Source organism: Alligator mississippiensis, chromosome 16, assembly GCF_030867095.1.
Source record: "Alligator mississippiensis isolate rAllMis1 chromosome 16, rAllMis1, whole genome shotgun sequence".
NCBI lineage: Eukaryota > Metazoa > Chordata > Crocodylia > Alligatoridae > Alligator > Alligator mississippiensis.
This window is the reverse complement of record NC_081839.1, coordinates 14,471,562-14,525,617: the sequence shown is the minus strand read 5'-3', so window position 1 is coordinate 14,525,617 and position 54,056 is coordinate 14,471,562. Positions and strand designations below refer to the sequence as shown.

The following is a 54,056-nucleotide window of genomic DNA, read 5'->3' as shown; positions in this document are numbered from 1 at the left end:
AATGCAGCTTAAAATGGTTTTAGGCTACTCACACCTAAATTTCCTACTTGCCTAAAGCAGGTATCAAATGTATATGTGATTAGTTAAGGCACTTTAACCCACGTGCAAACACCTTAAGGTGCCTTACGGTTATGTGTGACCCAGTGGGATGGAGCCAGGCCTGCGGGGCACCGCCAAGAAGACGATGCGGTGGGTCCTGTTATGCCAGGCGCAGACACTGGAGCTGGAGCGGCACCTACGGTTGCAGTAATCCCTGGTGGTGTGCCGACCAACTTGGACTAAATCAGCGGAGGGGGCAGGAGGCACGAGGGCTTCTGTTCGTGCGCAAGGGAAAGGCCCCCGCGACTCCTGGCCGGGGAAGGGAGCAGCGCAGCGTGAGCAGGGCCTTTGCTAGCGGCTCCCCCGTGCTTCTCCCCCAGGTGCGTGTGCTGGACGGGTCCCGCCACAGTCCCCCAGAAGAAGCATTGCTACTCGGGCTCCTTGCATCGCTCCTAGATTTGGTTCCTGAGGAAATGAAGAGGAATGCAAGTTTCTGGGGCTACTTAAGGGCCCGGCATCTCCAACCCTTCTCCCACTGAATAATCGTTTTCTACGCCAGTACTTCCCCTGACTGAAAGGGACTGCGTGCACCATGAAGTTGTACTCAGCAGGGACGCAGGGGGCAAGGTACAGCCCCTTGGGATTTTCCTAGTCCCAGGGGGAAAAAAACTGAGTCATGCTGGCAGCAAAGATAACATTGGAAGAAAGAAAACTCTTAATTGGATGTCTTTTGTTGCCTTTTTTTTCAGCTAGCTGAAGCCATGGAGACCAAAGGTCTGATGGCAATGGCTGCGTAAAAGAGCCAGTCACTAGGAGAGGGAGAAGACCGTCACTGTGAAGGGTCTGTACCGTGGCAATGCCTGGGGCCTCTAGTCCTCAGCAGGAAACCCACTGTGCTCGGCACTGGACCAGCACAAACCTAAAGGGTGGTTGTGGCCCAAAATGCTGAGACTCTGCTTTTCAAGACACACAGAAAACTGAGGCCCTGCTGACCAGGTTAATGGGCATTGGTCTCAGCGTGCCTGCTGCCTACCTGCGGGCATCCCTGTTCAGAGGTCGCAGAAGGGGTGCTCCTAAAGAAGGATGTGAATCTGGATAACAACATGACTTTGAGAGAGTCACAAGGGCCCTCTCCCTCTCGACTGGGGCCGTGTTCTGCCCAATTTCTAGCCTGTCCCGGTCTGCCTGCAGTCATTCCCTACCCTCTGGTCTGTGCTCGGGCCGTGCTCGGAGTTGGCAGCGTGGCAGAGCCAAACTGCACTTTGGGACGGACAATACTCTGGGTATAATCCCAGCACAAAATCCAGTTCCTTATTCGGTTCCCCCTTCTGCACACTGAATGACATCTGCAAGGCATGGGCATGACTGCAGGGGTGGCTGGAGGGCACCGTTATTGCCCCCCAGGCACAGCTGGGGCTCCCATTAAGGGGAAACCCGCTGCGTGGAGGTTGAGGCAGACAAGCCCCGAGGACGGTGCGCAGGGGAGTGGCACCTGGGAAGAGCCGACCAGGAGGGAGTCGTTTTTAGGTGTTACCCAGGTTAGGCTCCTCTGCCCTGCTCGTCTTCACCCTCGTGGAGTGAGACACTCTCACTTTCCGGCTTTTGGGCCCCTCCTTGGGCTACTTGAGATCTCAGTGCTCTTAGCAGTGACCTCTCTCAGCCTTGTGACCTCTCATCCATCTCTTTCCCTCAGCTCCACTCTGCGCCTCTGGACCCCTCTGGTGCCACGCTTTCCAGCAGGTCTTTGACGTCCCCACACTCCCTTGAACAGGTCCCTTTTTGGGTCACAGTACAGCCCAGGGGTCCATACACACTTAGAGCCTCCTGCCACCGCCGAGGTTGTGTGTGACACTTGCCAAAGATCCCGTGCGCCTTTCCCGCTGGGGTGTGTAACGCCAAGGGCCTTCAGTCCCATATGCCGGCCAAGTTATAACAGAAATCTCCCAATAGCTGAAGTGACAGCACGCAGACCTACCTTTCAATCTGCTGTAGCTACCCAGGTGGCACTACACCGTTGCTAAGTCAAACTGAGCTTTGATTTTAACCATCTTTTAAACACGGAGGTCCCAGGTTTAGGGAAGCATCGACTCTGCAGGTTTTGGCTTCAGAGATGCTCAGGTCGGAAGGGACCTCAACAGATCATCGAGTCCGACCCCCTGCCTAGGGAGGAAAGGGCCAGATGCCCCCAGCCAGATGCCTACCCAGCCTTCTCTTCAAGCCCCCCAAGGCAGGGGAGAGCACCACCTCCCCTGGGACCCAGGCCAAATTTTGGCCACCCTCAGCATGAAGAAGGTTTTCGTGATATCTAGCCAAAATCTGCTCGCTGTCAGTTTGTGACCATTGCTCCTTGTTGCCCCAAGAGGCGCCCTGGTGACCAGAGCATCTCCGTTCCCTTGCTGCCCCCCTAATGTATTTGTAGGCAGCCACAAGGTCACCTCTTGGCCTGCTCTTGCGGAGGCTGAAGAGGTCCCGGTCCTGCAGTTTCTCCTCCCTAACCGTGAGTGGCCTCCTCTGCACCCTCCCAAGTCTATCAACACCCTTCTTGAAGTGCGGCGCTCACAACTGGACGCAGGACTCCACCTGGGGTCTGAGCAACACCTCATAGAGGGGAAGGATCACCTCCCTGGATCTAGTCGTCATGCATAGCACGCTACAGCGTGGTTACCTTTGCTGACGATTTCCCCACACTGATGACCCGTGTTCGTCTTGGATCCACGATGACTCCGAGATCCCTTTCCGCTCCTGTGCTGCTGAGCGGGTCACTCCCAGCCAGTGGGCGTGCTGGATATTTTGACCTCCTCAGTGCAGCGCTCTGCACTTGTCCTTGTTGTGCTGCATCCTATTGTGTTCTGCCCACTTTTCCAGCCTGTCCCGGTCTGCCTGCCATTGTTCCCTGCCCTCCAGTCTGTGCTCAGGCCATGCTCGGTGTTGGCAGCGTGGCAGAGCCAAACTGCGCTTTGAGCTGGACAATACTCTGGGTATAATCCCAGCACAAAATCCAGTTCCTTATTCGGTTCCAGATACTTAGCACAGTGGCTAGGGTACTGTTAGTTGGCCAACCTGCACTTTGGGCAGGGCAAATCTCTGGTCAGAGATGTCCAGAAGTGTCCCCTGGTTGTACAGAGACATGGTCTGGGGTGGCCCAAGAAGGATTTCTTGGTATAATCCCAGTCCATAATCCAGTTCCTTATTCAGTTCAGCATGTGGGTATTACAGCTACTTTCTTCTATTGTTTACTACAATGCAAAGTAAAAGCAGAACTGGGCCTTTAAAGAAAAACATCCAGCAAGATAATAAATAGACTGAGGCGAATATTAAAGAATGCATCTGGTACACAGTGTAATATTAAATATTAAAGCGGGAAGCAGAACCAATTCAGGAATGGACCAAAGCAGTGTGCTCATGGACCAAAGCAGCGTGCCCACGGACTGAAGCGGGGCGCTCATGGACGCTACACCTTAGAGGGACCATTGCTTAGAATGGGCGAGCCAGTCAGATAGGATGCTCCAGCGTACGGCTTGCCATTTGCATTTCTGGAACTGGGCAGCTGTGCTGAGAAAGGAGCCTCCTTGCACTGGGTAAATTAGCATAACTCCACTGTAGCCTGCTGGGGCTCCATTACCGATAGGTCCAAGATCAGAGTCGTTCTCTAGGGCTGTGATGCTGGCATGTTGCACACTCATTGCCTTGGCTTGAAAAAACAGCAAGCAAAGAAAAAAAATCCCTCTAGCCTGCAAATCACATTCCCCACTAGGTTTTTTTCTATCTAAGGCCTCTGCCATTGGTTCTTGAGAAGAAGCCTAATGAGGAAGACTTCTTTGTGGGAGAGCAGGAATCACAGAAGAGGAGGAACAATCCCTCAGCAAGAAACTACATGTCACCAGCAGCTTCTTTCCTTTCCTTGTTGGAGGAGGAGGATGACACCAGTTTCACAGCCTACGTTGAAATGCCTCGGTTCCCAAAGAGAGACCCGAACTGCCGAGTGTCCAGCGTGAGTCAGAAAGGGTTGGAGTCCGGTTCTGAATCAGGAGTCTCCCAGCTGGATGGAGGGTCTGTGCCCAACCTTACGGGGTGTGGGTTCTCTCATTTTGTCTGGAGGGAGACTGAAGAGGACACCTCAGCTTTCCAAGACAGCTAGAAAACCTCCTTTCAGACAGTTCCTCCTTGGGAGACTTTAGATATCCAGCAGAAGGATACGAGCAGCATAATGTGGACATGGGCAGGTGCTGACAAGAGGCCTTCTTTCAGGTGACTGTGCTGACAGAGGGTCTTCATTTTAACCTTTCCTCTGAGGACCCACATCTCCCCGCAAGGGGCCACCTTCACCCTGACCTGGAGAGACTTCTCTTCCCTGAGCGCATAGCTTGCTTGAAAGTACGAGTCTCTGACGACTCCGGTGAGCTCCCTCCCCAGGACTTTGGCCTTTCGACTTGACAGTTCGCAGGGGACAAGGACATTTCAAGTGACTGTGACAGCGAGACAGAGTTTCTGGCCGCACACTCAGCAGGAGGAACCGTGCCTTCGGCCACCATGCTAAGGGAGACTTTTGAAGCTGGGACACGGGGAAAGCATGGGACTGTGGAGGAAAGGATCTACCAAAAGCTTAAATGCCAGGGCTGTCAGCAGGTGCATTATATGTCAAGAAACTGATGGTATCATGGGAGGAATGAAAGGACAAGCATTTGTCACCCTGTGCCTGTTTGTGCACCACTACCCAGACAGGGTAGCTTCTACTAACGTCTGTCTTATCAGGTGTTACAGCTCCAGTTGCAAAAAAGGTGTGCTTTCACTGCAGGTAGCTAATACCCATTCACCATCCTGCTGCAGAAACCCTGTGACCATAAGTCACTGTGATTTTACTGCTGAGCAAATAGGGCAAAATCAAACGTGGGCAGTGGTGATTTCACACATCTCCCTTGCAGCAAACACTGCAGGTGCCTTGCCATCCCATAGGAATTCATGGTGAGATAGGGATTGTGTGTTAATTATCTCTCTGTAAAAACACTGGTTTATCAGAAAAAAGCAAAGTCTGAAACAACCAGTCCATGCTGGCAATGTGGCAGGTTTCAGTCACATGTGGTTTGGGACCCAAGCTGATCCACCACCAATTGCTCTCCTGGGGTTGTGAAGTTATTCCCCCTCCTTGGGGGCAAAAGTAAGAGTTGAAATTTGTCTCCTTCTCAGACATTTTGCCACGTTTTCTTTCTGTGGGATCGGGAGAAACTCATGGTCACCATATCTCAGAACAGAGGAAAAATCAAAGCCCAAAATATAGGCTGTGTTTATTTTTGTCATTTTTTATGGGTTCATAGATGTTAGGGGCTGGAAGGCACTTTCCAAGATCATTGGGTCCAGCCCCCCTGCACTTGGGCAGGAAAGACTGCTTTATTTTGGTTTGTATAAAAATACGTGTTGGAGGTGAAATTAGTCTCGCTGAGCAGAGCAGCTCAGTGGTGCTAGGGACTGATTGATAAGTGCCTGTTTGCATTTGCCCAGCCAGCCCAACTGAGGGCACCTCTACGCACCTGGGAAACCTGCTGCCTTGATATTCGGAGTGATATTCTAAGTACTCCATCTCCTGTCTCTCCTCCCCGGGCGCTATTTGTTGTCGGTGGGTGCAGTTCCCATGCTGGCCGGGTCTGGATCCTGCCCATCCCTCTGAGCAAAGTCAAAGCTTCACTAAACTACGTAAGAGTGGGGGACAGAGGAGGAAGGGGCAGAGTGGGGGCAGGCAATAGGCCAAGTGGCTGAGGGTGAGATCTTACCCTTTTACTTATATTTCCAGGTTAAAGGAGCTTGTTGCCATTCTATTCCAATAAAGGAAATAAGGACAAATGACACTACCGAATAAGAGAGAAATGCCAGTAGCACATGTGTAGGATGTATTGCCCTTGGTGGGAGTTTGTGTGCTGACATTTACCCCGCCTCATCCCCCTCAGGCTCACAAGGAGGGAAGGGCAGCAAGGTCCAAATGGAGGCCTTTAATGCTCAGCTCCTTCCGAGGACTGGGAAATCCAAAGGGCAGATCAGATGATGTGGGAGCTGGTTAACTGCATGCACAGTCTTTCATCTTCCCATATCAGTATAGCTCATGCCTTTTATGACTAGAGACAGCAACAGCAAGGCTCTGATTGAGATTGGCACTCCAGAGTATTGTTTTACACCAGCCCCAAGGCAGGACTGACACTTTTCCCCAGAGGTCTGTGTGAAGTGAGCCAAGAATCTTGCTCCAGGTCCTGTAGAGGGGAATCCTAGCCCCAGACACCAACCCAAACTTCCTTCCTTCTTTAAATCTGAAAAGAGGGCACGAGCTAAGAGGAAACTGCACATGGAAGGCTTCCCATTTCCCATTTATAGAGGGAGTTAAGATGATGGCCTAGTTTACAGAGCGGGTGAGCACCTGCAGCAGGAGTGAAAGGGCGATGTCCATTCCTGAAGTTCAAGCCAGAAGCATGCAATAATCAAGGGAAACTGCTGCACATGCTGCATGCCTGACCTGCCACTAGCAGGCACTATTTTAGAAGACCTCTGTTTGCGCTCAGCACCCTGTAAGATGCCACACAGCCAGCCTTAATAGCATGGCAAACTTTGGCATTACTTCCCTGATATGGAACTGAGACATAGCACACCTAAGATCACAGGCCTTGCTGTTGCTAAGTCAGAGAAAAGTGCTCCTGCAGGTAGCCCTGTGCAGAGGGGGTGTCAGCCTCTCACTGTGTTTTGAAGGAAGAAAAGGACTTGATTAAGCCAGATGCTGTATTCACGGAAAAAAAATATAACAGCTCCACCATCTTGTACAGTTCCTTCAATCACTCTTTTATTTTACTTATCCTGCACGTCCTCGAGTGTATGCAGTCACACGCTGCACTTAATCACATCTATTCATTTAGCAGTACATGCAACCGTTCTAGTATCATTGGGAAAAGTCTCCTCCCCCTCGATGAATTACAGGCATCTTGGGAAAAGCAAGAGCGAACCCCCTGCAGTGAGAGTTTGACACATCAGAGGTCTCTGAAAAGGGACTCAAGAGGTCTCGGTTCAATTCCCTGCACCAGCACACGTCTTGTGGACCCGCCACTTACTCTCTCTTTGCCTCCCTACTCTCATCTGCTAATTGAGAGTAGTGATCATTGGCAATCTGACAGGGGTTGTGTATGAGTTGAACATGGCAGCAACGTGGGAGGGAAGCAAGAGCACTTTTATATACAGATTTCCTACCTCTTGAGACAGTTGTGTGTGATTCCTACTGGGCCAAGTTTTAAAGTCCTGAATCAGCGACTTCTTGAGTAGAGTTCATGGCAGCGTCCACCCCGCACCCACCCCTGGGGGCACTGGATGGAGGGGGCGGGTGGGGCCTCCATGTAGACAGACCCAGGACCCATGTGGGCAGGGTGCATTTGGCAGGCTGGATGGACAAGATGGTTGCAACCCAGTCCTGTAACATCTGAGGGCTACAACAAGCCATTTTGGACGACAAGATGCAAAAACAAAGGAGGCCAAGAACTAGCAAGTGAGAGGAAGCTTTTCCTGGTTCCAACCTAGTTTTATTTCTTACAAATTCAAGCATAGGCAGATTTAATTACTCGATCAGTGCTGGAAGGTACAGCGCACCTGGAGAAGACAGGAAACTCCAAGGTGATCTGGGGGACTAAGATAGTCTACATCAAATCAAATTGACCCTCCTCTGGGGATACTTGTATCTGGAGCCTTATGCAGCCCTGTGAAAGCTTCCATGATACGCAGCCCCTCATCGGTCAGCAGCCACCTGTGAGGTAGGACATGGTCACCTAGTTGTCATAGTGGGGCTTACATCACAAAGGCTGTTGGCTCACCTCTTTCCTGGGTCCTGGACCTGGAGCCTTGAGTGCCTCCGGACGCCTTCGCGATAGGAGCTGCTCAGCGCATTAGAGAAGGAAAGCTTGTTTAAGCCGACTTTGAACAATGGAAGTCATCGATCTGAAACTACCCAGCAGAGGTAAGATCCCCACGATGTTCTCCATGCCTAATCTCTAGTCCCACAGCCCTTCTTGGAAGCACAAGGAATAGCTGGATTAGCTCAAATCAGTTTTGCTAGAGCTAGATTTTAAATTGTGCAAACCACTGTTATTTGGTGGCCTGGACCGCAGCTTGGGTGATCGAGACCAGGTCAGGATCAAGCCTTCAGCCTCTGGACACTGGCATGCCTCCAGTCATTGGAGACTGTGCTAGATGTTCTGGGAAAGGCCTCCTTCCATCCCCGGGGTATTTCTGACCCTGTCCCCCTTGCAGCCAGGTGGGTGGTGTGAGGTGTCTCTGCATACATTAGCTAAGCTGAAGCATGACGGCAGCCTATAGACGTGCTGGTTCGCGTTCTAATTAGAACCGGTTGGAGCAGGCTCAGTTAATCGAGTCTGCTCCACTTCCTAATTAAAACGCTCCAGCCTTGCCTCACTGTCATGTGGTTTAAGTGCCCTGCCCCCCACCGCCACATTTTAAAATGGCTGTGGGGGTGCTTTAACTAAAGCTCATTGAATAAGCTTTAGTTAAAGTGCTCCAATGGCAATGTTCAAATATGGGGTGCTTAATAGATGTGACGGTGAGCCGTTTTAATTAGAATGGCTGTTGGGGAACCTCTCTAATTTAAACAGCCCCTCCCTATCCCAGGTATGCTTATAGGCAACCTTGCTTTCAAAAACGTCCCTAAACCATCATTTTGGGTATGTGATCCCAATTCTCCAACTAATTGCCAAGGAGAAAAGAGTTGTTATTGTCTGCATGACTTCCCTTATTTTCCAGAAAACAAATATCACAGTAATCTCCCCTTCCCACTGGCTGGGCCATTTTGCAAGCAAATCTCCTAGCATAACAGAGCGGGAGAAAGGGGAAGGTGCATCTTCTCCCTGACCAGGTCCACTCTTGCCTCTTTGGCTGGTACAGCTGTGGCCATTGCGCACAGGACTAATGATTATAGGTTTTTAGCTTCTGATGCTGGCTAACACCAGAGCATCATCTCCACCCTATTGGCAAAGACGGGATTTTTGGCAGAACTAAATTGCACTAAGAAAAGTGCCTCTTTAGCAGTACCAGCTGCCTCAGCCCAGAAGGGTGGCCTGGAGAGCTCTCCCCTTGTTGCTGTGCTAGGAAACCTTTCCTTTGTAGCCAGGCTACAGGGTTTGGCTCCAGCAGAGCTGCTAGTGGGTGGTGATGAACGAGAACAACGGAAATCAACAGAATCCTTTTCCTCCATTTCAGGTTTTTCCATCAGTGATCCCTCTGCAGCGAGATGCCTGGTGGATCAAGCTCAGGGCAATCTTGGCCCAGAGTTTGGCCAGGCAGACGTGGACCTTGACATTACTGTGAGCCTTCTGCTGGAGAGACTCCAACAGGAGGAGGTAAGGAGATGGCTTTGTGTCACATGGCTGCTCTAAGCATTTCCTTCCAGGCTGTGCAGGGTGGGACCCCAACTAAAACTGGTCCTTGTCCATCTGCTGGGTCTTTTCCTTTCCTGCTCTCCTTTTAAAGCTCACAATTCAACATGCCCCCTGTTGTTATATTGTGATGTCACGATGATATCAGGGCACGCTCACATGGGCATCATCTCCCCCTCCCCAGTGGATGATAGATATGGTATAAGCCACATTCAAACAAGCCCTCACCCTACAGATAATGCTGTGAGCCTCCTTAGTGTCTTCCTCCAAGTATCTCACAGCATTGAGATATGAAATGTAGTTTCCCAGCAGCCTTGTGAGACTGGAAAGCCTCAGCCCAGGAAGTGAAGTGACTTTCCCACTGTCCCCCAGCGAGTCAGGAAAAGAACTGGGAATACAGCCAAGGGTGCTGAGCCTCTGCCTAGAGACCCTGGGCAACACACTTTCCCTGCCTGATTTGTTGTCATCCAAGTATGGCTTGGCTGGCTTAGCGCAACCTGGTTCACAAATATTTCAACTCCCTTCTTCACTCAGTAACAGAACTAATCGCACAATGGTTTTTGGCAGCATCTTGCCTGGCAAACTCCTGCTACATTTGCTGCTCAGGATCACCCGACAGCTCCTTGTCACTCCCCTGGTGTCCCCATCTCTGAAAGAAATGCAAGTCACTCCCACCTCCCCAGTGCACTGGGGTGACAGTGCCTGTGATGCATCTGACTGCTTTTCTGATCACTTTTCTGTGTCTCCCGCCAGTCTGTTACCTTGTGCCCTCACAGTGCCTGACACTCCCCACTTATTAGTGCCAGCTGTAAACATCTGCATGAGAGGACAAACACAAGACACCCTGGGTTGTGTTCCTGTCCAGGAGCAAGGTCCCCCTTAGCGTGGCTGTAGAAGAATCCCTGGGTAACTGATGTCCAACATCACAGTCCTGGATGATCTGGCACTGGTCCCAAAGGAAACCCATTGTTCTCTTTCTCGGTGTGTTCCCAGGAGACAAGAGTCACCATTTACTCCAGCCTGCAGGAAGTCTTGCAGGGGGACATAAAGAGCCTAGACAGGGACCTTGTCAGGAGGATCATCCACTTGGCCTCCAAAGACATGAGGGAGACCCAGGTGAGTGAGCTCTGCCCAGTTTCTCCTCACAAGACTTGACTCTATGCATAGTTTGTTTGGTCCAATGTAGCTTGGGCCTATGGTGTATCTCCTGCATGGACCCTGCTTAGAGGCTGCAGGCTTGCTCAAGACAGAGCTTCTCCAGATGGTTCTGGAGAGCAGGAACACGATCCAGCCCGGTGTTGAGCTCCTCTGAAACATGGGGCAGCTTGTCTGCTGAGAAAGACCAGAGTGCATAGGTGCTTTGCTGGGGACAGCATTGTCCAAGAAGCTTCCTGGTCCATGCTGAAGCTGTGTCCTACAGCCCAGGTGAATTCTGCGGTTGGCCAGCCAACCAGAGCCGAAACATTGTTCAGCCAAGTGTTTCAGTGGGCATTTAGGAGTGAGGGATCTCATGCAAGGAATTATTAGGGGCATGTAGTGAATTCAGGAGCAGCTAGTACAGTGTGTGGCTGGTAGGTGGTGGGGAAGAGAGTTTGCTTGGAACCAAGGATGAAATGGCACTGGGCCACTGGAGGAGCTGAGGCTAATGCATCCTTCTCCCTCCCTTTCAGAGTTATCCCCAGCCTGACTTACCACTGTCTAAACTGTGCATCGGGCATGTGCTCCAGTTTTCTTTTCTTATTCTAGCAAGAAAATGATGAAGTGCAGTTGGCTGCAGGAAAAACCCTCGTGGCACTTGCCGGCACCTTTTACAATTGGGTGATGTATGAGCTGCAGTGTCACGTGGGCATCATGGAGCTCCCTCCAATTTACTTCTTGATTACGCTGGGCGACGTGGCCTCAGCCTATGGTACAGCATTGCCTCCCTTGCTTCCGGGCTCTCATCAGGGATTGTGGAGGGAGGGGATAAATACCACTCTGTCCAATGGGGCCATCACAACTGAGCTGGATTTGGGGCCCAAAGAATCTGGCTCCTGGATCTAAGGCGCCAGCACTAACTTCTGTAACAGCTGAAAGGGCCTTCAGGACAGGAAGGAGTGGAGGTCAGGTGGGCAGGACCCTCCACTCCCTCCTCCTGCCCTGCATCTGGGCATGGGAGGGCAGCAGACGAAGATTGCCCTACGTAGGGGCAGTCACTGTGGGGTTCCTCTGACATCTTCAAAGCCCCTTTGTGCTGCTCACCCTGAGAGTGAGGGATGCAGGTGGACAGGAATGTCTCTAACTGCATAATGTATCCTTATCCTGCAGCACTGAGGTCTGAGCCCTTCCTTGTGCTGACGCTCAGCAAATTGCGTTTTGTGCTGAGGCTGGTGGAGACCGACCAGATGAAGCGGGCGCTGTGTGGAGGTGAGTGCCAGCCCCTCCTGCAAGTGCCCCCACTGGGCACCCAGGGCCTAACACAGAGCTTGGGCCCTACTGGAGTGTCCCGCACTAGCAAGCGGGGCCTCCACTGCACTTCCTGGGCCTGATCCAACCACGAGTGGAGAACCGTCCCTCCCTGGGCTGGCTGGAGGCTCTGAGCAGTGAGCAGGATTGGGCCCTTCATGACCCTTGCAGAGTAGTTCCCAGGAGCCATCACCGAGGCTGGAGCTGCCTCTAGGCCCTGGGGCAGATGGTGCAGATTGAATCCTAGTTGTAGCCCCTGGTCCGTGCTCCACCTGTCCCAAATTCTCCATCTGCCCTGAGCAGCACAGAGGCTGCCGGGACACTGTCATGACCACCAGGCATGCATGTCCTGCAGCACCTCACTCCAATGTTCCTGTGCAAACGTCTTGTCTTTTCTCCCCCTCTGCAGTTGTGGAAGGCTTTGCCCAGGCTGCCAACCTGATATTTCACGTCGGGGACGAGAGCCCGTTCCCTAGCTGCCGGGCAGCCGACTATGGTTTTCATGTGCTCCCTTTCTTTAATCTCATGAGCAGCAGCTGGCTGACAAGCGAGGACCTGGAGGTGAGGGCTGCTGTCTTTCTAGCTCCATAGCACAGCTGTCACGTTTCACTATTTCTGCCTATGTGTACAGTGCTGGCAGGGAAGACCCAGTCTCCGGGGCTCATATCACGTGTCTGAGAATCTGCTCTGCCCACAGGCAGTGTGCAGTTGCGTGCACTAATGGGTGCCAGTGGGCACTGGGAGCTCCTTCTGGGCATGACTCCTTCGGGGCCCAGGGGGATGGCAACAAGGAGTTTGCTCTCTTTGCACATGAATCTGGGCACATCAGCACAGCGGGGAGCCAGCCTCGGGGCCATATCCCACGGCCGTAGCTGGGAACCATGCAGACGGGGCTGGTCCAATGATGGACCAAGGACACTGCTGATATGAGAAGGAGAAAAGCTGTGCCTCTTCCTGACCCAGAGCAACCTCCTGGAAAGTCTGCCGGAGGGACTCAGTCCTGCCTTTCTTCTCTGCAGCTGCAGCAGGCTGCGGTCAAGGCGCTGGGACCCGCAATGGGCCTCCTTCTCCACCATGAGAGGCATCGCAATACTGTTTTTGAGAGGCTCCCCTGTCTCCTGCAGCAATACGAGGGAGGGGTCGACAATCTTCATGTCACCATGGTGAGATGCCACCTGGGAAACCAGCATTGGCACTTGTCTGTATGCGTGGGTGTGCGCACTGGCACACGTGCGTGCATGTACGACTTGGCCTAGGAACTCCGTAGCTCTTGGGGCTTTCCTGGTGCAATTCAAGACCCCTTAACGGATCGGCCTTGCCTACACTTGGAGGCTAAACTCACAGCAGCCGGGTCTGTAGATCATGGCTATGATGGGAATGCCGCTTCCATTTTCTAGGAAGTCTGATAAGGGGAGACAAAAGAAATGAACTACCAGACCACTCCTTCCAGCTGAGTTTCGCTCTGCTCCCTCTGGGCTTGGCAGGGATTATGGTCAGGGCCTGGCAGTTTAAAGCATGGAGATTTGGGGCTCCCTGCTATGGTTTACAGAAGTGGAGCATGTTATACAGTGGTTCTGCCTGTGGAGCGTGTCTCCTGCGCTCTGTCTTTGTTTGCACCTGGGCAGCCCCCCGAGGCAGCACAGGTTTACCCCAGGGGAGAATCCCACTTCAGCTCTGTGCTCCCTTGTCCTGTGTCCCTGGGGCTGTGTGGGCAGATGCTGGCTGGGCCTGACTCTGCGGTCAGTTTTGGGGCCTACGACACCTGTGGGCTGTGGGACCCACTCTCCTCCTGGCATCCTTTGGAAGGAATCTGAATCTCCAGAGAGTGGTAATCCAGGTGGGGTGTATTCAGGGGACTGGGCAGGGGCTCAAACAGCACAGTGTGGTGTGGCCAGACTTGCAGATGTCGAAACTTCCAGCCCCAAAGCAATAAGCACTAAGCATGGGGCAGTGAGGTATCTTTTCTCACTCACTAATTTTCTGCTCTTGCTCACTCCACGGTTCTCCTCTCTAACCCTCCCTTTGACTTTCACCGTCTGTTGCAGAGTCTGAGCCAGCTCTTGGAGGTAGCCTATGATTTTGAGGTCCCTCTCCCCGATGGGAAACTCAAGAGCATCTGCTTTGCCCTGCACACCCAGGTAAGGGGAGGTTGATTCTGTACCGCTCATCCCAAGGCCCAGCAGGTCCAAGTCCCATTACCCAGACAGACCCAGCTGATGGAGGTGCCAAGCCCCACTCTGCTGGCAACGTCTCTGCTTGCCCAAGAAGAAGAAAACAGGTGGTGGCCTCCTTGTCTCCCTCAGTCCAGTTCAACTGATAGGAGGCTCCATGCAAATCCCTCTGTCCTACCAAGTCAGGACCCGAACAATCAACCCTGTGGTGCGAGTCCAGCCAAAAGCAGCCATGTTGCTAAAGGGACTTGGAAATCAGGGTCCCCTCTTGCTTATGGTCTGGACCTTTGAGTTCTTGGCTCTTGCTGTGTGTGATAGCAGTGATGTCTCCTGGGACTTGGACTCTGGACAGTGGGAGTTCAGGATCCATTCCACACTTTCACCTGCACCCAGCTGGGACTATGGAGAATCCCTTGCCTTCTTCCCACAGGTGTGTGATATCGCACAGCTGCCGGGCTCAGAGAACCAGGTCAAGGTGTTCTACTGTCTCCGCCTGCTGGGTAAGCAGAGGGGGCTCCAAGTGACATAGGGGTTTCCTTCAAACCTCCCTGCTCTGTGCCAAACCCTGGACAGGGGAATGAGAACGAGGAGTGCTGAGGCCACTGAGGTTTGCTCTTCTCCCCTGCAACCTGTCTCTCCCCAGACCAATTTATTTCCTTTGTGGGCTCCCGCCTCAAGACTGACAAAGAGGGAAGCTGCGTGGCATCCCTCTCCATCTTTAGCGGCATCATTGCTGCTGACTGTAAGTATGACCAGAGCAAATGTGCTGACTGCTGTCTTGGCTGACCCTTCAGGAACTGAGTTAGGACTGTCCAGGCCGAATGACCTGTCCTGCTCTAGCTGCGCTCAAGAGCCCTGGCTGTAGAGCTAGAGTCAGACCTCCGTCCTCTGCTGCTCGGTCCCAGAGGGCCAGTAGCACCCTGCATCCTGCTGGATGACACAGGAATGCTGGGACCAAATCCTGCTCGGACACCTCTCCTGGCAGCACTCTCAAGTCGAGAGGTTTAACGAGCCCTTTTATGGCCCAAGAGACTTTCCCAGGTTGCAAAGTAGAGACAGGAGGTTGTGCAGGTCGCCACAAGCAGGTCTTTTGCAAGCCGGGTGCCTCTTGCTGTGGATTGCTCCCAGAACACAGCAATATTGTGCCCTCCTTTTCCTTCCAGTGCCCGAGATGAGCCAGAAAAAATGTGCTGTAGTCAAGGCCATGAGGTGCATGCTTGGTGATCAGAGCACTGAGGTGAGGTGCTTTGTGAGCAGTGGCTGTGCTGGGGATGGCACATGGACCTGGCACAAAATTCCCACCCCAGATTCTTGGTTCTCTTGTAGAGAAAACCTTTCTTCCCTATCCGCGTCTTCAGGGAAGGCAGTGCAGAGAGCCTGGCCCTCTGCTTCCAGAGGTGGGGAGAGTCAGGATCTGGGGAAGTGACATCAGTTTGCCAGTGGGCAGGGGATCTGCTTTCCCTCCGATGCCAATATGGGACTACTGAGTAGGAAAGACACGCAGTTCTCTTGCCTCTTTATAAACCCTAGAAATAAAATTGGAGGCCTGGGGACCCTTCTCCTTCCCTGTCATCCTTTCCAAGGTTTGAGGGAGGGTTTGTGCCATGGCCGGTCCCTGCCCCCATTAGGGCATAAGGGCCGTCCTGACTCCAATCTGTCCTCTCCTCCCCTCCAGGTGAAGAAGGCCGTCCTTCATTTCGTCAGGACACTGCTCAGTGTGCAGGGCCTGGATGACTGGGCCTGGGACTTAGTGGCCTATAATTTCAAGCAGTCCAGCTTGTCTAGGAGCCAAATGGTAAGAGGAATGGATGCTGGGGACTTGGGGCTTCTGTTGTAGCAGGCTGAAGCCTGCCATTGTCTTGAGCAGGAGTGTGGTGTGCCTCAGAAGTGCCAGGCTGAGTCATTAGAACCAGGGTCAAGGCGGGAGGGCCAGTTGGGTCATTCCAAGCTGGGAGGGAGAGCCAGGCAATGTGGGCTCCTCCAAGCCAGAGCTGCCCCAGATTTATGCTGTGCCACAGGGGAATCCCAGGGCCTTTTTGCCTCAGCTTCCCCACTCATCCAATGATGACTGAGCAGTGCCTGCCTCACAGAGGGGCTGGGAGTGAAGGCTGCTTGGTAAAGCTCCTTGAGATCCAGGCACGGAAGGTGCCATGAAAGTGCCAGTTGTGCCCAGCTCCCCGAGCAGCCACGGGCGGGTGCATTGGGAATGGACAGGCTTGTAGCAGCATCACCCCCCCAGTTCCAAAGTAGTCCCACATGGCCATGCTCTCTTTCTCTTTCCAGCCACATTTCCTAAGGTTCAGGGGCTGCTGGCGCGACTCCTGGTGAGTAGCCCTGGAGAGGTACTTGCCAGAGGTGTGGGGAGGGTCAGTGGTGTGGGGACACGTGCCTGTAGCCTTAGCTGGAGGAGCACGCTCTGTCTCTTCCCACACTCGGCGCTGCCCTGTGCTGGCACAGTTCCCTTCCCTTTGCAGAGCAGAGCCAGGCTCTGCCCCTGCCTCGCAGCCTGCGGAGGGGCATGCAGGATCAGCCTAGCACAGCACTTCAGCCTCTGTCTGATTGCTGAATGCTCTGGACATGTATGGTGGAGGCCAGTTTCCCTCCTAAAGAAAGCCATGGAGTCCCACTCCAGAGCTGAGCCCCTGTTTCTCTCGTGCTGTCAGGTGGTTGCCTCGGCCCTGGGTGACAGCAGCCGCGCACATTCTGCCCTGCGGGCACTGTGGGCTCTGCACCGCATGATCCACCCTGCTGTTGGAGAGCAGTGGAGGGTCAAGATTCCCATCCTGCTCTCGACTATTGAAGGTAACAAGCAAGGAAGGAGCACAGTATCTCTGCAGAATGGAAAGGGAGAGGGGAGGGGAGGTTGCAGCCTCCTGGAGCCCCCCGTGGCACCGGTCCCCCTCTGCAGCATCACATGCTTGAGAGCTTCTACTCTTTGCCAGGGGGCGCGAATCCAGGGGCTTGACAACATGGAGGTTGATGGGACCCAGGGTAGGGTTTGCCCATGAAGGGCTCCACCAGATTAACCACTCTCCTGCAGTTCTCTGAACTCTTGGGAGGTTTCTGTTGCCAGACGAAACCTCTGTTCATGTTGCCTTTCTACGAAGCCCAGTCCTGTACTGTGCTGTGCCGAGCACATCCGTGAGGTGCTGAGCACCCTCCAGGCCCCTTATGGCCATTTCTGCAGGGACTGGTCATGCACAAAGTTCAGACATGCCAGCAGGGTATATACTAGAGCGCAGGGCCTGTGACCTTGGGATCCCAGGAGGTGACTGGGTGCGGATGCAGGAGTTGCTAAAGACTTGATGCCCAGGGAGGCAACTAAGACTCTTCTTCAGTGCCTATGGCAGTGACACCCTTCTTGTTTGGCTCCCAGCTTCAGGAAATCCTGAGACCTCCCAGGACAATGTGTGGTGGGAGCACCTGCTGCTGAAGGTACAGGGTGGCTCTCAGAGCTGCTGTTGCAGCCAGCCAGGGCTGTCTGAGAAGGGAGGGTTCCCTCATGCCTCAGGGAAATGAGGTGATGAAAGTCAATAACCCAGCAAGAGTCCAACTTGGAAGGTTTGCCAGTGTCCTTGAGTTTGGATTGGCATCTAGAGTTGTCCATTTGGGATCCTCCAGCCTTTCCGTACAGTCTTTGAGCTCAAGAAATGGAAGGAGATGAGGCCTTGGTTGGGGGCTTCTGCAATTCCCAGGTCCTATCACAATGCAAGTTCAACACAACAAAGCACTCAAGTCCCTGGCAGTTGGAGGTGCCCGTTGTAGAGCCCATGGCGCCTTTTTGACTTGATCCAGCCTCCCCCCTCTACACAATCTCTCCCCAGTGGACAGGTTTCTTGGCACAATCTCTTCCACATTTCTGTCCACTGGTGTCCAGGTTGTGAAGGATCCTTGGGCAGAGATGAGGAGGGGAGAGCAAGAAGCAGGAAGATCCTAGGGTGTCCACCTGGAGCGTTCTCCAAAGGCTGCCAAGTCTCCCTGTGAGACTCGGGTGCTAGAAAGGGCAAAGAAGAGGAGGACGACAGAGACTCAGCCCATGCACCCAACCCTTTCTTTCCCTTCACTTGTGCCCTCAGTTCCTGAACATGACACTGAAGAGCATTGCTGACGATGCCTGGAGCAGTCAGCTGAGCCTGGAGCTGCAGCACCAGACAGCCAGTTATGCCTGCTCCTCCCCGGAGAAGGTGCGTGCTCTTGGCAACGGCTGGGTTTCTGCAGCTGTTTGGTGGTGCTGTGGCAGGAGGCTGCAGAGAGTTTCTCTCCACAGTTTGCGCTTTTCCGTTCTATTTTCTTGATCACAGGGAGCACAGAGCTGAAGTGGGATTCTCCCCTGGGGCTCTTTCTCTGCCTTTAGCTGCCATTTTCCTGCAGAGTGGGGCCAGTTATTCGGTGTGTGGGTGCTGGGGCTGGACTCTCTTGGTCCTTCCTAGGGATGGGTGTGTTTCTGGGCAGTTCTTGTCCTGACCAGCAGGCTGCTGTGTTCCCAGCTCTTTGGTGGGTGGTCTCCTTCTTTCAGAGTTTCCTATATAAGGCACTTGGTACCACTTTGGCCTCTTGCCAGGATGTTGCCCATGTGAAATCCCAGCTCCAGAAATCTCTGAAGGGCACAGATTACATGAACGCTTCTGAGAGAGAGGTGAGGACCCTGTTCTCTCCAGACATATCAGGTCCTCCCGTGTCCTCACTTCTCTGTTGCTTTGTGTCTCGGGTTTGTTTGCTTCCTGGCCTTCCCTTGTCCTTTCCCTCAGACAGCCCCCTGACTTGTTGCGGGTCGGACGGGCAGTTCTAGTATCAGGGAGATGGGGAGGACTCTGGGGTCTGTCAGCCAGACAGCCCTGCTCACTCCCCAGTGCGTTTCTTGGCTTCCAGCACGTTGTGACCATCCTGGCATTCTCAGCCGAGGGCCACCTGGACCTCACCCTGGGCACAATGGAGGACTTTGGTGCGGCTCTGAGTAAAGTGCAGGTGTCTGGGATAGTCGGCCGCCTGCAGGTAATGGAGCTGGGGGGTTTCTCACACTTCCTTCCCCTAGAAACCCTTGAGAAGAGCAGCTTGGCGGTGGCTCCTCTCCCTGGTAATGCCCTCTCCCAGGGAACATGCTCCACATCAGGTCTCCAGTGATACAGAGGGGAACACAGTTTCTACTACTCAGGTTTTTCATGTCCCAGGTTAATAAGTCAACAGTTAACCAGCCCCTTTCAGGCACTGAGGCAACTACATCTGATGTTCACCCAGAGAAAGAGATTGTGTCTTTCTCACATCTTTCAGTTAGCCATGGGAGAGGAGACATGAGCCCTGTTGCCCAGCCTCAAAGTACCAGCTCCGAGTGCATAATCCACATGCCCCAAATGCTGTAAAATGGGCCCTAAGGTTCTCCTCTAGGGCTCACCCAGCCCAGCGGAGCCGCCACCATGGCTGAGCTGAGCACCTCAGCGCTGACAGGTGTTTGGGTCCAGGCCGCATCCAGCAGGGCGTTCACGGTGCCCCAAACACCTGCCGAGAGCTTCAGCTTCAGCTTCTGCGCAAAGCACAACAGGCAGAGCCACCTCCTTCACACGGACAGACCTGCCGCAGCCTTCCTGATGCATTGTGCCCAGGGACTCCTTACTGCCAAATACATGAGGCGGCCCTGGGCACAATGCATCTGCTGCCCCAGTTCCTGTGGGTCACAAACTCTCCCCCGCCCCTGCCCCGACTTCCACGGCTCAGAGTGGCACTGCAGCTCTCTCTGCCCGAGTCACCCAGGCTGCAGGACAGAGAAGATGAGGCATCTGAAACAAAGCACTGATGATGGTGCTGTCAGAGCTGTGGGTCTCCTGTGAGTGGCAGGGAGAGCCGGTATTGCTGCTGGGCAACTCCTTGGTCAGCAGTGACTCCTACTTGGGGGGCAGAAGGCATGGGAAGCCCTGGTGTGAGTGTCATGTCACCCTGTGCAGGACTATCACCAAGGGAAAAGAGCCAGGACCCACAGGGCCTTGATACTGGCCTACAGCCGAATTGCTGTCCATGCCCCCCGAACACAGCTGCTCCCCTGCGTGGAGCATGATCTCACCAGGAAGGTCCTGCAGTATTACATGACCAGCTGCCAGGTAAGAGCCTGGGACTGCACCATGTCGGGAAGAGGCCTGCCATGGGACTGATGTTTCCTTTGCACTTGGGTGCCTAGAGAGGCTCTGACTGTCTGATCCTCCCCCTGAACACACGCCTGTGATGAGCATCCATGTTAATCCTTCTGGGATGATGTGCAGTGGGAGGGACCCATGCATGGAGAGTGCTGGGATAGACGCTCCTGACATCCTGTCCTGCGCTGGAGGGGGGCACGCATTCATGCCCTTGCACTGCTCAACACTCCCCAGCCCAGCCCTTTTTTGGACCTGGCAGGGAGCTGTAGTCTGGAGCCGTCCAGGCATTGACGATTGTTTTGCATTTCACTTCCCAGGTGCTTGGCATCAACTTTGTCAATAAGGTAAATGTTCAATGACCCCACCTCTGCCTGTGCTCTTCCCAGACCCCACCTGCAGGAGGCACAACGACCTTCCCCAGGCGGGAGTCCCTGCTGCTGGACCTGAGCAGGATCCTGGGGCAGTAGCCAGCACAGCCCTGGCTCTGTTTATGGCTCACCTGGGAGGGCAGCCTGGTGGGTTTGTGGGGGGAAGCTCTCTGCTTCCCACATCCATTTCCCCTGTGTCATGTCTCCGTTTCTGCCTTTTAGGACTTCATGAAAGAGGAACCAATGGATTCCTTGGCCTCTCCTGTTCGCCTCAGGGCCATGCTTGCCATTAAGCACCTGAGGTAGGTGATTCCTGCCCTGGCCCTTGGCACTGGGATGCCCTGGTCAGAGATGAGCTCCTTCCTTAATCCTCCGTTGTTCTTCCCATCAGATCTGGAGCTGAGACACCTGCAGGGCTCAGGTCACAGGCTGCTCTCACTGCAGCTGGGGTCAGAGGGTTTGAATGTGTTTGGTCCACTTGGAGATTTGGACTTGAAAGACTTGGTGGTGGTGGTGGTTGTGGGACAGCTAGCAGTGGCTGGGGGGAGTGCCAGGAGCTTGTCAGCTGCCAGGTCCAGCGGGGTTTGGATTTCGGGTTCTAGGTTCAGATCATATCTTAGCACCCACTTTCCCTTGGGGCTGGCAGTCAGTGTGACAGGGCTTTTCGTCCTCTCTTTCTTCTGCCAGCAAGGTGAAACCCTCACTAAATCGGGATGAGAACAGAAACATCCTGGATGACTGCTTAAAATGCCTGCTGCCTCTTCCAGCTGTTCAGCAGCTGAGGGAAGAGGGTGAGACCTCTCAGGACGCTGTCCAAGTACAGGTACACCTAGACAGCATCACCTGCTGGGACCTGCTCCCCAGCCTGCTCTGGGTCCTGGCAGTCACCCCTGGCCTCCCTAGAATGGTTCTGGGTTTTGTGACGCATGCTCCCGCTGGCCCTGAGCTTCCCTCTTCTATCTCCTGCTTGCAGGCACTGCACGAGTTGTCCATGCAGGCCTTGGGCGAGCTCATGAGGGGCCTCCTTGAAGAAGACCCCGCTGAGAATTGGTTCATGGAAATGGTCCATGTGAGTAGCCAGCAGGAGCAGGCAGAGCTGTTTTCCTGGGGAAGGGGAAGCGGGGCAAAAAACAGGGAGGAAGGTTTCCCTCAGCAGGGCAAATGAGAGGGGAGTCTCCCAAGGTGTCCTTGAGGCAATGCATAGTAATTCCCTTGCATCCCATTGACATCCCTAGTAGCTGCATCTTCTTGTGCCATGGTCACTCAACAGCTGCTCTGGCTTCAGGGGAATTCAAGTCTGCCTGGGGTGTATCCAGCTGATAAAAGAAGCAGATTGCTTGGAGGGATTTCAGTGGTGATGGTGATGTGTGCTGTTGAAATGGGTCCTCTGAGCTGTTGTAAAAGTTCCTCTGACAGTAGTTTGCTCTCCCAACAGCTGCTTGAGCCGTGGATCTTCTCTGACAAGGAGTGGGAGAGAGAGAGGGCCTTGCAGGCCAGCTCCCAGCTCCTTGTTGCCTATCAGGAGACAGTCTATTGCAGAGTAAGTATGGTCTAACTCTTGCCTTGATGTCCTCCTGGCAGCCTCACCCTGAGATGTAGAAAGCTCCCCTAGCAGACAGGGCCCCACAGGGATGCATTCCTGTTTTCACCTTCCGAGGATCATACATCTGAATATCACTCTAGCCAGACACAGGCACACGTCATTCATTTCTTGTTCCTTTTTTCTCAGCTACAAGAGCCTTTGGAGCAGTTTGGGTCCCTGCTGGGGCTGCTGGCACCATACACTTGCAGCTGTCTTGCTGCATCCCGCCTGTGGGCCGCCGACTGCATTTTCTGCCTTCTGCAGCTACAAGGTAAGGGCACTCTGAGTAGGTGCAAGTGACTCTGCCCCTCTTCTCCCTCTGGTAATGCCTACTCGTCTGCTCTGTCCATTCACTGCTAGTCTAATGACACCTGAAAAGCACCTCAAAAGGGCCATGACTGGCCCTTGGAAGATTTCCTCTTAGGAGAGAAGAAGTGCGTGGTGTGAAGGGCCTGACCCTCTTTTGGGAAGTGTGAAAAGAAGCCCGCCTAGCAGAAATGGGGAGAGGATTGTAGCAGCTCTGATCCCGCTGCACCTCTGACCCCACTGAAGTCACTCAGACCTCAAACATCATCCTTGGACCACACTGCCCATGACACCGCACATGGTTCCTCCATGGAGCCACGGTTCTGTTTCAGACATCATTACAGCACTTTTTCCTCCTTATTTTCATTCCAGGCCAGTCCAGGACAATGGATGCAGCAGAGGGGGAGCTGAGAGGTCTCCGGGAGGAGCTCAAAGCTGCCAGCCCTGAGGCTGTGTTGACATCATCCTGCCAAATGGCGAAGGTCAGTGGCTCAAGAAGCTGGTGTGGAGACTCTGGGAGCTGGGTGTCCTTCATTGTCCGTTCTTTTGCTCACACGTGGTTTATCTCTTTCTTTGGCATGCATGGGGGAGGCATTTGGGACACATATGGTTCACCCACTGTTTGCCCATGTCCATGTAGAAAGAATAAGTCAGAGCAAGATTAGAAAGTCTGGCAGATAGTTCTGTCCTTGCACAGAAGAACAAACCTTTGTCAGTACAGCATCCAAGTGAGAGCCTCAGCCAGGACTTGGTCTCCTCATGTGCCCATTTTAACTTATCCTGAGGTGCAGCTTGGCTGTGTTTGTGTTGTGTTGTCAATTGATGCTCTCTCCGTTGAAGAACGGTGGAACGTTCAAACCCAGGATTCACCTCTTGCACATGCACCATGTTGCCGTAAGGCCCAAGCTTATACACGGCACCACTCTTTAATATCTGTCTTGAATTCTGGGGTTCAGTGCAATTTCCCTTCTTTCTATTTGTCTCCAGGTCACTGGCAAATTCTTGCCCTCCACCCAGGCCCTTGATTTGGTGGGGACAATAATGGATGGCATGCTTTCTGCCAGCCCCACGTGTGCCACAGCAGCAGGCCACTGGTTCTGTGCAGTCCTGAGGGAGAATGGAGATGCCCTTCTGAATGAGGTAAAATTGAAGCTGAGGAGGCTTTCTGCATTTGCCTTGTGCTTTTCAAACACTGCTTTCATGTGGAGCGGACAGCAATCTTAGTGTTGATCCCTGGACATGAAGCAAGTTCCATTTCCCTTGCTAGCCAGAGATGGGGGGGGGGGGGGAAGAGCAGATCAGCTTTATCCAAGAGAGAGAACACAGTGACCTAGATTACTTAGAAGAGCTTTCAGCCCCAGCAGGTTTGGAAACATAGACTGTGGGGCAAATACAGCAGGAGAGGGCAACAAGGAGCCTGAGGCACCCGGCTGTGGCTGGGCTGGAACACCATGCTTAGGCATGAGGAACAGATGCACACTTCCCTCAGTGCCACACCATGCAAAGGGTCCACAGCAAGGCAGGACCTAGAGATGGTTGTGTATCCTCAGGCATTTCCCAGCCTTGGTAGAGGCTATGTGAAATGCTCTTTCCATCCTGCTCCTCTCTGCAGGGTTGGGAACAGGGTGCAGGAAAGACTGTATGCTAGAGATACTGCAGCCTCCACCCTCTCCCTGTTCTGGATGGGACTGGCTATGGGCAGCTGGACCTACTGTCCCGCAGGCCCGGCCATGTGCAGAATAGGGAGGTGCAGTTAGAACTGAGAAGTGTGAACTCCAGTGTGCAGTTCCAGCAGAGCTGGTCTCACCTGGAAAAATTACACTTACAATCATCTTGCTCGCGGTCCCAGGGATTCTCACAGGGGTTCTGACGTTGGCGGTGCTTGTTGGTCCTGAGCTGAGCATCCACACAGCAGGTCAAAATTAGCTTCTTCAAACTACCCCCAGGTGTTGATATTTGTTGGGGTGTTTGTGTGAGCAGGTCAGGCAGAAATGGGTCCCAGGCAGACATGCAATTAGATTGTAGGTGTGTGCACATGGGTGAGGGAAAGGCTGAGGGGGTGCAGGCTGGTTGGTGTCTGCCCACATGTCATGGTGTCCATTTTCACCCCAACTAGGGGCATAGGGACGTGCTCACTTCTTAGGATCAGCCGGAGGCAGCAGTGTCTGGACACTGGTCCCTCAAAGCAAGGAATTTCTAAGATGGCAGCAAATTGCCAAACTGAGGGAGGGCTTGATTTGGAGTGTGCTGGCTGAATGAGAAAGGGACCCTTGTTCTTGCTATTTTCTCTCCAGGTGCCGGACATCCTGTCCACTATCTTTATACGGATGCCAACAATGCAGGAGAGGTCCATGCGAGGCTTCCTGTTAGAAGGCGTTGGCATTCTTGCCATGTTTCACCTAGAGGCAGTGATCACCAGCCTCCTTGCCAAGCCTCTGCCAATGGACAGGTACTTGCCACTCCCTACCTCTTGTGCCTGGTGGCGCGCACACATCCCATAGCCTGGCAAAGCCCATAGAGTTTCAAATCAGCTGCAGATCCTTTGGGTGACTTGGTAAGAGTTAACGTCCAACTGTGTTTGGGTAGGAAATACCAGGCTCGTGCCTAACGGCATTGGCAGATGACATGACTGTGCCCCAACCCCGTCCTAGGCCAGGAGAGCCCTTGGCCTTTGCTTCAGTGTCCTATTGCTTCATGACATCACAGGAGCATCTGCAGCTCATATGTAATTTGTGTTCAATTGCAGTGACACCTCTGAGCTCTGGAGGGCCTTGGGGAGGGATGACGTCTCCACCCTCCATATACTCCGTTTGCTTCTGGAGAAGATCCACTATCCAGCTGGCACAGAGGGTAGCCCATCTGAGGGCACTGCAGCCCTGGGACCTCTCGCAGTAAGTGACAGCCCAAGCCCAGCTCTGTCCATTCCCCCTTGAGGGCTAGAGTCCTGGTTCTCAAGAGCTTGAGGTAGGATGCCAGGTCGTGGGGCAAGCTTTTCTCCCTTGCTGTCCTGTCCCCTGGGTCGCCCCCGCTCTTCCATCAGCAGCAGAAACACAGCAGCTTCATGCTGCGTGGCTGACTGACTCCATGAGACTTTGGAACTGGGAACTTGTGTAACCGAGAGGCTCCTTCTGCTTTGCAGCTCTGCGTTCAGGCTGCTGGTGCCTCTGCACTTCCCAGGCAGAAGTGCAGGGATGTGACTGGGAAGGGAGTGACTGGGAAGGGATGTGACTGGGAGCGTGGGGATGTGACTGGGAAGGGAGCTGCTGCCAGAGCTGTTCTGAGCTCTCCTGGATGTGGGGAAGAGACCTTTAGTCTTGGAGTTATGGATTTCCAGGTGTCTTCCCCAGGCTGACTCTGGTCTTCTCTATCCCTTCAGGCAACATGTGCATCTCTGGAGATGCTGACTACCATGCACTCCAGCTCAGTCCTGAGGGAGCTACTCCCCGAGCTCCTGTGTGCTCTTCTAGAGCAAGTTGGCCACACCGTGGGGCAGGACATGCCGATGCCCACAGCAAGCATCCGGCGGAGGCAGCTGCAAAAGGGGCAGGTGTGCACAGTGGGCAACCCTTGCAGGTAAGGAGTAGGCTGCACCTGGTTTCACAGGTTTGGCCTCACTTCAGTCTAGCTGCCTGCAAGGTGTTCTTGTCCTTGCCAAGGGCTGTGCTGAGCTGCCTTGGTCCTGGCAGCTGAAAGTATCTGGGGTTGTCTGAGAAGCACAGAGTGTGAAATGTTAAGGCTGGGAGGGCCTATTTGTTCCTCCAGTCTGAGCCCTCTGTGACAGGACTGGCAGTTTTAGCCCAGGGACTTCACAACCTCCATTAGTGACCAGCACACGCTGGGCTCCCGGTGCTTGGGACCTGGGCATGTGACTTCTGCATGCTCCCATGCTCTACATGTGGCCTTTGTCCTTGTAGGGAGAGAAAAATGGCTGCCCAGTTCTTTCCGCAGTGCATTTGGCTTGGGAGAGCCTCCACGCGTCCCGTCTGGCTTCCAGCACTGATTAGTGCAAGGCCCTGCCCTCCCTGTCCCTGTCGGGATTGCAAGGCGTGAGAAAAAATGGCAGCATCAGTCTGATCTGAGCTGCCTGCCTTGCGCAGCAAATATCTAAGTAACGGGCCCCCGAGTGACAGGGCGTTTTGGTTCTGCTCTGGACGCAGCATCTCGTTAGGGTCTGTAAATCTGTAAATCTTCTCTCTCCCCAGGCTTTCTATGGAGACCCTGGCCTGCACTATATCAAAGGGCCTGGGGGAGAGAGTGGCTGCAGACCTTTCCAAAGCAGGAACCTGGCCACTACTTGAGAGCCCTCAGACACACCACGAGGGGGTGTGCCAGCTGGCCAGGTAGGAGAGGCAGGCTGGATTGCATCTGTGCTCTAGGCAGCGGGACGAGTGGTGGAGGGGAACTTTCTGTGCTGAACATGCAGGGTTGTGTGGGGCTGGAGACCTAGAGCTCGTGCTCCAAGCGATGAGAGCTGCCGCCTCAGAGCAAATGGGTGCTGGCAGTGCCCAGCCGGTCCCAGAACTAGTGGTTTTCTCTTGCAGGACTCTTCTCCCACTGGGAATAATAACGCCCCAATTTATAGGGCAGGTCTTGAAGTGGGCCAGTTCCCCAACGGAAAATCTCCGTGTGACTGGTACGGCCTTCATCAGCCAGGTAAGGCCCCAGAGAGAATAAGCAGTTTGATGGAAAGGCGGCTGTTTGCTGTGCTCTTTCCCTGGGGAGTCCCCTGGTCCCCTTCCTAGGAGGGAGGATCACTGGATGCGGTTGAGAGGTTTCTCTTCTGTCCTGGCCCCTGCATCGCCACTTCTGCTGTATGTGAAGGAGAGGTAGACAAGGACTGCCTTACAGACCTGCCCCTACTGAGCCTTCATCCTAGCCAGCAGCTCTGAGTTTGGTCCTAGCTCCTGCATCTTCTATAGCCACCCAGCATCCCAGGTAGACACTGCTCTAAAGCAAGCAATGTCCCAATCGACTTGCATCGGCATCATCTCTCCTGTTTAGACTACGCCCCTGCTTTCATGATTTGCCTGGCTCTAAGCAGACAAACCTCCCCATGTCCAACAGGAGTGCACCGTGTGCTGAGGCTCTTCCTCGCAGTGGTCTGTGGGATTGTGCTCTGGCATGGGTTACTTTTCTGCTGCAGGGCTGGGCTGTTGAGAATGACTGTGCTGGATCTCACAGACACATTGATTTCTTTTAGCTTATGTGTGACCCAGTCCTTGAAGATGAAAAGCTCCTGAAGGCAGTCCTTTCTTTACTTCAGCAGCAAGCCAGGGACACAAATAACCTTGTCCAACAAATGGCAGCGAGAGGACTAGGCAACATCGTGTACGGTGCCCCTGAGCAGGTGAGGTTGGAATCGCTCTGCAATCTCTAGAACGCAGCTCGGCTGTAGAGACCAAACAATGAGGCAGGGCCAAGAGGGTGTGCAAGGACTGGAAGTGTATGCAGTTTTGCTGTCTTACCCCTTGTGGTGTGTCTGGAGACAGTTGGGTGTGACAAGTGTAATTTTGGTTCAGAAGCGGGTGCCTTGTGTCTCACAGGCACATGGGAATGGAGCCATGGGGTCATGGTCAGATGAGGTGCCAAGCGCTCTGTGAATGGGAAAGCCCAGAGGTGAGGGGCGTAAGCACTGATCAGTGTGTTGTGTCTTCTGTTTTTACAGTTAAAAACCCACCAGAAGGCCGTCGTGGAGACCCTGTTCCAGGCATCATTTGTTCCTGCCAGGCCTGAGATCAGGGAGGAGGGCATGCGGGCACTCACCCGCGTCTTTAAACATCTGGGGACGGATGCGGGGCCCCTGGTTGAGGATGCAGCTATGCACATCAGGCCCTTTTTTAACCATGTGAGTGAGCAGCGCTCCCCACCCCCATTCCAGTGCTCTTCATTCGGGGCCGTTTCAGAGGTGGGAGATGCACTTGCTGCCCCTTGATCCAGCCCAAACTGGAAGACGTTCAGTTCTGTGGAAGAGATGAGTTTTCAGGAGGAAAAGCAAGTGAAGAGAATGGGATGACAGAAGGGCCCTTGTAGACAGGGAGGGACGCTCAGGAGACGGGGCGAGGCTGCAGCTGGGGTCACGGGGCTCTGTAGGGCTCTGGGGCTCTTTTCTGCTGTGTTACTTCTCCTGAGTCGGAAGCAGAGCTGGGCAGAGACAAGCGACCACAGGGGTGGGGGGTGTGGTTTTGCTGGGATTCAGGATCGGAGCCCCCAGTGCCCGCATGTTCGAGGAACGAGGCTCGCTGCTGCTCCCCGAGCTCTGCTGAGTGCCCTGGCTCCCAGGCAGCCCGCCTGGAGCAGGACCTGCCAGAGCCCACCTCCTGGCACACCACCTGGCAGGCTGGAAGCCAAAGGCTCCTGGCAGGAGCTGTGCCAGGCCCATGAGAGAAAGGCTTGGTTGTGACCACACGGGGGTTTCTCGGCCACAGGACAACGACGGTCTTCACGCCGTGGCTTTCTCCCTCTTCGGCGCCCTGGCAGGCTGCATGAAAAGAAGGCAAGCCTTTTATAAAAACCAGGTGAGGCAGAGCCTGGGAACACTCCTGCTTCACCTGGAGGACCCCAACCCGCAGGTGGCCAAGGTAAGAACCGGTGACACTGATTTCCTTAGTCCCGCCAGGTCTCCTCAGTCCAGGCCCAGGGGCACTCTGCCCTTCCTGTGTCCAGTGGTGACCATCCCCTCCCCTCTCCTCCTCTCCCCTCCCCTCCCCGCTGAGGCAGCTTCATGCAGGCACCTCCTTGAGCTCGGGACTGCCTCCCAGGTCCAGGGCAGCTTGCACACCTGACCCCCCTGTGCATGCAGGAAATCTCCCTGCCTGGCTTTACTGAGGGGGAGACGGCTGCTGCCTGCAGGTGCCATGTGAAAGGCAGGAGAAGTCGTCCTTTTGCTCGCAGCCACTCCTTTATGCCTAGTGCCAGTCACCTCCTGGCCAGGCCATCCTGTTCCTGGCCTGGGTGCAGTCCTGGGTCAAGAGGCAAACCTTGGCCTCAGCTCAGCAGTCAGCAGGGAGTACAGACCTGATGTGCCTGTGTTTTTCAGGAGTGCAGAACAACGCTGGGCCTGTGCTGCCCTTACCTGGGCTTAAGAAGGGTCCAGGCAGCCCTGGCCTTCCATACCCAGGGGTCAGAGCAGGGGAAGCAGGAACAGCTGCTGAGGGATGTCTGCAGGCATTTGGTGAGTGAGTTTGTGAGTGGCAGGAGCTGACTGAGGTCAGGGCTCATAGGATGCGGGGAGGGAACTGGGGCACAGTGGAAATAACTGCAGGGGTCGGGTCTAGGACCTGGAGGCACGGGACAAACCAAGATTGCTCCTTCTAGCCCCTTGGTGCTCCCGTTTCCTCCTGATCAGTCCCAGCATGTGGTGTGAGAGCACTTCTCACCGGAGGGAGCTCACGTGTCCTTGGCTCTCTCCAGGCCAGAGAAAAACCTGCTCTTTTGGAGGGTCTCTGCCAGGCAGCCCAGGGACACTACTCAAGCCCGTGGCCAGAAATTCAGATGGCAGCCATCCAATTTACAGGTGAGAGAGGATGCCTGGACCCTTTTCATTCTCCCTTTCACCCCCAAGAGGAAAGGTAATGCTGTTGGTGAGCAGGATCAGGCTGTTAGTCAGCCCGTGCCTCAGGTTCCCCTGAAAGGCTTTGGAAAGGATGATGCTCCCAGTGTTGCAAGGCTGGTGTTGAGAGGGAGTCAACTGGACAGTAAGGCTGGGGGCTGTGGCAGACAAGCCCTGTGCTGTGATTCAGTAGATCTGAGCGATGGAGACGTGTCAGGGACATGGTCATCCAGCACAGCTTACAATTGCTTAGCACCACTTCATGAGGAAGGCAGTTGGGAAGGGGCACAGGCCTCCTGGGCCACTGGGTGCAGGGACCTGGTCCTGGGAGCAGTCCTGTCAGAGAGATCCCCACACGCCCGTATTGAGCCCAACTTGAAAGTCCTTGGGCTTCTCTTCCTCCTGGGAAGGAGGCTGTGTCCGCCTGCATGTCCAACCCAGCTTGTCAGGGAAGGCTGGGTCCTTGCTCGGCCTGCCCCTGTGCTCAGGGTGCTGAGAGGCTCCTGGTGCCCTTTCCACCCCCAGTGCAGCCCAGGGAAAGAGGCAGGTTTCTGTGGATTACTAGAGCTGTTGGGAGCAGCTTGTGCGTAGACTGCCCTTTTCTTCCTGGCTCCCAGCCCTTTACTTAGATAATGAGACCCAACAGTGAACCTGTTGGCCTCAACCCACCTGTGATGGCAAACACAGCACAGGGGAGCCAAAAACCTTCCCCTCGACTGAGTTTTCCTTGTGTCCTGACCACGGGAGCTGATCTGTTCTCCCTGTTGTGTGCTTAGGTATCCTTCTGGAGTATGCTGCCCCCAGGAGTGCCGGACAGATAAAGGTTGCACGCCTGCTGAGCTGTAAGTAAGAAATCCAGCCCCTGCACTTCCCTCCCGGAGCCCAGAAGGAGCTGAGAAGCTGCAGGGACCGACCCCTCCCTGTGCTTTGGAGCCCAGTTCATCCGCTCTGCCCTGAGGATAGGCTAAGAGAGCCTTGCCCCGAGCAGGCAGCTCACATTCCCCTGGAGCAGCAGGGTGCAGCACGGAGGAGCTGAATCTGTGCACCTCCTGACTGTCCTGCCCAGGCCCCGGCCTCACTTGGCTTCCTAGGGTCCCTCAGGTTGGGGAAAGTTGTAGCCAGTGCCACTGGATGCCACTGCCAATCCTCCCCTGGGCAGCCTGTCTGTCAAGTTCCTTCATCAGGTGCAGACCAACATGAACCAGGCCTGTTCCACACCAGGTCTGAGTGCCCAGTCACATCCCCTTGGCAATGGCAGCTCTTGGGAAGGTTTCCGGTGACAAAGGCAGGAGAATCTTGTCAGTGGAAGCTGCTGAGAATCTCAGCCTTCCTCCATGGGCAGCAAAGCTGCTCAGTGCCCACCAGAATCAGCATCTCTCCTGGGCTGGGAATACAGGAAGATCCCAATGGAGCAGCCACAGCCATGTCTGTGTGGGAAAGTTTCTGTAGCTTGGGACCCAGAGAGACCACAAGTCTGGGGCTGTTCGAGATGCTGGTGATGAGATGATGGGAGAAACACTGCATCCATTGTGCACTGCCGACCCGCACATCACACCAGAGCCCTGTTCCCCAGGGATGGCCTTGCTCTGGCGCTGCCAGCATGTGTGACCAGTGTTCCCCGGAGGTGGAAGTGTCTGTTCACTAATGTGTCCCTCTCTCCTTCCAGCTCTGCAAACTCTGGGACAGGACACCTCCCAGGAGGTCCAAGATGTGGCCACTCAGGTTGCAGAGGCTATTTCTAAAAGCCCTTGGGGCAGCATATTGCAAGAAGAGGAAAACCATGGGCATACCCTTCCCTATATCACTTCATTGCTCTGTTTTGGGTGCCTAAGGCCCCGCTCCATTTAAAAGCAAGCTCCTGAATTTGTATATGTTCAAAAATAAATTATGTTCTGCGTTCTCCTGACTCTTGTTGCCTTTCTCCTCCTGAGCACAGCAGAGAGAGAGGAGGGTGAAGCCTTGTAGCTTCAGGAGTCTGTTTGGCTTGGGCTTTACGGTCAGGTTTGGGTACCTTGCCTTTTGGTGGGGTTGTGTGGACAGCGAGCTGGGAATAGGTGTTACCACACGGTAACCAGAAGGTGGGACTCTGCCGGGCAGACAGGCTAGGAACAGATGTTTGGGGATGCTAGGGGGAGGATAGATTGGGTTAAAAATGGCCACCTGATCTAACTGAACTTCTGTACAGTTCCCAGAATAGCCCTGGGGTTTGGAAAGCCTAGCCACTGGCCCCAGCCGTGGGGCTGCTCTTTTCCTATCCCCCACCCCCGACACAAGGTTATTTTTAGCCCCCTAACCCCTCCTAACCCCCCACTGACATAAGACATTCTCTCCTGAGCATGTCTCTATACCTGTGTTTTAGCCATGTGTCTCATTTACATACATGTATGTTTCATTAACATACTTTGCTCTGCCCCGGGGGGGGGGGGGGGTGATTTTTAGCATTATAATGAGACGTTTTTCTGAACTTCTTGTTATCTTGCAGGTGTCAGGGAGACATTATCCTGCTGGTGTCAGGGAGGCATTCTGGGAGTCTTCCGCAGCCTACATGCTGTGTTCTCAAATCTTAATCTCCCCCAGTAAAATCTTATCTTGTAGAACCTCACATTCCCCGCTTTGGAGCATTTTAATAATTATTAGAATTGCTCCATTCAATTTGGTGTAACACAAATTTGGTATCGTCAGCTTTCCTTGTTTGCAGAATCATTTGATTAACCTTAGGCTTAAAAATAGATGTGAAAGCAGGCAAGCATTGTATACAGCAACAAACCATTATACCTATAATACAGAAAAGGACAACTATACTAAATAACTGTCTCAACCACCCAAAATTGGGAATCCAGGAAGTTAACCAGGAAAAGTCTGGACCAGTTGATTTTCTTAATGCCAGTGCTAGTTGTTGTAAAGCACCAACCTTGTCTTCAGTTAGCACAGAATTATCTGTGAGATTGAAACAACACATTCCCCCAAAAGCTTCACACCCCTGATTGTGTCGTAGTAAGAGATAATCAATAGCGGCCCCATTCTCCAAGACAGCGTCTCTTAATTGTTTCTGCTCAGCATTCAGGGCTGAATGAGCTGGGGATGTGGCGTTTAGTCCTTCTGCTAGAACACAGGCGATTGCATTAAGGTTTCTGCTATTACTCACCGTGAGGCCCGGAATTCCTGCAATGGATACAGCTAATGCTGTATATTCAGCCTTAGATAACAACCCAGGGGAATCATTCTCATCGCAATCAGCGGTGAGAGCAGTGTATGACTGCTTATACCTCCCACCGAGGGAGGTTCGTTCAGTATACATCATATCAGATTTCCTTGGGATAACTGCGATCACCCGGGCCACGGTGCATGGTCCCCCAGTAGTGTTTGCCGGGAGGTACGAATATATTACTTTCCCACAAGCCAGAAACCATCCCCGAGGGAGGATGGTATGTGCATATGCATAGGATACTTGACTGGTCTCATTACAGAGGATATTTTCACCATGGTTCAATTGAAGGCAATTACCAGTACAATTGACCATTAGGAAGCATTTGGAAACGCTGGCTGTTACCTGGACCCCTAAGGAAAACATGTTTCTGCTTCTATTTTTCACAATAGCTCTCCAATTATACATATCTTGATAGGTGTTTTCCTTATTTATATCTCTCAGCATAGTATATTCTTGTAAAACTTCCAAAGGGGTCGGTACTGCAATTAAGCATGAAGTAAAAATCAGGCGAGTATTGGTCCCTCCTGCTAAGCAGAAATCTGTCCTATTTAAAACCTCCCAGGCCAGATAGATCCAGACATTTTCCTGGGAATCAAATTTATGTCTTAAAAGGCCCTCCCCTACCATGAGAAGGAGTGTGCAGGCCAGGACACCTAACAAGAGAATCCTGACTAATTTCATAATGAGTGCTGTAAAACTTGATCAAAAGGAACAAAATTGACAAATTATTTAAAGTTCTTTTCTTTTGAATAGGAATCTTAAGTCTTTAATCGGTTCCACTTTCCACTGTTCTCTGCTTCTGGTCCCATAGTCCACAGGGGTTTCTTCCTGCTCTGGTCCAGCCACCGGCTTTAGGCGACTGGAATGTATCCAAGTCTTGATTCCCTCGAGCTTGGCTGCTGTTGGAGTCATCAGGAGTACCCTATATGGACCCTTCCATCTGGCCCGAAGCGGCTCCTCGTTCCAGTCCTTCACGATTACGTAGCTCCCAGGTGACAACTGGTTTTCTGGGGCGGGAAACTTGTTCTGCGACTGCAACACGTCTCGTACCTGTTGATGGATAGAAGACAAAACAGAAACCAGCGACCATACATATTCTCTGACCATTCCTTCCCCTAACACATGTAGTTGCTGCTCACCACTCACAGGCAGATTCAGTGGGTAGGGCTTTCCATACATTATTTCAAATGGGCTTAATCCCAATTTAGAGTGAGGCACCACCCTTACCCGTAATAAAGCTAAAGGCAAAGCTTCTGGCCACTTGAGTTGGGCTTCTTGGCAAATTTTTGTAAGATGTCTTTTCAAGGTTTTATTCATACGCTCCACTTTCCCGCTGGACTGGGGCTGCCAAGGGGTGTGTAAGTGCCAGCTGATTCCTAGAAACTCAGAAACTTTCTGAGTCATCTGTGCGATGAAATGCGGGCCATTGTCTGACCCTATCCCTCTCTTCCCGGTGCCTGTTACTGGTATTTCCACTCTATGGCATTGCACCATTAGGCTACTGCCGCCACAGCGATCCAGCTCCCCCTGAAGCAAAGGTCTTACCGGGAAAAGAGATCCTGGGGCGCGCCTGACATTCGTCCCAGAGGAGCGGCTGGCTGGTCGTCAGTTAGTCCGGGTGTCGTGGAAACACACACAGAGTACTTTTGGGTCAGGTCAGCAGAAGCTTTTATTCAAAAGAAACTACAGCTGTAGGGGGAGTTCCAAAGTGACATGGATTTCCCAAGCACTTGGAAGGGGTTCTCCCCCAAGAGCAAAATCAGGAGGCTTATATACTTTTTAACAGTCGCTTATAACTCACGTGATCATATAGTGAAATTAGCATGAAAAGCGGCTATAATATTACTTTATTATTTCTTTGCTGTTATCAGGATGGGAATTATGGGGGAGGTAGGGTTAGTTTACAAACCTCCTTTTTGCACCTGGAAATCTACTTTGTACATACTTTTTTTTTTTTTTCTACCTTCAAGGCCGCGGTGAGCGAAGCATTTGCAGAAGAGTTACAAAGAACAAACACTTGCCCTTATCTGTTCTACTGTACCGAGCCAGCAATTCTACAAAAAGCGGTTATGTCATCTTATAACTAAAATAATCAAAGTTTAAGGCATATATTTTTTCTGATTCCACAGCCCCCCCCTTTGAGACTATTTAGTCTCACTTTAGCCTTAAATTTTCATTCTCATGAGCCCCTCTATTTCATCATGCAGCCTTTTATGTTTTCTTTTAATCTGCTCACACTTTTGTAACACCATTATTCTAGACTCTGCTGTGGGTTTTCTTGCCTTGCTAAAGTTTCTCCTGCTGGCTTTCACGCAGCAGAGGATCAGTTGCATTAAGACATAGAACATTATCAGAACTATCAAGACAAACAATATTCCATACAGGATTTTCTTGCCAAGGGCCCCGAAATCTGGGAGCCAGGAGGTTAGCCAAGACCACATTTCTTCTAGCCTCCAGTCAGTATTTTCTGAGGCCACTTGATGTAGGACCCTTAACTGATTTCGGATTTTGTGAATGTCAGTTTCTATTCGCATGTCCTGATTGACATAGACACAACAGGTGGAGTTTACTAAGGCACATACTCCTCCCTGGGATACCAATAGGTAATCTAGGGCTATGCGGTGTTGTATAGTTACTTGTGAGATCTGGGAGATCTCTTTTTGCAGAGCCTGAATTGCATCCGCAGTGGCATTTCCCATAGCTTCCATTGTGGCTGAAATGTTAATTATGGCTAGTTCCAACTCTCTTACTCCAAGCCATGGTATGAAGGTTCTCACAAATCGATGGAACCCTGTGTTTCTGGTAGCTAAGGGGTTAACCGCCCTTTTCATGTGATGGTTGAAATTTTTTACTTGTTCCAGATATATTGCACTATGCATTTCGAAACCAGGAATAACACGTCCAAGAGTGCATGCCCCCACCCAATTCCAGGGCAAGATTTTATGAGCCCTGTTTTCGCAGAGCCAGTAAAGGCCTGGGGCAGAAAGGGTACTCAAATCTCGACAGTTGTTGTGTCCTATCCGGCACTTTCGATTGATATGTATCGTATAGGACGGTCCACGTTTAGCTGCTATCCTGCTGGACCGAGATATATTACAAGAAGTAAAATTGGAGTGAATGTAAAATTTCGATCTGTTTGCAATGAGAGCAACATGAGGTTCTTTAGAAAAGTTGTAGACCATGAATCCTGTACAAATGAGAGAGTGTACATTACCCAACAGGATTCCACTGGTGCTACTAGGGCTATAATCTAGAGTAGTTAGGCAATGAGGGTAGTGTCCTACAGGTGTGGCTTTATTATAAGCTCCGGTGTTGTTGGATCTGTAACAGAAAGGCGCCTCTACTCTTGGGGAGATTATCCAGTTAGCAGGGGCGGCCCTCCATTCTTTAGGAGCGGACCGATGGGCAGCTAACGAGTAGTGTCTAACGAAGCCGCCGTTTATTGTTTTCCATTGCTGGAGGGATATTGGTACTTCGATCATTGGGATTTTTTGGTGTAGGTGCGCTGGGCTGTGAGAGCATATCTAGCAGTTATTTTTATTTTTAGCTTGAGCCACCGCATGGGAGATCTGTAAATATAAATTTTTTTTTACCCCCCTTGGGTGATATTGAGATATCCAAGTGTGATATATAAGGATATCAGTGCCATTTTTAGATACAGGAGGGACAAAGAATCTTAACAACAAACATAACCAGCACCAGTAAGAAAAAGAACACTACCAGCCAAACCCAGGATGGCAGCCAAAGTCTTTCTTCGTCCTCTGGGCTCAAGTTATCTAAAGGACTGATAATGTCGGCTCTTGGTCTTGATCGAGGTGGTGATCTTCCGAATGGGAGCATTCACTTTCTTCGAGGCCGAAGATGATATCTTCATTTTTTAACTGATGAATCCGGCTGGGCTGAGATGTTGGGTGCAGGGGAGAGGTTACTAGCACTTGCACCCTGATGCTCCTCACTTGCCTGAGTGTGGTCCTGAGGGTCTTTGTCCTTGGCCTCAGGGAAAGATCCCAACCTGGGTTGGAATTCAGCTGCTTCGGGGTCCAATGGAGGTGATACCTTCTTGCAGTGCGAGGCGTGAGTCTACGTTTGGTGACCTTGGCAACGAACAGCAGAATTAGTGGTCAGAAGTACCTGGAAAGGTCCTTTCCATCTGGGTTGAAGTGTGTTTTTCTGTTGATAGACCTTTATGTAGATCTAATCCCCTGGTTCGAGGTTGTGACAGGGAACATCCGGTGGTTGAGGTAAGGCTTCTTGGACCTGTGAATGAACAGACCTGGCATACTTTATTAATGCCTTGCAATAATTTAGTACAGTTTCATCAGTTAATTGTAGGTCTGTTTGGTGAGGGGCAACAGGTGGTGTAGCTGGCATCCTCATGGGTCGTGCCATGAGTATTTTATAAGGGGTTAGGCCATGTTTTCTGTTAGTGTTTCTAATGTGTATAAGAGCAATGGGCAGTGCATCAGGCCATTTGAGGCCTGTTTCAGCACAAATCTTCGAAATGCACATTTTTAAATCAGAGTTTTTATGTTCTATAGCACCACTTGACTGTGGATGATAACTACAGTGTAGGTGTTGCTGTATGTTGAGTGCTTGGCAGACGTTTTTTATTATCTGTCCTGTGAAATGGGTGCCACGGTCACTATCTATTGTGAGGGGCAATCCAAATCTAGGGATGAATTCTTTGAGCAATTTCTTTGCTACAGTGATGGAATCAGCACGTACGCATGGGTAGGCTTCCACCCATCCAGAGAACACATCAATAATAACAAGAATGTATTTATAAGAACAGCACTTAGGTAGCTGCACAAAATCAATTTGTAGATTTATAAACGGTCCCCATGGAGGGGGATGGGCTGCGGGTGTCGTTTTTACCCGTTGCCCAATGTTGTGAGCTAAGCAGATGGGACAGGAGCTACAGTACTGTTGTGCCATGGAAGGAAAATTTGGGGCAAACCAATTTCTTTGTACTGTAGCAATCATTCCTCCTTTGCTCGTATGGGCCACAGAGTGGGTTAAACGAGCAAGATGTGGCAAAAGCTCTCTAGGCGCCACCAGGCGGCCGTCCGGGGAGCGCCAGAGAGAGTCGGGGTGCAGTGAACATCCTGCACGCAGCCAGTCATTTATTTCCTTTTTTGGGGCCTGATTTTGAAGAAGGGCCAGACTTGAAAGGCTAGCCAAAGGAGACTGGTCTGCTGAAAAACACACAAAAACAGAGTTAGGAGCCTGTGGGCCAGAAAGGGCCGCATTTCTGGCAGAACGGTCTGCCAGATCATTTCCTCGTGTGACATCATCAAAGGGTTTCTCATGAGCTTTACATTTAACAATAGCAATAGCAAGAGGCAATTGAACAGCTTCTAAGAGCGCTTTTACATAACAACCATGACTGATTTGGGTCCCTGATGAAGTGAGGAACCCTCTTTGTTTCCAGATTTGTCCAAAATCATGAACAACACCAAAAGCATACTTAGAGTCAGTATAAATGGTTGTGGTTTGATTTTTTGCAAGAATGCAAGCACGTGTTAAAGCAATGAGTTCAGCAACTTGAGCAGAACGAGCTTGGGGTAAAGAATAGGCTTCCAAAACAGCATACTGAGTGCATACTGCATATCCCGCAACTAATTTGCCTGCATCATTTCTAAGACAGGAACCATCAACAAACAAAACAAGGTCAGAGTTCGGGATAGGAATGTCCTTGAGGTCAGTTCGAGGGGTTAACAATTGAGTTGTGATAGACAGGCAATCATGAGGCTCACCATCAGAGGCAATAGGCAGAAGTGACGCAGGATTCAGAATTGAACAGCGATTTAAGGTTACATTTGCAGCTGACAGTAGAAGTTTCTCATATTTAGTAAGACGGGAATTGGAAATGTGCTGAGTTTTGCCCTTGAGCAGAAGGGCCATCACAGCATGTGGAACTGCAACGGTTAAAGAGTGTCCCAAAACTAGAGAATCTGCCTTTTCAACCAACAAGGCAGCAGCTGCAACTGAACGGAGGCAAGGAGGAAGTCCCGCAGCTACGGGATCAAGGGCAGAGCTGTAATATGCAATTGGGCGATGCTTTTCACCATGCAGCTGAGTGAGTACTCCTAAAGCGATTCCTTCCCGTTCATGACAAAACAAGGTAAAGGGTTTCTTATAATTAGGAAGTCCAAGAGCAGGAGCAAGAGTGAGGGCTTGCTTAAGGACCACAAATGCTTGTTCAGCTTCAGGAGTCCAAGGGAGGGGTTCCGGGGTGGTATCATGAGTGAATGCTTGCAAGGGTTTTGCGAAAGCAGCATAACCCAGGATCCACTGTCTACAATAACCCGTTGCACCTAAGAATCCCCTCATCTGTTTTCTAGTCATAGGTTTGGGAATGTTGAGGATAGCTTCAACTCTACTAGGGGAAAGGTGTCGTTCTCCTGCTGAGATATCATGCCCTAAATAATGTACCTTAGACTTGCAGAGCTGCAATTTAGATTTTGAGGCCTTGTGGCCTTTCTGAGCTAAAGCTGTGAGGAGTGTCAAAGTATCTTGCTCACAGGCCTCTAAAGTGGGTGAGGCTAACAATAGATCATCAACGTACTGAACAAGGGTGGACCCCCCTTTGAACGTGATAGGATCCAAATCTTTTTTTAGGATCTGGGAAAACAGGGTTGGGGACTCTGTATATCCCTGAGGGAGTCTTGTCCAGGTATATTGAAATCCCTGATAAGTAAATGCAAACAGATACTGGCTATCCTTATGAACGGGGATAGAGAAAAAAGCAGAACAAAGATCCACTACTGTGAAATATGTAGCATCTGAAGGGATACAGGAAAGAATAGTGGCAGGGTTAGGGACCACGGGGAAAGCGGGTAACACAGCGGCATTTACAGCTCGAAGATCTTGCACAAAGCGATACGTATCTTTACCAGGTTTTTTGACAGGTAGGATAGGTGTGTTGCAAGGGGAGCGTATTGGGACAATAATCCCTTGCTCAAGGAGTGAGGAAACGACAGGCTTGATCCCTTCCTCAGCTTCCTTTGAGATGGGGTACTGTGGGACACGAGGAAGTGGCTTGGCAGGGTTCAGGATGATACGCACTGGTTCAGCACTCAGCATGTGCCCCACTTCATTCGCATGGGTGGACCACAGCTGTGGTGGTACTCATGCCAACAGTTCCTCTTGCAAGAAGGAAGTGTCGGAATCAGAGTACTCCTGGGTTAGCAAAGCCACAAGCTCGGTTTCCCTATGTTCCGGTACCTCAAGGTAAACACCATCTGGGCTACAATAAATCACGCATCCCAGTTTACACAGCAAGTCCTTACCAAGAAGGTTGACAGGTGCACAGGGGCTAAGAAGAAAGGCATGATTTTCAGACAAAGGGCCAATAGAGATGGAGACAGGTTCAGAGACGGGATGTGGGATAGGTTGTCCGCCTATACCGACAGCATTTACAGTTTCAGGAGAATAAGGTAGAAAAGGAAACTCAGCAGCCTTTAGTGTGGAGCGGGACGCTCCGGTGTCGACCAGACAGGAGACAGGTTTACCAGAAATAAGGCATTCAACAAACGGACCAGATTGGTCAGTAGCAAGCAAAGGAGCAATGATGTCACTGTCCCTCAGGCTGTCCTATTCAACACTGGGAAAATTGACAGGAAGTGGAGGTGGGGGCTGGGGTCTGGGTCCTTGGCCGGGGCGGTTGGGGCATTCTGATTTCCAATGTCCTTCTTGCTTGCAATAATGACATTGGTTCCCATAGCCTGGGTTTTGTGGGCTCAAGGATCTATCTCTTCCCCTGAATCTACCCGGGCCTCCCCTTCCCCATCCTCGTCCCCTTCCTCTACCTGGACCCTGCAACTGAGAAATCTGTAAGGCCATTAACTTAAACTCGGCACTGTCTTTAGACCGTTCCAATTTGTTATGAAAATGGTTAGCCGCAGCAAGGACTTTAGTCAAATCTTTAGTTTCCCAGCCAATAATTACTGTTTGAATTTTCTCAGCAATTTTAGGGTTAAGTCCCTGGACGAATGCTGCCACTATTGCTTGTTTAGCATTTCCGACTGGGTTATCCATTCCTGAGTATCGTTCAAATGCCTGTTTGAGGCGTTCTAAATAGTCACTGGGGCGTTCATTTTTGTTTTGTTTACAGGTATTTATTTTGGTCCAGTCTGCCTTTTTTGGGCAAATTGTGAGAACTGCCTGAACCAAAGCATTTCTCTTGTCAATAAAGTCTTGGCCAATCCCTGGGTTTTGATCTGGCCAAGTACAGGCAGCGTACAGACGTAGCATAGTCTCCTTGGGCAAAATGGATCGCATGAGCTGATTAATGTCAGCCCATGTTGGATTATAACAATTTATAACAGTCTGCAATTCTTCCTGAAACTTTTTTGGGTCTTCCCTGATTTTTGGGAACTTTTGAGTTAAATTGTAGAGATCACCTGGAGTCCAGGGTGCATGCACAGTTACTATATTTTGTCCATCGGTGCCAATGCCTGGCATTTATCTTAGGGGGTAAACTTGTGTAGTTCGGGATCTCAGATTGATGGGAGATCTTTCCATGCCTATTCCCATTCTTCTAAATACACCTGTGGTGGGTTGTGACCCAGGAGTAAATTGCCACACTGGTGATGATTGAGTGGCAGATATGGTGGATGAGTCCGGACTATTAAGCTCCGTGGATGGATTTACTGAAGGAGCTTCAGCTAATGGGTCACTAGCCTGGGCTGCAGCCTGATGTTGAACCGGTTGTTGCTGATGTGGGAGTCCCAGGAGAGCAGGGTTCGAACAAAGGTCAAGGATATCCTCTGCTGGCTCCGGTGGTGGGGGCGCCCCGGGCAATGCTGGATACATCGGAGCGGTGGCCAGCGTGTAATTTGGGGGAGCAGCCAATTTCTCCCGAACAGCTTTTAACTGCTGTTTTAATTTTTTTTGAGAGTCTTTTAGGCTCCTAGTTTGAGATTCTGTCCGCCTTTTGGACATTTTATCATACCAATAAAAGAACGCATCCCACTGGTTTTGTGGTGTTTTGGATCCACGGGACTCTAACGCCCCTCTCAAGTGCACTATTTTATCCTGATCAAATGTTCCTTCCTGTGGAAAATGTTTCACAGGATCATCCCTAGTATACCAGTTCCACTTATCCAGGTACTTGCAAGTCTCGGGAGAATAGTGTGTGTACATAAAGTACGCCGGAGTCCCCTTAGGGGGGACAGGAACCTGTTTAGACTGACTTGTTCCCATTTTCAGTCACACAGGGAGACGTAGGAGAGGCTTATTTAGGATGTCCGGGCCGCTCAGTGCCTTGCCCCGCAGTTTTTCACTGCCCAGACAAAAGGCTTCTGACCCGACACCGGCTCATAAAATGGAAATGGGGAGGGAAACACTAGAGGGATCCTTTCACTCCTGCTTTCGGCAGAAGCTACTGGGACAAGGGGTTTGGAAAAGACAAAATCACTCAGACGCCCTGTCCACTGGGTCACGAGGTTCCAGTTGGGTCCCCTTGTTTTTAAAACTGCCCTGTCAGGCAGAATTGGAGCGGCTGAACCCAACCGTAGTCTCAGTCCTGGTCAGTGGCTCATATTTCTAAATACACACACACATTCATTCAATAAGCCCTGTCCACTGGGTCACGAGGTTCCAGTTGGGCCCCCTTGTTTTTAAAACTGCCCTGTCAGGCAGAATTGGGGCGGCTGAGCCCAACCGTAGTCTCAGTCCTGGTCAGTGGCTCATATTTCTAAATACACACACACATTCATTCAATAAGCCCTGTCCACTGGGTCACGAGGTTCCAGTTGGGCCCCCTTGCTTTCAAAACTGCCCTGTCAGGCAGAATTGGGGCGGCTGAGCCCAACCGTAGTCTCAGTCCTGGTCAGTGGCTCATATTTCTAAATACACACACACATGCACATTTATTCAGTCAGCCAGACCTCCTACCCCACACCGCCTTAGTTAATTAACTACAAGCCCGATGTGCTGTTGGATGAAGGTGCCTCAAACAGTTTCTCCCTAAAACGTACGTTACCAGACACAAAATGGGATCCTTTACCAGACAGAAAATTTTAGCCGGCAGTAAGGTTCAGACTGACCTGTTTTAACAAGGTTCAGATCCAGTTACCACGGCCAAGTTGGGAGCCTACAGGCAGTCCTCCTCCGAAACCCCAATAGAGATTTTGAATTAGGTCTCTTACCTCTCAAGTTTGGCGCCTCAGGGTTCGGGGGGGGTAGCCTGCGGTCCTCCTTCCTCAGCCTGTGTTCTGGATCTGAGTCACGGCACCAGGAATTGTCGTGGAAACACACACAGAGTACTTTTGGGTCAGGTCAGCAGAAGCTTTTATTCAAAAGAAACTACAGCTGTAGGGGGAGTTCCAAAGTGACATGGATTTCCTAAGCACTTGGAAGGGGTCCCCCCCCAAGAGCAAAATCAGGAGGCTTATATATTTTTTAACAGTCGCTTATAACTCACGTGATCATATAGTGAAATTAGCATGAAAAGCGGCTATAATATTACTTCATTATTTCTTTGCTGTTATCAGGATGGGAATTATGGGGGAGGTAGGGTTAGTTCACAAACCTCCTTTTTGCACCTGGAAATCTACTTTGTACATACTTTTTTTTTTTTTTTTTTCTACCTTTAAGGCCGCGGTGAGCGAAGCATTTACAGAAGAGTTACAAAGAACAAACACTTGCCCTTATCTGTTCTACTGCACAGAGCCAGCAATTCTACACAAAGCGGTTATGTCATCTTATAACTAAAATAATCAAAGTTTAAGGCATATATTTTTTCTGATTCCACACGGGCAAAGACTTATCTAAGGCAGTCCCATCTGGGGTGCCAAAACTGTTGTGCCCCAGCTCAAGTCTGGGATCGTGCCTGGTATGCAAGCGCCAATAAGTATACCAGGGGTGGAAGTACAAAGGAAGGTTTTATTGCCAGCAATAAATGGTGCAAGCAGATAGTTCACGTAACAAGCACACACGTTACTACCTTTGGGTACCTTTTATACATATGTTCGCAAGTGTATCGTTTGGTGATTGGTTACAAGCCACTGACATAAGACGTTCTCTCCTGAGCATGTCTCTATACCTATGTTTCAGCCATGTGTCTCATTTCCATATATGTATGTTTCATTAACATACTTTGCTCTGCCCCAGGGGGGTGATTTTTAGCATTATAATGAGACCTTTTTCTGAACTTCTTGTTATCTTGCAGGTGTCAGGGAGACATTATCTTGCTGGTGTTAGGGAGGCATTCTGGGAGTCTTCCGCAGCCTACATGCTGTGCTCTTCAATCTTATCTTGTAGAACCTCACAGGGGGAAGCACATGGGGTGCTGCAGCAGGCTGCAGAGAGGCTGCTCCTGGCAGGGGAAACATCATGGATCTGGGTCCATGCAGGCAGTCTTCCTTAAGCGATCCTCGGGATAACTGTTCTTCTGGTGCGGTTTAGTACCCGCTAAGGTGTTGCGGTTTAAAGCCCACTTTATGGACATGGGAGGCTCCTCCCTCGCTTGCTTCTGCAGCTATGTCTGAGGACAGGCAAAACTTGAGGGGCATCCGAACCCCAAGCCTCCATGCTTGGGCCTGCTGGTTGTAGGGCCACTTATGGGTCTGAACTGACTCACTGATTTGGACTTCATTGGGCGAATTTGGCTTGGAACGTGAAAAATGTCTTTAAGAAATAAAATGTGCCTCGAAGAATGCTAAAACAGTTTCCCCTTCATGGCTTGTTGCCACAGCTAGCCAGCGCTGCAATGGCTCGTCTCATGCAAAAGGCTTCTTGCCATTTTTGTTGGGATCTTTCTGCTCTGTAAAGACATGGACCACATCTCCATCCTAAATTAGGCCTGAGGCCAGGGAGCCAAGGTGCTGGAGAACTGTCCAAATCTCTACAGGCCACCAACTTTAAAATATTAAAATGGATTTGTCCTGGAGAAGGCAGGCAGCCCGAGTCTCATTTCCTCTCTTACTGTGTTCCCTGTATCATGGAGCCATACAGGTCCCTTCCCTAGCCTTGGTGTAAGGCAGAGCAATATCAAGGCTTTAGTAAATGAATGTGCTGCTTCCAAGGACTCCCTTAGACCCGGGACAGGAGGTCTTGTCTACAGCATAGGAGATTCAGTGGGAGCGTCTACCCGGGCCTTTAGGGGGCAAAGCTCCTGGGTGCGCGTCTGCAAGTGCACCCAGATCACAGCACACTGAGCCAAGTCACAGCAGCGCTAGGGGGCAGGGGAGCCAGGGGGTCGACTGGGCTCAATGTGCTCAGAGGGGTTGGCTGGGGCATGAGGATGCTTCGGCGCGGGGCTCGCTGGCAGACAGCCCCAGCACAGAAGCACCCTCGTGCCACAGCCAGCTGGACGGGTCTACTTGTGTGCTGCTGTGCACAAAAAAACTGCAGCTGTGTATTTACAAGTCCTACCCTGCTGCAGAGTTGATTAGTTTGGTGCTCTTTCAAAGACGCATGGACAGGCTGTGCGGTTCTTTAGGCAAGCACACAGTAAAGTCTCGTGTAGACGTGCCTGGCACTCCCAAAATTACCCCGATCTGGGGAGCAGGGCTAGTGTTGAGTTGTGATGACCTCCTGATGGCAGCTGGGAAGACCCTCTGTCCACCGCTCTCAGGCCACTCATGTCCAGCCGCTCCCCAGGCACCTGATGGAGCTGGTTTCTGGAGTTGCTGCAAAAGGTGAATCCAGAGGCTTTGCAGAGAGGTGCACAGACCCCTGCCCCAAACCCCAACCCGCTGTACGGCATCTGAACTCCCCCTCCAGATCCGAGACGGGGCTTCCATAACAAAAAAAGGGTAAGAATAAGCATTGTGCCAGTCACATGGGAAGATGTTGAGGGACCCTGAGGATGCCCCGGTCAGGCTTACCCAGTGCCGAAGTCTCTGGGATCTCAACACTTTGGGATATTTCAGGGCATTGAGACGTGGACTTACCTGGCAGGGCGGTGAGAAGCAAGAGCAGCTTCCCCCAGGACTGCACAGTGCTGGTCCGCAGGGGTGGTGGGGGCCCAAACCCCTGGACACCCCCTGCCAGCCCCAGCCTTGGCGGGGCCAGAAGATGCCAGCAGATATCAGGTGTTTGTGGCTCTGAATTTGCCTCACTTGACCTTCACAAGGTCCCCTCACAGTCCAGCACCTCCGGCTCCTGGAGACAGGCCCAGGATAGAGCCTCAGTGGCAGAGGGTGCTGGTGGCAGGGAAGCTGCAGGGGCTGGGCCGTGGGAGAAGGAGCTGGGGCTAGAGGTGGCCCAGAGGGCTGGTGTGGCCTGAGCGGAGGCTGGAGGGTCAGGGCTGGGGTTGGACTGCTTGTGGGGAGCAGGGGGATGTCCATGGGATGCGGGTCTCTCCCCACAGCCTCCAGGAGCCCCCCCTCAGCTGCCCCAACCTGGCGCTGGGGTACCTGGCACTGGGCACCAGGGTTCCTGACTCTATCCCTGCTGCCAGCCCCAGCCCTGCCCCAAGCACTCGTGGGGGAGCAGGGCCAGGACGAGCAGGGCCCTGACCAGGGTGGTCATGGTGCTGCAGGAAGGGAGCCCAGAGCGGAGGAGGGAAGCTCAGCTCCTGGGGCCGTGGTCCCCAGCACCCCCGGGCAGGTCCTTGAGCAGGATTGAATTGGGATTTGCATAGAGGTAGTGTGCCAGGGGAGGCTGGGACAGATTAGAGGGCATGTGCACTCCTCTGTCCCTGGCCAGGCCTCTCCGTCTCTGCTGGGGAAACCTGGTCAAGCTCTTTAGGCTTCACCATCACACCCCTTTGGATGCGAGCATTGTTTGTGGTATATGATATGTACCTTCAAGGGGCCAATAGATGGACCACCCAGTCTTCCCCCGTGATGCCCTGCAGGTGCGGTTTGTGGTGGTGGGAGTTGTAGTTCTCCCTGCACGATGTGAGCATGTGAGTTGATGAATCCTGTTCCTAATCAAGATAAAGCTGTCTACCACTCCACCGGTCTCTGCTGAATGGTGACTGGAGGATGGGGCCCCAAAGGCGCAGAGGTCTGAGCGAGTCCCCTGTCCCTGGGATCCGGTGGCATACAGCAAACACTGTACGGTGTCACAAGTGACCCGTCTCTCGGTCGAGTCACGGGCATCCTGATTAAAGGGGTTTCAGCGTTCATTCAAAGAAAAAAATGGAGCATTTCAAACTTCCACCAGCATCCTCCTTCACTGGAAATCTTGGGGAGATTGGAGGAGATGGGAACAGAGGCTTCGATTACACCTTGCAGTCACAGAGGCTGCGGAAGAGGCAGAGGATTATAAAATTGCAGTCATGCTTCACTGCACTGGGGATAAAGCCCTAGAAGTTGACACCAACATGCAAGGGGTGTCAAAACCCTTCCTGAGGTGCTTGCAGAATTCAAAAAGTACTGCGAACCCAGGAAAAACCCTGTCTTTGAAAGGTAGCAGTTCTGGCAGCTTAGCTACAATGTGAGGCTGCAGGCATAGGTGATTTTGTAAGGGAGCTCAGAAGCAGAGCACAGCATTGTGAATTTGCTCTTGCCAAGGATGTTATGCTGCAGGACAAAAGTGTCTTCAGCATAACTGCCTGCAACCTGAAAGAAAGGCTTCAGCTAAATCCCTCCCTCACCCTAGCGCAGCCTGTGGATATCTGTAGAGCAAAGGCTCTCACAAGTGCTCAGGCCCGAGTTATGTCTGCAGAAGCAAGCGTGCATATAGGGGAGCAAACGCCAAGCTGCCAGAGCTCTTTGCAAAAGCAAAGCAAGCCATCAGTGAAGCTTGCTCCACAGGTTAACAATGAAGCTAACAAAGGCAGAGCCTGCAGAAGGTGTGGAAGCACACACAAGCCTGGGTCCTGCCCAGCTTTTGGAGAAACTTGTTACATTTGCTTGGGAGTGAACCACTTTGCAAATATGTGCAAATCAAAGGCAGAGGGTCCAAAATCTGCAAAAGGAGCCACTACCCTATATATGGTCCCAATGGCTGCAAGGCAGCTTTCACAGACCTTTCATAGCCAGAATGCCTGGTGTAGCACAGTCATGATCCCTGGCTTGCTAGTTGCTTTGAAGTGAGATCCTGGAGCAGAAGCAAACACTCACCCAACAGATGTAGCAAAGCCTTTGCAAGGGAAAGTGCGGAAGACTCCAGCTCATGTTACATTGGTTGCATTCGGCACTGCACACATCCAACCACAAAGTGCAATCCTTGCACACTGCAAATCTGGTGCTAATGAACGTGATTTACCTTTTTATATAACAGACAATAGTGACCCACCAATATGTGGTAGGGTGGCATGCACCACATTAGACCTTCTCCGACGAGTCCATGGAATGGCTCGACAGCACCTGCAACCAAGGCGGACCGTCTCAAAATATACCCGGACGTTTTTGAAGGTTTGGGCCAGTTTCCTGGTACCCACCACACCGATGTCGACTCAGCGGTACCACCAGTTGTGCATGGTTGTAGAAAAATTCCCTATGCAACCTCAGGTGAGTTGAAGCCCGCCCTCAACACAAAATGTGGGTGTAAAACGCATGCCCACATTGAGTGATGGATTGCAAATTGTGCACCTTGTCAAGAGCTCCAACCCAGGAATCAGAAAGAGCCCACGATCTCACATGGGATCCCAGACCTGCCTTGGCTAAAACTGACAGCAGACATTCTTGACCAACACGGACAGTCTCATTTGATCCTAGTCACCTATTACTCCAAGTACCCTGAAGTTTTGCACCTGCCAGACAAAACAGCTGGCATGGTAGAAGGCAAAACAAAGTCTGTGTTTGCTCTCCATTTCATACCTAGAGAAATTGTCTGTGATCATGGGCCATTTGAAAGTCACACGATGAAACAATTTGCGACCGACTGGGACATAACCATCACCCATTCTAGGCCCGGGTAGCCACAATCCAAAGGCCAGGCTGACCGCACAGTTCAGACCGTCAAACGAACACTTAAGACGACATTGCAGGACGGCTCTGATCTACTTTACTCAATCTGAGCAACATGCCCATTTCCGGTCTTGAGCAAGGTCCAGCGCAGCTTCTGATGGGGAGCCGCCTGCGCAGTCCCCTCCCTGCTACAACGGCGGTGCTGACACCCAGACGACCGTCGATCGCCTCCCACAACTTGCGGGACCTTCAAAGGCACCAGGAGGAGCGCTACGACCACACGGCTGCTTTCCTGCCACCTCTACCACACGTGGAGAAAGTAGGGATGCAAACAAGTACAAGTTGGACACCAGCATCCGTCACGGCAAAAAGGGATGAACTGCGCGACAGCCCCCAGCGGTAATCAGGAGGAACAGAAGACACTTAGGATAGGATTACTCGTCAGTCCCAGCACGACAAGTTGGTGTACCTCAAGAAATGGCAGCACAGCAAACTTCAGAAGACGAACCAGACCACCATGAGCAAGAGTTTCATCACATTGCAGAGAATCCACCTGTCGCCCAGAGGAACCTGATGCCACCACGCCAACTAAGAGTGGACGTGTGGTGAGATTGCCTGTGAAGAACAAGGACCATAATGGGATAGAGGTAAAGGCTAGAGCCCACTGGTGAGCCGAGTGCTAGCAACCTCTGGCTCCACGATCCTGAAACGTTCCCAGTGTGGAAATAAGTTTAACCAGGCCTCTTACTTGACTAAGAAGAGAGAGAAAGAGAAGAAAAAAGGTGCTGATGCTCTGTGTTTTAACATGTTCTAACATAAGGAGAAACCTTCATGCCTTGTTTTGTCTGTGTGCAGATGTTAACCTCCTCCTTTCCGCCGAACCAGAAGCTGAGAACTGTTCCCAAAACATAGAGCTTTTTTCTAAATAAGTAAACTGCTTACGTGCGACAAACAAATGATCAACATCTTTCTGTTTCTCCCCAGGTTGCTTTGTCTGAACCCTGCGTCTTTTCTCGCTGTCTAAAGTATAAATACGCTTGTACATTTGTAGCGGTCAGAGTTCCTTTGAGAACTCTCCCTGTGATCACTTGTATAGTTTTAAATAAACCTAGATGGCTCTGCCAAGTCTAATACAACCACAACGCGAAGTTTGATTTCTTCCACACCAGTTGAAGTAGCGCCTGATGAACATCCAAGTCGCTAAGAGGGAGCTGCCCGAGTAAAGGACGGGGATGTGGTATATGGGAGGTCCCTTGAAGGGGCCAGCAGTGGGATGTCCCAGTCTCTCCCCGTGATGCCCTGCAGGTGCAGTTTGTGCTGGTGGGTAGTTGTAGTTCTCCCTGCAAGCTGTGAGCTTGTGAGTTGCTGAATCCTGTTCCTAATAAAGATCAAGCTGTTTGCCCCCCCGCCCCGGTCTCAGCCAAATGGTGATTCGTGGACAGAACCCAAAGGCATGGGGGTCTGAGTGAGTGCCTCATCCCTGGGACCCATGCCATAGAGCAAGCACTATCGCTGGGCCCATCCCTGGCACTTGGGCTCATGTGAGGAGCCCACAAGTGTCCTGTTGGCGATTCGGCTGTGCCACAACTATGAGCATGCCCGTCCCTGCTCCCCCTTCCCCATGTGGAGTAACAGAGCCCAGGGAGTGGCCCCCTGAGCTGCACGAGTTCGCCCCGTCCCCTTGCTGGTGGCAGGGGTGAGTGTGGGGCAAGAGGACCATCAGGAAAGTCCACTCCTAGTGACCGCACCGTGCTGGGGAGCTGAGCTCTATCTGAGAAGGGGCAAGAGGAATGGGAGCTATTTCTCTCCGACAGAAGCAGGGGTGGAGGGTTCGGAGGCCATTGTCACTCTGGACTTAAAGATGGGGCTGAGGCCGAGCTGGGCTCTGTGTTCCCAGCCCCACCCCACTGGGCAGTGATCAGAGGGGGCTCCTGTTTAACCGGGACCCCCTGCACCAGGGCAGTCACTGCTGTGACCCTCCAGCCAGGGCGCTCACTGCTTGGGCCACACGGACAAAGACAGACAATGCACCCAAAGGGTTCAGGGGCTCAGGTCATCTGGGGCGGGAGCACCCCCAGGCCAGGCCAAGCCAAAGGCGCCCACAGCCCCCGCACTCAGCACCTTGCCCGGGTGGGAGGGAGACCCCTGGTTGCCATGGCAAAAGAGCTGTTGTGTCCAGTGACATCACAATGCCCAGCCTCACGCTCAGGTACCGGCTCCTCCCACTGCTCTCCCGCCCTTCGCCCGCGCCACTTGCCCTTCCTCGTCCTGGTGCCTCATCTCTGTTGGTTAGTTAGTTCCTTAGTTTAGCAGTTTGTTGGGTAGTTTGTTAGTTCTTTAGGTAGTTTCTCAGTTCGTTAGCCAGTTAGATTGTTAGTTTGTTAGCTAGTTAGTTTCTTAGTTCGTTAGGTAGGTAGTTTGTTAGTTGATAGGTTGTTTGTTAGTTCGTTAGATAGTTCAATAGTTAGTTAGTGATTTCATTTGTTCATTAGTTAGTTGTTTGTTTGTTTCTTAGTTAGATTAGTAGTTCCTTAGGCATTAGTTAGGTAGTTAGGTTTAGTCCATCCTCCTCCACGCTGTCCAAGGTGCAATCTGGACAGCCCCTGCCCTGTGCCACCCACTCCCCCCCAGCTGCCACCCCTTGCTCTTCACCAGCAAGTTCCCTGGGGAAGGGGAACAGGACTGGCCCCCATGGGCTCCTCATGCTGGGCCAGGTCCTGGCCCTGCAGTCCCTGCCCATGCCCCAGCCCTGGGGGCCTTCCTCCTGGCAATGGCCCTGCTGCCCTCTGCTCCCTCGCAAGGTGGCGCTCATACGGGCTCTGGGATCCCCATCCTAAAAGTGGTGCTCAGTGCCACCCAGCCTGACGCTCAGCCCTCATGTCCTCTCAGCACCAGATGCCAGCCTGGGTGTAGACAGATGGGCCAAAAGAAAACTGCCCCCCATTAAGGGGTCCCCATCTGTCCCCTCCATTGGACAAGTGCACGAGAGAAGGGACCCTGCACCCGGTGAGTTTGGGACTGGTGTGAGGGGTGGAGGGACTTGCGTGGTTGCATGTGGAGGGGACAAGGTCCTGCTCCCTGGATGGACTCCCACGCAACCCCTGTGGAGGAAGGCCCTGCCCATGCGGCACGCAGGACTCCTGGCAGGTGCCTGCACGCATTGTGCCCTGGAGGGGCTGGTCGCCCCGCGCGCTGCAGCAGTGTGGGTCCAGCTAACGGGCAGCCCCTTGTCTCGTCACAGAGCCAGGAGCCATGCGGGTGGCAAGCGAGGTGAGGGGCCAGATGTGTCCTCACTCCCCCCGCTGCCGTGAGTCTTTCCCCTGCCCAGGGAGTGGGACGGGCAGCTGTGAGGGTGGGAGGTCTCTCCCCAGGTGCCCCGTGCCCCTCCTAGCCCCATGCAGCACATGGGACCCTGGGGGACAGTCTCTGTCTCCCACCAACTCCAGGGGACCTCCAAGACTAAGGTAGGGTCGTGGACTCATCCCCCGATCACAGGGACAGTCTTTCCCGAATATGACTGTTTGGGGGGAACTGGGGCTGGGAGGTGGGGACTCACCTGGGACAGGGGGTAACAACCAACCCCTGGGATCTCCGGGCCCAGCTCTAGGAGCCCTGCCCGGCCCCAGGGCTTGTGGGGCCACCAACCGTGCATCACGGGGAGATGGGACCTTGCTGCCCAAGGGAGGCCATCACCCCAGACGCTCTTTCTTTCTCCAGGAGGACAAACCTCGCGGCTGGTACCACCAGCAGCAGGTGAACGGGTCCCAACGGGGCTGGGGGCTGTGAGGAGACCAAGTGCACTGGCTGATGGCTGCACGGAGGTGTGGACCAGAGGGACAAGCCTGGGGCTGGGCTGTGGGATGGAGGGCAAAGGCATGACCAGAGGGACAGATGGGGAAAGAGGTGGCTCCATGCGCAGACAGACGGGCAGTGGCGTGAGGCCTCTCTAACCCACACGCTCTCGTTTGCTGCAGCTGGAGCTGAAGACACTAAGGACCCGCCTGGCTCAACAGGAGCAGGACGCAGCAGTCCTCCTGTCCCGGTAGGTGTGGGGCTGGGGGCACCGGGCTGTTCCTGGGGTGTGGCGCAGGGCTTGGGGCTGAAGCCCAGGGCCTGTCCCTGCTGCTGCGCGAGTCTGTCCTTGGGGAAGGGCTGTTTTGTGGGATGGCGCCATCAGTCTCCCTGAGCCCACAAGAGCAGCTCCTGGTGAGTTGGGGGTGGGGCAAGGCCAGCAGCAGTGTTGGGTAGGGGAGGGAGCAGGCTGAGGCCAAGCTTGGCCAGTTGGGTATATCTCAGAGGACATGAAAGCGGGAAACAGAGTCCTGGCACCTTGCGTGTGGGGACAGGTGGGGCTGACGGGTGCCTCCGGATGTGCCGCTGTTGGGTGCCCGATATGCTCGGTGCAGCCGTGGGCATGGTCTGACGGGCTGGGGTGATTGTGGTGCAGACTCAAGTGGAGGAGCTGCAACAGGAGAATCGCGCCCTGGTGCTGGCCCTCCAGGCACACAGGGAGCAGGGCCAGGCTCTGGAGGACAGCCCCACAGAGGTGAGTTGCTCTGCATGCCCCTGCCCAGGGAGACGTGGAGTGTGTGTGCGCCTGTGTGTGCCCAGGGCAAGGCTGTGTCCTGCTGTGCCAGGCCCTGCACTCGAGGGGCTGGGTGCTGCCCCGGCTCTATGGGTGGAGGGCATGTGTGTGCAGTGCTGGGCACAACGTGAGCCTTGTGGGTGTCACACTGTGGGACCGATGGGGTGACAGGTATGGGTCTGTGCTGCACGGACCTCCCCTGCTTCGTGGCTGGCTGTCCCCTCCCCCATACTCCACCAGGTTGCCAGCACTGTGCCAGGGGCTTGCATTTTGTCCTCACTGCCACTGTTTTTTCATTTGCAACAGCCTCCTGTAGAGGGGGTCGCGGAAGAGTGCCCGCCCGTTACCGTGGAGGCCAGCACACAGGCAGAGGGCCCCCGCCACGAGCACACCGGTACCAGACCAGGGCCCTCTGCCTGGCCGATGCGGGCTGCCAGGGGGAACCCCTGGCCAGGACAGCGG

General features: G+C 52.6%; 2 protein-coding genes across 2 annotated transcripts; both read left to right on the top strand.

The window, feature by feature from the left end:
- Positions 1–7,851: 7,851 nt before the first annotated feature.
- Positions 7,852–15,752, top strand: LOC132246460 (maestro heat-like repeat-containing protein family member 2A). The gene is made up of 11 exons (XM_059719595.1): positions 7,852–8,014; positions 9,271–9,410; positions 10,440–10,562; positions 11,193–11,355; positions 11,754–11,852; positions 12,301–12,452; positions 12,911–13,054; positions 13,937–14,029; positions 14,493–14,562; positions 14,706–15,299; positions 15,738–15,752. Exons 1-10 carry the CDS (start codon positions 7,981–7,983, stop codon positions 14,846–14,848), a joined length of 1,161 nt encoding a protein of 386 aa, XP_059575578.1. The 5' UTR covers positions 7,852–7,980; the 3' UTR covers positions 14,849–15,299; positions 15,738–15,752.
- LOC132246605 (maestro heat-like repeat-containing protein family member 2B) lies at positions 15,234–31,895 on the top strand. Its single transcript, XM_059719933.1, has 29 exons — positions 15,234–15,299; positions 15,738–15,837; positions 16,346–16,386; positions 16,726–16,864; positions 17,439–17,497; positions 18,139–18,246; positions 18,579–18,698; positions 18,932–19,054; positions 19,999–20,151; positions 20,502–20,528; positions 20,775–20,854; positions 21,240–21,375; positions 21,526–21,621; positions 21,988–22,092; positions 22,282–22,405; positions 22,813–22,922; positions 23,428–23,580; positions 24,735–24,889; positions 25,187–25,331; positions 25,817–26,013; positions 26,643–26,780; positions 26,982–27,093; positions 27,641–27,787; positions 28,106–28,285; positions 28,866–29,018; positions 29,477–29,611; positions 29,851–29,953; positions 30,766–30,831; positions 31,656–31,895. Exons 1-29 carry the CDS (start codon positions 15,234–15,236, stop codon positions 31,835–31,837), a joined length of 3,453 nt encoding a protein of 1,150 aa, XP_059575916.1. The 3' UTR covers positions 31,838–31,895.
- Positions 31,896–54,056: the final 22,161 nt, after the last annotated feature.

Excerpts from the sequence above, each read along its gene's own strand:
- LOC132246460 (XM_059719595.1), top strand. The coding sequence starts at position 7,981 with ATGGAAGTCATCGATCTGAAACTACCCAGCAGAG. Across the intron at positions 8,015-9,270 it reads TCTGAAACTACCCAGCAGAG|GTTTTTCCATCAGTGATCCC; the intron begins GTAAGATCCCCA and ends CCTCCATTTCAG. Across the intron at positions 12,453-12,910 it reads TGACAAGCGAGGACCTGGAG|CTGCAGCAGGCTGCGGTCAA; the intron begins GTGAGGGCTGCT and ends TCTTCTCTGCAG.
- LOC132246605 (XM_059719933.1), top strand. The coding sequence starts at position 15,234 with ATGAGCCAGAAAAAATGTGCTGTAGTCAAGGCCATGAGGTGCATGCTT. Across the intron at positions 15,838-16,345 it reads CTATAATTTCAAGCAGTCCA|CCACATTTCCTAAGGTTCAG; the intron begins GCTTGTCTAGGA and ends TTCTCTTTCCAG. Across the intron at positions 20,152-20,501 it reads ATTACATGACCAGCTGCCAG|GTGCTTGGCATCAACTTTGT; the intron begins GTAAGAGCCTGG and ends TTCACTTCCCAG.